This window comes from Camelus bactrianus, chromosome X, assembly GCF_048773025.1.
Source record: "Camelus bactrianus isolate YW-2024 breed Bactrian camel chromosome X, ASM4877302v1, whole genome shotgun sequence".
NCBI classification, from domain to species: domain Eukaryota; kingdom Metazoa; phylum Chordata; class Mammalia; order Artiodactyla; family Camelidae; genus Camelus; species Camelus bactrianus.
In genome coordinates, this window is record NC_133575.1 from 35,278,847 (window position 1) to 35,350,935 (window position 72,089).

Here is a 72,089-nt window from a genome sequence, read left to right on the forward strand (position 1 = left end):
TCTTCTGATGTGTACCCAGAAGTGGGATGGCTGGATTATATGGTAGCTCTGTTTTCAGTTTTTTGAAGAAACTCCACAGTTTTTTGAGGAGCGGCTGTACCAATTTACATCCCCACCAACAGTGTAGGAGGGCTCCCTTTTCTCCACATTCTTGCTAACATTTGTTATTTTGTTATGTTTGATCATAGCCATCCTGACTGGTGTGAGGTGCTATCTCATTACAGTTTTTGATTTGTACACTTTAAATGGGTAAATTGTATATTATGTGACTGATATTGCAATAAAGCTGTAGATACCGACAGGCATATGTAGAATAAATAAACAAGATTATACTGTATAGCACAGGGAAATACATACAAGATCTTGTGGTAGCTCACAGCGGAAAAAAAAAATGTGACAATCAATATATGTATGTTCATGTATAACTGAAAAATTGTGCTCTACACTGGAATCTGACACAACATTGTAAAATGACTATAACTCAATGAAAGAAATGTTTAAAGAACAAAAAGAAAACCAAAAAAAAAAAATCAAATGCATTAAGATTTAAAAAGACAAAAAAATCTTTTCTTGCTTCCTCTCAGTAGTCTTGTCCTCCCGCTGATGGCCATGCAATAGCTGTTATTTTATGCCACATATTTTCCTCCATAATTTCCCTGGATCACATATTTTGATTCTAGGCACTTCTGGAACATTCTTGGTAACCTATCTCAGGGTTTGACTTCTCTTCTGCATCAAATGATTAAAAGGAAGTATCTGTGCTTTTACAAATTCTCCTTTATGCTTGGAAATTGAACTTGCTTTCTTACCAAATGTGGTATCAGGGAAATGACATTATTTTTACAACTGAAAATCCAGTACCTCTGATAAAAGCTGAGAGTTTATTCTTTAAATAAGACCATAAAATTATATGTGTATTTTTTGAAACAAACCCACTAGAATGTACACTTCTAAGATCTAGCACCTTCCAGGTTGTCTTTTTATGATGCTCTGTATTAATGCCAAGATTGATGGAATCATTGCTCTAACATTTTTGAAACTCTTATTTTGTTAGGTTTGCCCTCAAATCATGATATGTGGTTTTTAAGATATCCTGAATGGCAATACATTTCTGTCCTTTAATGGTGATTTAATTTTTGGCGATAGTCAAAAGCCACCCGTGTTTGATAAGTAGGTCAAAAGACCAATCTGGAGAATATTTGTTAATGTCAAGAATGAAACATGACTCCAGGGTAATGAAACTTTTCTTTTCCTGGTAACTCAAACTAAATCTGAAGGCACTTTAAGAATATGAGTTTGAAAAAATTATTTGAGGAGTGACAGTATTATTGGAATGAGCCTCTGGCTTCTCACCAGACACAATGCCAAGGACTTTACATGGATTATTCCAATAAACCCTTCCAACAGTTCTGCAGGGTGACAATTATCCCCATTTTACTGATAAGGAAACAAGGTCATAGAAGGTAAACATCGTGCCCAAGTAAACCTAGCTGTCCTGAGGCAGAACTGGTCTTCAAATCTGTAACCTGCTGACTCTCCACGGGGCCAAGTGGATAATAAACGCTCTCATCATAGTTTTACAAATTAGTAGTAAGTCAGACAGAGAAAGACAAATATCGTATGATAGCACCTATAAGTAGAGCCTTAAAAAAAGATACAAACGAACATATTAACAAATCAGAAACAGGCTCACAGAGATAGAAAACAAACCATGGTTGCCAGAGGGGAAAGACTGGGGGCAGGGGTTGGGGAAGGGATAAATTAGTTTGGGACTAACATATACACACTACTATATATAAAATAGATAAACAACAAGGACCTACTGTATAGCACAGAAAACTATATTCAGTATCTTGTAATAACCTATATGAAAAAGAATCTGAAAAAGTATACATATGTGTATATATATATAACTGAATCACTTTGCTGTACACCTGAAAGTAACACATTGTAAATCAACTAGACTTCAATTAAAAAATTAAAAATTTTTAAAAAGGATCTACTCAAACAAAAATTTTAAAAACCATGAAAAACTAATCACTTTGCTTTCTTCTTGGAGTGGTTTACAATTTTTATTCCCTAATTCTACCTGCTGTGTGTATGTCCAAGTTTGAAACTGAGCTGAGTCTTCCTCAAAGAAATAGGGCTTTTTTGCCCTTTCAAGTTTCCTTGCATATCTCTTCCTTTCAGAGCTAGAATTAGATAAGGTAAGTTTAACTTGGCAAAATTGAAATGCAGCACCTTTCTCCTCTAATGACACCTAAAACTTCTCATTTACCTTGTGTCGAAATGATCAGAAGTCCAGAGTCAGTGGAATCCTAATTAGTGAGGGTTTGTCATGTTTCCTCTTTGAGCTCCTTGGATGGCCCCCATGCCATACGTCATCCAACATTGTGCTTTTCGGCTTATGAAATCAGAAAACATAGCCTAAGAGAGCAGGGCCAAAGAAAGGTATTAGGAGGATAATGTTAAAACCTTTAATAAAATTAAAACCATGACTATAGCCAGGGGAACTATCCATCCATGGGATAAGCATATTAGTGTAAATGAATTAAGAGTTAGAAATTAATGAGGCCTATTAATTGAGTTGATTCCTATAATCTGGTAAAATTCAAATAGCATCTTCGTTTAATTGGCCCACGGACTGCCTGAATGAATACGACTAAAACTCTTGGAAAGCAGGTTTGACTTAATACTTAAAATATTTTAGCAGGGCCATGCCGAGGGTAGCTTAACCACGACTTGGCTTTAGAGCCGTGGGTTCCTGAAATTAATAGAGTAATAATAATAGCGAGCACTTATATAGTACTACCTATGTGCCAAGTATTGTTCTAAGTTGACGCAATCTTCATAGTTGGGAAGTAGGTGCGCTTATCATCATCCCCATTTTATAGGTCGATAGATCAAGGGACGGGTACATTCAGTGATTTGTCCAGGGTCACAGAGCTAGTAAGAAGTGAAACCAAAATTTCAATGTGTTCCAAATCATGACACGACATAGATTCTATGCTATGCTGCTTCTAGTGTGAAGTGGGTTGGCAGAGAGGACAGGGTTGGCTGGCAGGTAAAGATAACCTCTTTTCCCTGGGTCAGAAAGATTTTGCCCCATGGTATATGCATAAGCTTATCGGAAAAAAAAAAAAGCTTAAATCTTCAAACACAGATGATGAGAAAAACTTACTTTCTAATGAGAAAAAAAATAAAGAAGTCTTTCTCGGCTTGCTAATTGATTCCCTCTGGGGTGGGTTTTTTTGGTGGAGGTACTGGGGATTGACCCCAGGACCTTGTGCATGCTAGCTACACCCTCCCCGCTTAATATGGCTTTATACCACCACATTCTTTTTTTTTCCTCCTTAGTGCTCCTGACACACTTCTGTCTGATCCACGACCACCTCTGTGATGGGACTGGTGGCACTGTGATCCTGGATGACAACTGATCACCGTTCCTCTCTGCTCTTGGTCACACTGTCATCTTATTGGTAAAGTAATCTGAACAAGTATGTTCAGGAGGGAAATGCAAAGGCCAGTTTTCAAAAGCCAACAATTCTCTCCATCTAGTTTTTGAAGTGATTCTAAGGGACCATCCCAAATTTCTTCAACCAATCTGGGTTGAATCAATCACCACCTGTCCCGTTTCAGTAAATGAGCCCATAGCAGTCATGTATATTTTGGTAGAAACTTAAGTCACTCTTCTGAAAGGTATCATGCTTGTTACTCTTCCAGAAGTATTTATATATGAATAATTTCAATTTATATTTAAATAACCTCAAACCTCAGAAATGTTGCAAGAATAGTACAATGAAATCCCAACCAACCTTCACCCACATGCTTCAATTAACATTTTGCCACATTTCCTTTATCATTGCCTCTCTTTTTCTTTCTCTATTTTTTTTTCCTGAACCATTTGAGAGTAAATTGCAGATATCACGCCCCTTGCCCCTAAATTCTTCAGTGTGCATTTTCCAAGAGCAAGGACATTCTTTTGCAGGATCATGGCTAAATTATGCAAATCAGAAAACTTGATGTTTATGTAATGCTATAATCTGATGTGCAATCTGTATTTAAATTTTGCCAGTTGTCCCAATAATATCCTTTATATTCTGTGGATTCCCTGAATCCAATTCAGGATCACAGATGGCAATTAACTGGCACATCTCTGTCTCTTTTAATCTAGAACAGCTCCTTATCCCCTCTTTGGCTTTTATGACCTTGGCATTCTGGAGTAGTCCAGGCCAGTATTTTCTAGAATGTCTTTCAATTTAGTATTATCTGAGGTGTTCTCATGGTTAGATGCAGGTTAAGCATTTTTAGCAGGAATACTACATAGGTGGCATTTAGATTAAAAGTTCTATTTCTAACTGGTATGAAAACAGTATGCAATATAATTTAAAGACACTATCAGGTGAAGAATTATTTTTGAGACAAGGAGAAGTTAGCCATTCTACCTACATTTTAATCCAATATTATTTCTCTGTGGTATATTCATTGTGATCCAGAAGAATAGGACAATTTAACAAGAGCATACTGTAATTACTGTCATGTGGTAATTATGGAGTTTGGTTCTGTAAAAACTTTCTCAATTTTAGGGCCACAGAAAGATGTTTTCAATTTTGTGAACTCCCTAACTCTGAACATTTCTGCCGAGGAAGCCAGGGATCCCTGATCATTTAGGCATCAGACTGGGACTGGACTAGATGACCACTAAGGTACTTTCTGACCCTGACACGTGTCCCAGGAAAGCGAATGTCTGCATTCATCCTAGCTTTCTAATTGCAGGCAAGGATCTCACTCTGAATCAACAGGAAATTTTTCAGTATATTAAGAATCTACATATCATACAAAAAGACAGTCAATTTTCTCAAAATTTTAAAAATGCAAATTAAAACTGTATTGAGATACCATCTTTTACTTATGAGATTGGCAAAAATCTGAAAGTTTAATAATACACTGTGTTGGTGAGGATGTGGGTAGATAGTCTCATGTATTACTTCGTGAGAATGCAAATTGGTATATAACCTCTCTGGAAGGTAATTTAGTAATGGCTATCAAAATTATAAATTTATTTGCCCTTCAACGAACAGCTAAACTTAGGGGAATTTATTCTACAGGTATACTTGCACACATGGAAGATCATATAAGTACAAGTTTACTCTCAATGAAGCACCGTTTGTAACTGCAAAGGATTAAAAACACTGCAAATGTCCATCAGTAGGGAACTGGTTAAATAAAGGATTATTTATCCATTCAATGGAATATCATGCAGATGTCAAAAAAAAGAGGGTGGGGTGTGGGGGAAGCTGTCTATGTCCCGATTTAGAAAAGACTCTAAAATATGGTAAGTGAAAAAATGCAAGTTTTTATATGCGGCACCATTTTTATACTATTCCATCTTTGATATGAAAGGGAAGGCACTAAAAGTCTGTATGCGTATTTGCTTGTATGTCCACATATAAACTAAGAATAGTAGTGAGGGAAGATCTTGGCAGATGGGGGACGAGGATTAATAAGAGGCTGTCACCTGTCCATCCTTTTATACTTTCAGGTTTCTGAACCACATGAATGCATTACCTATCCAAAAGCTAGATTTAAAAAGAAACAAACAGAATGAACAGAAAATACAGTTAAATGATTGTTCAGTATTTTGTTATACTAAGTCTTTTAAATTCTTTTGTTAAAAATGGTGAAATAAAAACAAACAAAATACAATCTATGTCTTCCTTCCTGCTTACCCGGAGTTACGAACTCCAGAGGCAATTTTCTAGTATTTAGGACTTTTTCTCTGTTAAATGTGATAACATGAGCCCCAGGTATCAAAAGGCGTTCTCAGCAGTGTGTGTGTGTGTGTGTGTGTGTGTGTGTGTGTGTGTGTGTGTGCGCGTGCGTGCGCGAGCGTGTATGTGTGCGTGTGTGAGAGAGAGTCTAAATTTGTTTTCTTCCAGGAAACCAAATCCCAATGCATTTATATGAGCATGGTGTAGTCGCCCCTGTTGGTGCTCTGTGTACACCCCCTTGGGATCCGGTTGACATCTGGAGAGCCCCCATCTCTCCCAACTCCCGTGTGCCCTGCTTATAATGGCTTGCACCTGTGACACTCTTTGGAGGTCTGCCCATGGGCTGTTCCAGCTACTTTGCTCACTTGTCCAGAAAGCAAGCAGTGCCTGGGAATTTCCTTCCCCTGGGGCAGCCTTAACCAATGATTGACTAGTGCAGGAATATGAAATCCTAGCTCCTTGCCTCCGGTCTGAACAAACTTGGAGGTGTAATTTACGCTCGAGAACTCTCCACAGGATCAGGCTGAGGTTGGGACTTGGCTTGAAAGTGCATGTTTACTTGGCTTGTTTCCCTTCTGTGCCCTGTTTCTCCCACTCCCTTACTGGTTTCTCCAAGGAGTACTTCTTTCGTCAATCATTTGTACATCAATCCATGTCTCGGGGCCCCTTTCTGAAGTACATGACCAAAGACGTGATTTATTTGATTTGGACTGGCTGTAACAATGACACCAAAATTTGATTTTTCCCAACAGATTTGAGAAATTGGGGTATCGTTAATTATAAATTCCAATCCCACCTTTGATACACTGCAAATACTCCAGACTATACCTCATTATGTAATTATTTTATGATGCATAGTAATTTAAATAACTTGCTTCTATGAGCAAATGGGTTTTACCACACACCTAATCACATTACCGATTTAGTTAACACAGAAGTCCTGCCCCCAGGGTCTAGTATTTAAAGGACTGTAAATGGAACATACAGTGTTTCAAGTAGACCAACACAGAGGTATCAAAAGAAAAATCTCCCGTATCATCCTGGGTTATCTTCCGATCTCCTGAAGCATGAGATCTTATTACTTCTATCATTATTTTTGCCTGCCTACCTAAAGATGTCATTAAAGCTCCAAGTAGAACACAGCTAATTTAACAACTGCCTATTTGCATTTCTCCCTGTAAAAGCTTGTTTTCTCAAATATAACACATCTTTGCTCTTACAAAAGAACCAGTTTCCTGGACAAAATTTTCCATTTCTCCCTTCCCCATAAACACCACCTCGGTATCTGGCATTCTCCTACACGCGAGGGTTTTGGTCAAAAGTTTAATCATTTTAAGAAGCATCCACAGCGCAGCAAACATCAGAGAGAAGATTCTTGCCCTTCACAGGCTTCCAGTCTAAAGCGAGAGGGATAAACATCCAGATCAGAGGTCAGCAAACTACAGCCTACAGGCCCAGTCTAGGCTACTGCCTGTGTTTGTTCTGCCCCATGGGCTCAGAATAAATTTTACATTTTTTCAAACCATTGAAAAAATATCAAAAGAATATTATTTTATCACAAAAATACGTGGAATTCAGATTTCAGTGTCCATGACTAAAGTTTTGTTGGAACAGTGGGGTCACTCACTTATTTGCATATTATTATTTACATATTACCTATGGCTGCTTTCATTCAAGTAGTTGTGACAGAGGCGTTGTGACAGAGGCATTGCGGCCCTCTGTGGTCGGCAAAATAATGCCTTAACCTTGGAACCTGTGAAGATGTAACCTTACATGACAAAGGGCGTATTACAGCTAAGGGCCTTTTTTTCTCTTATTGAAATATGGTTGATGTACAATATACATAAATTACAGGTGTGCAATACAATGATTCACAACTTTTAAAGGTTATACTCCATTTATAGTTATTATAAAACATCGGCTATATTCCCCATGTTGTATGATATGTCCTTGTAGCTTATTTTATACCTAATAGTTTGTACCTCTTAATCCCCTACCTCTTTATTGCCCCTCCCCCCTCCTCTCTTCCCACTGGTCCACCAGTTTGTTCTCTGTATCTGTTAGCCTACTTCTTCTCTGTTATATTCACTAGTTTGTCGTATTTTTTCAATTCCATCTGTAAGTGATATCATACAGTATTTGTCTTTCTCTGTCTGACTCCTGCTAAGTGAAATAAAGTTACGACCTTGAGATAAGAAGATTATCCTAGATTATCCAGGTAGGTCCAATCTAATCATATGAGCTCTTAAAAGCAGAGAATTTTCTCCAGTTGGAGTCAGAGAGATGTGACAGAAGGGAAAGAGAGATTCAAAGTGTATGAAGGTTTTGACATGCTGTTGCTGGTTTGAAGATGGAAGGGACATTGTGACAAGGAAGCTAGGCTGTGTTAAGGAATAGAGAGAAGCTGACAGCCAGCAAGGAAGTGGGGGCATCTAGCTACATTGGACTGGATTTTGCCAGCCACCTGAATGAGCTTAGAAGCAGATTCTGACCTCAGAGCCTCCAGGAACATGTCCCAGCCACCACCTTGACTTCTGTCTTTTGAAACAGTAACTTAGTGGGCTCTCCACAGTGCTGGTCTTTCAAGCAAAGAACTGTGAGGTTATAAATGAGTATTACTTTAAGCTGCTAAATTTTGTTAAAGTAACCAGATTAGGCCCAAGATGGAGTCACTCATGCTAAGCCCTAGGCCAGCAAACAAACTAACTTAACTAAGTTGCTATGCTCAGCTCTTCTGGGAAAGGAAGTCCTGGGTCAGCCAATCACTGCTTGCCTGCTCAGCACAAGATACCTGACCTGCTCCAAGACTTCCTTTTGTGCCATATAACCAATCATTAGATGCCTAGTATGAATTCCTTGTTCCTGCTCACTTGGGTCCATAAAAATCTCTCACCTTGTACAGCTCTGCAGACCTCCTTTCTATCTGCTAGATTGGATGCTGTCTAATTCATGAACAAAAGCCTGCTAGATCAGTACATTGTCTGTGGAAAATTTTCTCTTAACAGTTTGTAGTAATTTGTTTCAGCAGCAGTCAGAAACTAATACATCCTCAAAGTCTAAAATATTTACTATCCGGCCCTTTCTAGATAAATTTTGCCAAACCTTGATCTGAATCCTTGTTCCCCCAAATTGTGGGTCCACAGACAAGCAGCATTGGTATTACCCTAGAGCTTGCTAGAACTGCAGAATCTCTTAATTAACCAGATGGAAAGGAATTTTTCGCAACATATATCAAATCACCACAATGTACACTTTAAATAGCTTACAATTTTATATGTCAATTACACCTCTATAAAGCTGAAATTAAACAAATAAGAGTTAAAAAAAACCAAAAAACCTCAGTACCCATATGGTGTATACCCATTATTTGTTGCCCTATTAGAAAAAAAAAAAAAAAAGGAAATGCAGAATCTTAGATCACATCAAGACCTACTGAATCAGAATCTGCATTTTAACAAGACCCCTAGGGGATTTTTTTTTTTTTGAGTAAAAGTAGATCTATTTAGAGAGATGTACACGGAGGGTGGGGGGTGGAGGGAATTAAAGTAAAGTTAGATACACACTCCATAGACAGAGTGCAGGCCCTCTGGGAAGGTGACAGAGAGAGAGCGACCCTTAGGGGATTCTTTTGCACATTAAAATCCAAGAAGTGCTTGTCTAGAGTTCACTTTGTTGTCTTGGCTGCTACCAAGATGTTCTTGGCTGCCTTTGTCTGGATAGAGAGTTGAGCAGAGATGTACATAAAAATAATGTTAGAGGAAAGCTGGAAGTTGGCCTTAGCTAGCTAGTTTATAGTTATCACAGTCACCACACCCTTGTCTTCATCTTCAGCATTATCATCACCACATTCATCATCATGCCAACGCAGCATCAAGCACCTGCTTCTGGCACCTCCACTGCAATTATTGCCTATATTACTTGGCTCTTTCAATTCTCCAGAAAGCCACTATATTAGTTCCTTGGGGCTGCTGTAACAAATCACAACTAGATAGCTTAAAAGAACAGAAATTTATTCTCTGACAGGTCTATAAGGCAGAAGTCAGAAATCAGTGTGTTGGCAGATTAGGTTACTCCTGGAGGCTCTAAGGGAGACTCTGTTCCATGTCTCTTTCCTAGCTTCTGGTGTTTGCTGGCAACCCTTGGCTTTCCTTGGCTAGTACATGCATCACTCTAATCCCTGCCCCCAACTTCATATCATCTTCTCCTCTGTGTCTCCAGTCTCCTTCCTCCTGTCTCTTCTAAGAACATTTGTTATTGGATTTAGGGCCCACTCTAAATCTGAGATAGTCTCATCCCAAGATCCTTAACTTATTTACAACTACAAGAACTTTTTTCCAAGCAAGGTCACATTTACAGGTTCCTGGGGGTGCTGAGAGTGGGTTATGTTTGGATGTGGATATATCTTTTCAGAGGCCACCATTCAACCCATTACAACCACCATTAAAGACCATAAGCTGGTTAATCAAAGCTAAGTGACTCACTGCAGTGAGAACAAACCCATCCTTAGAGTCTTAATGAGTGTCTTAAAAGGGGGAAATGAGCAGAGGTTAGTCAGAGGGTTTTAAGGTCTGGAGTGGGCGATTTTAAGAAGAGTCTTGCAAGGCAGAGTATTGATTGGGATCAGGCAGAGTTTAAAACATAATAAATTTGGACTGGAGAACACAGTGAGGAGAGCCTTGATGATCAAGCTTGTCACTTAATAGCCTGGGTTTTCCATAAAGATAAACTTTTTCCGAGCCTCAGGCTTCATCTTCCATACAATGAAAGCCCTGCTGGAAAGTATGCAGATGAGTCTTTGCATCCATTTATACCTTAACAGGGATGAGTTTGTCTGATAGCTTTCAGAGAGTTCAATTTCATAGGGAAAAATGAACTTGAACCCTGATTCAGGCTAAAGGAGAAGGAAACCTCACAATTTTTTCTAAGCCAGATCTTTTATTTGGTTATGCAGCCAAGCTACCTCTCTCCCTGCAGTAAAGCAAAATTCCAGTCTCTCATTATTCAGCTGGCACTGCTCATGTATTAGATGTATCTGAGGGGAAAAAATGTACATTCTAAACACAAAACAGAAACAGACTCATAGACATAGAATACAAACTCGTGGTTGCCACAGGGGCGAGGGGTGGGAAGGGACAGACTGGGAGTTCGAAATTTGTAGATACTGACAGGTAGATATAGAATAGATAAACGAGATTATAGTGTATAGCACAGGGAAATATGTACAAGATCTTGTGGTATCTCACGGTGAAAGAGAATGTGAAAATGAATATATGTATGTTCATATATAACTGAAAAATTGTGCTCTACACTGGAAATTGCCACAACATTGTAAACTGACTATAACTCAATATAATAAAATTATAAATAAATAAATAAAATGTATATTCTATCGACTTATGTATAGGCACCACTTTAAAAATAGATAACTTGTTTATTTATTATCCATTTTCTTCTACTGGAACATATTCTTCCTTGGCAAAGGACTTTTGTCTTATTCATCATTCCAACCCTAGAACTATTTCCTGGCACAAATGAAATGCGTGATAAATATTTGTAAGATAGATGAAAATAGATGATAGCTATTTGGAAAAATACATTAAAATACTGTTGAATATATATGGACAAAGGAGTCAGGCAGAAAATGTCTCCTGCTTATTTATATCTTGATGGTCAAATAAATCAATTTCTAGTTAAGATCTATTCAGATCCCCCTGATAATGATAGTAGGGGTGTTTTGAAAGGGAAAGGTGGTAATAGAAGTTTGAAATAGAAATATGTAAATTGATTCCTATTCTATCCTTAGAAGATTTAAGGTAGATGTCTTGTAACTGCATCTAAATTGAGGGATGAAGATAAACCTCTGAAACCAAATCACAACACACAGAATCCAGATGGTTTTTCATAACAAAGTGGAAGCCAGTTTGTACGCTCCTCTTTGAAGCAGCCAGTGTGTATTAAAGCAGAGGTAATGATTATAATGATTGACTTTAATTTAACCCAAGTCTGTCTTTAATAAATGAAATTTTTCTCTCTCTTAAAAGAAATCTAAAATGGAGAGGTTGTCAAGAGAGGAGAGAGCTAAATTTTGCAGGAAAAAAGAGAGAATGGTGTTCTTATGGGGAATTCTGAAGAGTATTAAAATTGACTAATTCATTAGAAGAGCCTTTTGTGAGCTTATTACAAGTTCTTCATTATTGCAGGTCTTCCAAAAGAGCTTAAAGGGCTTTGAATGCAAAATGAACAGTACATCTTGCTTTGATGTTTCCTAAATATCTGACTTTTTGAAAACAGAATAAGGAGATATAAAAGCCAGACATAGTTTCAGCTTCCCTGATGATTTTAGATGTTACTTGGTCTGATTCAGATAGTTCAGCAATTTGTTCATTGCTATTTCATTTTGTTCCATAAAATCTTTATCTCATACACAAAATATTTGAATTTGTCTGCGCAAACATGCTGTTAACTTTTTTTCCCCAGTTTTATTGAGATATAATTGACATACAGCACTGTGTAGTTTAATATGTATGGCATAATAATCAGATTTCCATACATCATGAAGTGATTATCACAATATGTTTAGTGAACATCCATCACCTCATACAGATACAAAAATTAAAGAAATAGAAAAATGTTTCCCTTTCTTGTGTTAAGACCTCTTAGGATTTACTCTCTTAACAATTTTCATATATAACATACAGCAGTGTTAATTATATTTATCATGTTGTACATTACATCCCTACTACTTAGTTATCTTATAACTGGACGTTTGTACCCTTTGACTGCATCATCCAATTCCTCCCCACTTCCTGCTTTATTAACTTTTAACATATTGCAAATTTACAATGCAATTCGATCCTTCTGTGATATTAGCACTCATCACAAGTCCCTCATTCTTTGACAGGAACATGGTTCAGTGTAAAACTATGTAAATGCAAAAAAAAAAAGGATCTTCTTTTCCCTCCTTGCGTAGTTGCTGCTGGGTCAACCCCCTAGGGATCTGATGCACTTAAGGCTATCTAAAAACCCGTCACATCCTTTCAATAGGGGAGACAGCTCACCCAAGGATTATCTAGGGAAATGTACTTTGCTTACTTTATCACTGATTGAAAATCAAAGACTTCATGAAGTTACATAAAAGCTTAAAGAATTTTGTCCAGGAGAGGTGCAAATGATTTCTGCCCAGTGGGAAAAATAACCTCAGAGGTAATAGGTTCTTTGCCCTGAAGGAAAGGTTTGTATCCAACAGCCATTTTATCCTAACACAGTCCTTTGTTAAATTACCTATATATATCAAGCTCTTCACGTGCTCTTCAAACCAGTCTTAATATTCTACTGGTTCCTGCATTAACTGAGTTGCATAAAATCTTTGGCTTATATTCCTTTTTTAAAAAAATTGTTTCGAAGTGTAGTTGATTTACAATGTTGGTTTCAGACGTATAGCAAAGTGATTCAGTTATACATATATATATGTATACTTTTTTTCTTTTCAGATTCTTTAACATTATATGTTATTACAAGAAATTGAATATAGTTCCCTGTGTTATACAGTAGGTCCTTGTTGTTTATCTATTTTATATATAGTAATGTGTCTGTTAATCCCCGACTCCTAATTTATGTTCCTTTTATATATGCATAAGAGTCATGATTTTACCTTTTCTTTTTTTAATGGAGGCACTGGGGATTGAACCCAGGACCTTGTGCATGCCAAGCATGTGCTCTACCACTGAGCTATACCACCCCCACCCCCGTGCTTTTATCTTTTTTGAAAATTATACCTAAGTGCCACTTAACACCTCACACCTCCACCTACAGGCAAGTAGGTTCTGGACTACCCCTAGGGGAAAGAAAGCAGATCAGAGAGAACTTCAACATGAAAAACAAAATAAAAAATGACTGAGGTAAGGAAAAGATACCTTCAATCTCCGAAGAGAAAAAAAAAAAATCAATCACCATAGAAACCAATATGGTAATGACTTTTAGTCGGCCCTTATTCTGTTCCCTTTGTGGGGGAAAGGGAAGTACTGGGTTCAAGCAGTCGGACAGGGTAGGGGGTGCATTGTTTGTAAACTAGAGGTGTTTGGTTCTCAGATTTGGTTACAGATCTTTTCTCCTCTGGGATCCTTTAGCGGATATACAGAGAGCACATCATTTCCTTTTCACTCGTTAAAAAAAAAAAGAAGTTGTCATTCAGTTTCCTGAGGCACAACCCTTATCTCCTTGCCTATCCTCATTTTTGAAGATCACCTGAGTCCTATTTCAGGCTTGAGTGGTATATGGTTATTACCCATCAGTGTCAGTCAAGTAGGGATAAGCTGTGTCCCCTTCCATCGAGGAAGTCACAGTCTCAGAGAGAGAGAGAGAGCAAAGGAGCAAAATGGACACAGGTCAGTAGAGGACAGAGGAACAGTCTGGAAAGATCTGCTATGATTTGCCTATGATTAAGAGTACCTGAGTCTAGTGAGAAAAGAGGGTAAGGTTTCCACCTTAAGGAGTGTTCCACCTTAAGGCATAAAGACAGCGGGCTGAAATATGCAGCAACATGGATGGATCTAGAGATTGTCATACTCAGTGAAGTAAGGCAGAAAGAGAATGACAAATATCATATGATATCACTTATATGTGGAATCTTAAAAAAAGACACAAATGAACTCATTTACAAAACAGAAACAGATTCACAGACATGAAAAACAAACTCATGGTTACCAAAGGGGAAAGGGGTGTGGGGACGGATAAACTGGGATTTGGGAATTTGCAGATACTAACTACTATATATAAAATAGATGAACAAAATTTTAAAAATAGATAAAACAACAAGGTCCTACCATACAGCACAGGGAACTATATTCAGTACCCTGTAACAGCCTATAATGAAAAATAATATATATGTGTGTATAACTGAATCACCATGCTGTACACCAGAGGCTAACACAACATTGTAAACTGACTATACTTACAAAAAAAAAAAAAAAAAAGACAATGGGCTGAAGTCTAGCTGGACTTTCAGTTATTTTTCTAAGAAATGAGTCATGAAACTCTGGATTAGGTACCCTAACTTCAGAAACTAGGTAAAAGCCCTTAAGCCTTATACTATTTATTCATTTAGCAAACGTTTTCTGGGAGGACCAAAATTGTGTCATTTTTAATTCTTTCAATTAGTGAGGACTAATAACACACTTTTTAAAATGGAGGTACTGAGGATTGAACCCAGGATCTCGTGCATGCCAAGCATGTGCTCTGCCACTGAGCTATGCCCACCCCCCAATAATATACTCTTAAATGAAGTCGCCATATGTGCTAAACTTTGGCCTTGAACCAAGCCACAAAGGGACCTACCAGTGGGACAGCAGCTTTGGAGAGGGGCGAGACAAAAAACAGGCCCAACACATGAATGGGAACAGAAAGTGTGGTGTTCAGTCTGGGGCAAGAAACGTCCCCGTAAAATACAAATAATGTGAGCCCACATATCAATGTTATATCCATAAACACATACCCCTCAGGCTGCCCACACATTCACCCTGATGACCTCATTTTAATTACCTCTGTAAACACTCTATGTCCAAATAAGGTCACGTTCTACGGCACTGGGGGTTAGGACTCCAACATTATATATTGGGACCGACACAATTCAATGCGTAACAGTACCTGAAATATTGACTGAGCTGGTTATTCTCTGTGTGTTCCCTCATTTTCCTCCTCTCAGTCTTGCTCTGTGCCCAGAGAGGGGGACCTCTACAGATGACATCAGTGGCCTTCTCCCTCTGGCTTCCAGTTGGGCTGAGCTAATATAGGAGGCACTGGCAGAAGATCAGAGGGCAGAAGGAGGGAGAGATTTGATATTTATTTGCTCCATTTCTGCCCCTCCTTGTCACTCCAGACTTAAGGGTAGAATGAGTTTCTCCGCTGTTACTAGTGCCTGGAAACCTCAACATCTCTTTTTGCTCTTCTTAACCCCATCCACACCTCTGTAAATAGTCAGTTAAACCCTTTGGTATGGCACCAACTTCCTGTCAGGACCCTGACAAATACTTAAACATACAACATATTTTATATAATTCACATACTGGTTGTTAAGAAAAATATCCAAACATTGGAAATAAGGCAAAGGCAAAGAGACATGTCCTTTCAATGTCATATTAGGAGCACTGTGTAACAAAATAATTTAATTCTCCAGGAGATCATACCTGTGTTTGACTTTACTGTTTACGATTTGATTAGCACCCAAATACTGTGAAGTTATATGTTAACTTGGAGATTATTTCTGCCTGGTAGAAAAGATAACTGTAAAGGTTATGGTTTTATTGCCCTGTGAGTTATTTAATCAGTCTTGTATCCTACATAGCCCTTATTCTAACATTCCTTTTTATGAAGGTCTATAGATACCCAGTTCATTAAATGCTCTTGGAACCAGCTTTATAATCTCACTGATGACCTCAACAATACACTGAATAAATCTTAGATATAGTTTTATTCCATATGTGAGTTTAATTTTTAATTTTTTGAAAATCATGCTTTGACATACTTCAGTTTTGCAATGTATTTTTTACACCTAACATATGATCAACTAATTTCACTCAACCATTCCCCCCGATGTTGGGGATTTAGGGTGCTTCTCATCTTTAGCTAAGGTAAATAAGCTTTGCTGATGATATTCACTTTTTTAATTTTGATTTTTTTAATTTTATTTTTTTAATTGAAGTATAGTTGATTTACAATGTTGTGTTAGTTTCAGGTGTACAGGAAAGTGATTCAGTTATACATATATATATATATAATTATAGAAATCTGTTCTTTTTCAGATTATTTTCCATTATAGGTTATTACAAGAAATTGAATATAGTTCCCTGTGCTCTACAGTAGGTCCTTGTTTATCTATTTTATATATAGTAATGTGTATCTGCTAATATCAAACTCCTAATTTATCCCTCCCCCCTCCTTCCCTTTTGGTGACCATAAGCTTGTTTTCTATATCTGTGAGTCTTTCTGTTTTGTGAATATGATGATATTCACTTTTAACTGTAGTTCACACGTAGGCAAATGTTTGTTTGTGGGAAGAAGAATGGCATAAAATTTGCGTTGGGCCTTCACCTCCCATATTCAAGATGGTCCTGCCCTCCCTTCCTTCTTTGTCCTACTTTCACCCCACCTCACCCCCATTACAGCCACCAGGATGTCCTTCTGGGACTTACAGCCAGTTTGGGGCATGGCCTGAGCACACTGCTTGCTAACAATAGCACCTGACCTGTAGTGAGTCCTTACTATATCCAGACACTGTGCTAAGTGCCTGATATGCATTATCTCTTCTGGTCCCCATGACTACCAGTCAGACAGGCCCTGTTATCATCTGCCTTTTCTCCCTGTGAAGAGGCTAAGGTGGAATTTAAACCCAAGTCTGACTATAAAGTCTGTGCTCTTAAGCACTAAGGTGGGAATTCACTGCATCCATATTAAATACCTGAGTGAACGAATAAATGAATGGTCAAAGCACTCCTGAAAGGGCTGGAGGGCAGAGGAGCCGAGTCTCACTAGCTGGGTGCAATGCTGGCTGGGGCTGCCTTCACAGGCCTCTCCCTGGCCCCTCTATTTACAGTTCTCTATATGCTCTGCTCACTTGCCTTCTAGTTGTCGACTAAAAAAAAAGCATGACCTAAAAGTTGAAAACTATGTTTTATGTGGCAGACTTACTGAGGAATCAAGACTGGAAGATGGACTCTGATTGTGCTGAAGGACTGCTCCAAAGAGGTAAGGGAGAAGCCAGGATATATAGCAGTTTTTGCAACAAAAACTAGGTAATCGAAACATCTAAAGGTTACTGTTAATTAAAGAAAACTAGGCATCTCAAGTTAATGAATTTAGCACTTTTCTATGTATGGGAAGATGCAAGAATCTGGGCTCATTGAAATTATTCCTTTGATATGCACCTTAACTATTTAGGGCCAGTATCCTTTTTTTCTCCATCCTGAATCCCCTCAGGGTGCACCATCAGGGGCAGCTGCAGTGGCTGGGAGCTAGACTGCCCGAAACATCCTTTATTTACGGGTATGGCAGGTGACATTTTTCATCCACATAGTTCAGGGCTTGGCAAACTTTTCTAAAGAAACATAGACAGTAAATATTTTAGGTTTTGCAGGTCAAGTATAGTCTCTGTCACATATTCTTTCTTTGTTTCCCCTAACGCTTTAAAAATGTGAGAACCATTAGCTCATGGGCCATACGAGAATAGGCCATGAGCCAGATTTGGGCCACAGGTGTTAGTTTACTGACCCCGTTCCAGGTCTTTGATTCTTCCTGCAGATTCGTTTCATCTTTCATTAACTTCAACCACTGCATTCTTCATTTTAGTTACTGTATTTTTTAGTTCTAGAATTTTTATTTGGTTCTTTCTAATGGTTGCCAGTTTTCTGCCAAATTCTTAATTTTGTCTTTTATCTCCTTGGGCATAGGAAAGATAATTATTTTAAGCTCTGAGGCTCTTAATTCTAATATCTATAGCCAGTGTGAGTCTGTTTCTATTTTCTATAATTTCTGCTAGGTTTTTTTTTTTTAATGGCATCTTTCCTTCTTGTGTGTCTCATTATTTCTCGTCAAATGCTGGACATTGCATTTGGAAAATTGTTTGTAGAAACGCTTTGATGCACGGATGTTCTCTTCCTCCAGAGAGTATTTCTGTTTACTTCAGTGTGGTATCTGAGCATGCCAGCAGTTTGGGATGCCCAGAATCACTAGCCAAGTTCAGTGATTGAGATGATTCCAGGCTGAGCTATAGCTCTTGGGAGAGTTTATTTCTGGTTATAGGATGTAACCCTTTGGGGTACAGGCCCAAGTCTTCTCCTGTTTCCTTGCCAGGTTCCTTAGCTCGGCAAGGGTAGGAAAAGTTCTGCTTAGGGGGGCTGGAGGTATAGCTCAGTGGTAGAGCATTACTTAGCATGCATTAAGCCATGGGTTCAATCCCCAGAACCTCCATCAAAAAAAAAAAAGTTTTGCTCTGCATTTGAGCTTCTCAGCTTCCCTACTGAAATTAGTATAAATGTCCTGGGCAGAGCAGTTTCCAGGGCTTCCTTCTCCCTAGTGCCTTCTCACAGACCTTTTCTATCCCACGCATCTTGTCTAGTTGTCCCGAAGTCATGTACATGAGCCAAATCCCCTAGTCCACCATTCCAGAAGTGGGAATGCAGAGACAAATTCTCTATGCAAAGGAATTTGGACCCTATTATTGAAAGAGACAGTTCAGAAAAGACTTACACTGTTCTTCAAAAATTGCAAAGAAGATCAGACAAATAAATAAGTGAAAACCCACTAGCACATACCTGTTAATTTGGTTTAAATTTCCTCTGTAGCATATTTTAATATACAACAATTATTGAAATCTTTAATAAATAAAGATTCTTCTAGGTAATTATTAATTATATCATTATATACTCTAAAATCAATAAGGATTGACTGGTTTGCCTGTATATTTTGAAATTCTTGTTGAAAAATTAAACAAATCAAATGAAAATACTTTTCTTTGGGAAACATAATTTTGAACTGTAGTTTTAACAGAAGGCTTCTTGAATTAAAAAAAAAAAAAGATTCTGTGTTAAAGGTAATTTTCCTCTACTCTATCAAATAAGGACTCTTCATATATTCTCCACACTTACAATGATGCTTGGCAGGTTTCCCTTCACAAAGCTCTTTATTAGCATCCTGTTCTTTTTCTGTGCACAAGCAAAGTGGGCTGCTCTACGGATACAAAAAGACGTAGAACATGTTATATTCTCTAATGTTACTGGGAGAAAAAAAAAAAAACACTTTCACTCCAAAGTCAGGGTGAGACCCTGATTAGGGAGCAGTCTTAACTGCGTAGATTATAGACACTTTCCAGCAAGGCGAGTACACCACAGCAAGGGCACCCCAGAGGACATGCGAAGGAATCGACACGGTGTTGGCCCAGCAACAGCTTGCCCTGGCTTCCATCTGGCAGTTGTCTCTTTGAAGGAGATGTGACAACTGTGGTCTTCATTGCTGGTTGGAAGAAAAACCTCTTTGTTTATTAAGATAAAGGCTAAGATAGAAGGTTGTTACCTAAGGCCTGTGACCTCTTTCTCTTCACCTAGCCCATGATGAGAGGCAGGGATGTGATGGGTGAAACATCCCAATCTTCCAAGGACCATTTTAAACTCACAAGATTTCTGCCTAGCAACCACCACTTATCTGGCCCTCTTGTCTGCTACCTATTATCTCTGATTATGTTACACCGGCCAAAATGAGTGGGTGTGGGTCTCGCCAGGTAATTTGGATTTGTTGAGCCTCCCTCGTCATGCCCAAGCCATGCCTTCACCCTTTTCCTGAAAACCACTAGTGTTATTTTTCATGGTTTTTCCTTTATCAGGTCTTCTTTCTCCTGGTCTATATTTGACTGGTCATTTTAAGATGGGCAGAAGTTTTCAAAAAAGTTTCCCCTTCCTCTGCATCTGATGTAGGTCGTTCCATCTACCACATAACACACGCTGTTCTGTGTCTAGGTGAAGTGGATTTCCAAAGATGAGACTTGGGTAGACAAGAAGAGGCAAAACCTGAAGCAATGTTCCAAATTTATTTTCTTTACCTAGTACTACTCAGATTCTGTTTTTTTTCCCTCCTATTTTAAAGATATAATTTATATACAGTAAAATTCACTCTGGTGTACGGTTCTGTGAGTTTTGAAAAATGATAGAGTTGCGAAATTCTTATAACTGAAATACAGAAGTCTCATTGCCCCAAAGAGACCCTCAGGCCGGGCTGAAATCAACCCCTTCCCCTCCTCCCAACCCCTGGCAACTACTAATCTGTTTCCTGCCCTTATATGTTTGCCTTTTCCAGACAGTCATAAAAATAGAACCCTAGAGTATGCAGCTTTTGGGGTCTGGGTTCCTTCATTTTGCATAATACATTCCTCCAGGTTTTTGCATGTATCAGTAGCTGGTTCCCATTTTATTGCTGAAGAGTGTGCTCTGACATTGATATATGCATGTTGTATAAATCTTCATCCATTGTGGGACATTTGGGTTGCTTCTAGTTTTTAGCAATTATGAATAAAGCTTAGGTTTACTAGTGAACAGGTTTTTGTGTGAACATAAAATTTCCTTTCTTTGTGGTCAATATACAGGAGTGGGATTGCTGGGTCTCATAGGAAGCGTATGTTTAATCTTTCAAGATACTGCCAAACCATTTTCCAGAGTGGCTGTATCCTTTTGAATTCCCAGCAGCAAATTATGAGAGTTCTGGTTGCCCCTTATCCTCACCAGCTCTTGGCATTGCCATTATTGTTAAGAATGGTATCCGTTATAATAGGAGTGCAGTGGTATTTCATTGTGATGTTTTATTTAAATTTCTGTTAATGACTAACGATGCTGAGTGTATTTTCATGTGCTTATTTGCCATCAATGTATCTTCTTTAATGAAGTGTCTCTTCAAATTCTTAGCCCATTTATTAATTGGCTTGTTTGTTTTCTTATTATTGAGTTCTAAGAGTTCTTTCTTTTAATTGAGAAATAACTCACATACCATAAAATTCACCCTTTTAGTCTACAATTCAGTGGTTTTTAGTATATTCACAAATGTATACAACCATCCCCACTATCTAATTTCAGAACATCTTCATCACTTCAGTAAGACCCCTTGTCCATTAGTAGTCAGTCTCTGCTCTCCCTTCCCTAGCTTCTGACAACCACTAATCTATTTTCTGTTTCTATGGATTTGCCAATTTTGGACATTTCATATAAATGGAATCATACAACATGTAGCCTTCTGTGTCTGGCTTCTTTCACTTAGTATGTTTTCATGGTTCAGCCATGTTGTAGCATGTGTCAATACTTCTTCCTTTTTATGACTAACAATTCATCATATGAATATACCACACTTTGTTTATCCATTCATAAGTTGATGGACATTTTGGGTTGTTTTCACTTTTTCGCTATTATAAATAATGTTGCTATGACCATTCATGTTCAAGTTTTTACACGGACCTATGTTTTCATTTCTCTTGTGTATTTAACTAGGAGTGGAATTGCTGAATCATACAATAACTATGCTTAACTACTTGAAGAACCACCAAATTTTTCCACAACAGCCGCATCATTTTTCATTCTCAACAGCAATGTATGAGGGTTCCAATTTTTTCCCCATCTTTGTCAACACTTTATTATTATGTCTTTTTTATTATAGCCATCCCAACGGATGTGAAGTAGTATCTTATTATGGTTTTGATTTGCATTTCTCTAATGACTAATGATGTTAAACATCTTTTCATGTGCTTATTGGCCATTTGTATATCTTTCTTGGGAAAAGTCTACTCAAATCCTCTCTCATTTTATTAACTGGGTCTTTTTTTGTTGTTTAGGTTTAAAAGTTCTTTATATATTCTTGATACAAGTCCTTTATCAGATATATGATTTGCAAGTATTGTTCCCATTCCGTGGGTTGTCTTTTCACTTTCTTGATGGTGTCCTTTAAAGCATGGGAGTTTTTAATTTTGACAAGGTCCAATTTATCTAGTTTCTCCTTTTTTGCTTTTTCTTTTGGCATCATATCTAGGAAACCACTGCTTACTCTAAGGTCATGAAGATTTATGTTTATGTTTTTTCTAGTCATTTTATAATTTTGTCACTTAAATTTAGGTCTTTGATTCATTGATTGAATGATTTTTATATGTTGAACTATCCTAGCAGTCTGGGATAAATCCCACTGGGTCATGGTGTAAGATCCTTTTTTATATGCTGCTAGATTCAGTTTGCTGGTATTTTCTATTGAGGATTTCTGCATCTATATTCATAAGGGATTTCTGGTCTGTAATTTTCTCTTCTTGTGATGTCTTTTTCTGGTTTTGGTATCAGAGTAATCCTGGACTCACAGAATGAGTTGGGAAGTGCTCCCTGCCCTTCCATTTTTAGAAAAGTTTGTGAAGCACTGGTGTTAATTCTTCTTTAAATCTTTGGTAGAATTTACCCACAAAGCCATCTGGATCTAAGATTTTCTTTATAAATGTCTTTTGATTACTAATTCTATCCTTTCAGGTTTTCTATTTCTTCTTGAGGTACTTTCGGTAGTTTGTGTCTTTCTAAGAATTTGTGCATTTCATCTAGGTCATCTAGTTAATTGGCATACGATTGTTGATAGTTCTCCCTTCTAATCCTTTTTATTTCTGTAGAATTAGTATAATGTCCTCTCTTTCATTCCTGATTTTAGTAACTTGAGTCTTCTCTTTTCTTTTTTGATCAGTCTAATTAAAGTTTTGTAAATTTTGTTGATCTTTTCAAAGAAACCATTTTTGGTTTTGTTGATTTTATCTATATTTTTCTATTCTCTTATCCACTACCTTCAATTGTGCCAATTTTACATCTTCTGTTTTGGGGCTCGGTTGTTAGGTTCATATATAATTGTTTTATCTTCTAGATGGATTGATCTTTTATTATTATATAAAATGTCTTATTTGTTGCTAGTAAAAATTTTTCATCATAAAGTCTATGTTGTCTAGTATTAGTATAGTCACTCCAGCTTTCTTTTGGTTACCGTTTGTGTGGAATATATTTTTCCATTCTGTTACTTTCAATGTATTTGTGTCTTTGAGACTAATGTGTGTCTCTTGTAGACACCATAGAGTTGACTCATGGTTTCTTATCCATTCTGCCAATTTCTGCCTTTTGATTAGAATGTTTCCAGGGAATTGCCAGAAAAAGTCAGATAATGGCAGTTCTATTGGAATGGGGCTTTGGAGGAGCTCCAAAATTCTTCTGTCCCCAGTGGCTGCTAGGTTGCTAGTTTTCACAGCTCCTTTTGTTGTGACACTGTTGGATCTCAAGACTTCTGAGGAACTGGGAAGAGGAGGATGTTATGAGGCAAGCTGAAGTACGACAAAGCTCCCTATTCTTACTGAGATTCCACTGTTTTTTCTTGAATAAACATTCCTCAAATTGTTGCAAGCCTTTGGTTACTTTCCAGTGTTCTAAAAAAGTTGATTTTGACAATTTTTATCAGTATTCAGTATTCTCATTGTAAGAACAATAGAATGGAGGAATGAATTTTTGGAGGTCTTCACTCCACCATTCCCATGGATCTCATTCCTTCAAATCTGCTTTCTACCTAACTGACCATGAAGGAAAATCTGTCAAATGTTTATTTTTTTCTGAAATTTAAAAGTATATATTTATATATTTTTCTGTACTGGAAAAAGAAAAACGAAAACACCTTAACAGGCAGGCACATTTAGGAGATACAAAGAAATAAGTAACAGAGAATAAATTTTCTGTAATTCAGAAAGATAAGAGCACAGGGAAATACATACAAGATCTTGTGGTAGCTCACAGAAAAAAAAAAAATGTGACAATGAATATATGTATGTTCATGTATAACTGAAAAATTGTGTTCTACACTGGAATTTGACACAACATTGTAAAATGACTATAACTCAATAAAAAATGTAAATAAAATAAAATAAATTGCACATTTACAAAAAAAAAAGATAAGGAGCAATTTGTAACAGTAGAGCAAAGCAACCCATATTTTCATTTTGTACTTTACAGAGTTCAGCAAGTGAATGCACCCAAACTCCAAAGTCCCTGAACATTTTCTTTCTAGCACCTGGATCTTCCTAAGATGCTCTAATAGTTTTCTATTGCCACCAAACCAAACTACTACAAACCTAGTGGCTTAAAACACCATTTATTTGCTCACCATTCTGTATGTCAGAAGTCTAGGGCAATCTCAGATATTTTCTGTTCTAGGTTTCATTAGGGTGAAATTATGTTGTTGGCCAGACTGCATTTCTCTCTGGAGGCTCTGAAGAATATTACTCTTCCAAGATCATTGATACCGTTGTTGGAATTCAGTTCCTTGCAGTTGTAGGACTGCTGGCTGTCATGTAGGGGCTGATTTCTGTTCCTAGGGCCTATCTACATTTCTTGGCTTGCGGCTTTCTCTTGGTCATCTTCAAAACTAGCATTAGTGCATCAATTCCTTCATGTGCTTTGAGTCTCTCTGACTCCTTATGCCACCAACCAGAAAAAACTCTCATTTTAAGAGACTTGTGTAATTAGATCAGGCTCACTGGGATAATCTCCCTACTTTAGGGCTAACTGTCTTATATAACATAACATAATTAGGGGAGTGATCTTATTGTATTCACAGGATCTGGGATTAGGGCACAGAATGTTGAAGAAGCCATTCTTAGAATTCTGCCTATTTAAATGAAAGCCAGTTTGTTTACAAAATGATTGACCTAACTGCAAGTTTGAAGGCAAGAGATATTCCTAAAGAAATATTCCCCCCAAATTTTTACTTTAGAAATTTGCAAACATACAAAAGAAGTGGAAAGAATGATATAATGTACACACACACACACACACACACACACACACACACATATATATGTGTATCAACCAGATTCAACAGTTAGAACTTTGCCATGTTAGCCTTTTCTATCTACATACAAGTATCATGATATCATACTCCTGAATATCCAAATATGCATCTCCCAAGAATAAGGACATTTTCCTAAATCACCACAATGCCATTATCATACCTAAGAAAAATAATGCTATTTCCTTAAAATACTTACTGTGTAGTCCATATTCAAAATTCCCCAATTGTCCAAATGTTTTACATAACTACTTAAAATTTTTTTTTATTTTGGGGGTTGGTAATTAGGTTTATTTGTTTGTTTGCTTGTTTATTTTAATGGAGGTACTGGGGGGTCGAACCCAAGACCTCGTGCATGCTAAGACTGCATTCTACCATTGAGCTGTACACTCCTCCCTTACATAACTACTTTTATTTCAAAAAATGATCCAAAGTTTATGAGATGTATTTGCCATTAATTTCTCTTTTGTGTCCTTTAACCTAAAACTGTCTCCATGTCTTTTTAATTTGCATTTCAATGACTTTGAAGAGGCAAGATCCATTTGTAGTCTTGTAGAATGTCTTACATCATTCTGGATTTGACTGACGCTTTCCTTGTGGTATCATTTGACTTGTTCTCTTACCCCCTGGAGTCCATGCAAAAGGCCGGAAGACAGTAATACTTCATAGATAATGCTGTTTACTTCATATTGTATCATACAAGGAGTACAAAATAGACTGTCACACCCTCAGTGCTGTGAAGTTTAATTCCGGACTTAAAGTGATAATCACCAGATCTCTTCACTGCAGAAGTACGCTTTTCCCTTTATAATGAGCAGATTATCTCTGAGGTGACAATTTGGCACCATGCAACCATCCTGTCCACTAACAGCCTGACACCTAAAGGTTTTGCCTTCTATTGATAATCCCTTCCAGAATCAGTTGTGTCATGAGGCTTTGCACAGTGGCGATTTTCTAATTTTATCATCTTTACGTTTATCAGCTGTAATTCTTTTATAAAGAAGCAGCTTCTCTCTTCAATTAAAATAGGAGAAATACTTAATTTTTTCTAATTACAAATCTCCAGAGGAAAAGCTGATGTGAAAAGCATCTTCAGTGCTGGCAAATGAGTGTTTTTTTCCTCTCTCTTTTCTTCTTGTTTTTTTATTATCAATAGAAACTTATCCATGTTCTTCATTTTATTTATTTATTTATAATTATATTTATTATTGTTATCATCATCATCAGTGTGATGCTTGAATTTGCCCATCTCTAAAATAGGAATTATATTAGTACTACCTTCCTGAGTTATGAGGATTAAATGAAATAATACGTGTCAATCACTTAAAATAGCGCATGGCACTCCCTAAGTGTGAGCTACCATTATTATTCTCTACATGGTTTATGAACTTATCATCATAGAGACAGGCCTTTAGCAATGAGGACCATCTTCCTCTCTGCTGGACCTGAGGCAACGCCCATGGTAGAGAGCAGGAGAGATTTCAGTACCTGCACCAATTCAGACAGTTGCAACTGTAAGAGTCCTCTGAGCGCAGCTCTCCACGCTCTCCGCTCTCCTTCCGGGAGTCGGATGGCGCATGCGGGTCAGTGTGCTCTGGGCCCAGGGGGGCGGGGCGGGAGAGTAAGGCTGAGCATTTGGCTCCAATTGCTCAGAAAAGGGAAATCTGATAAGGCAGATTGCTCCATTGACTCCTATTACAGCCTTCACGGTCTTTTCCTCCTTTGGTGAGGCAGCAGCCTTTCCTTTCAATCATGTGACTTAAGAGGTACCAGCTTCTCATTAGTTACACAAACAGGGGCCGATTCTCAATTTTCCTCCTGTTCTCCACGTCAGACCCTCAGTATTGCAGTGGCCAGCTCAGGGGGCCTCACACGGTTTCCAGAGCTCCCTGCGCTTGGCAGGAGTCTTGGCTGCAGATGACAGAAAGCCAACTGGAATCGCTTATGCCAAAGAGGATTTGTTGAAAGGACACTGCGGGTAGCTCCTAGAATCTAGAGATTTGCTAAACAAACAAGAGGCACAGAGGCAAAATCAGGATGGTTCCAGGGACCTCAGACATTGGAAAAAAAGTTCCTCAGAACCAGTGTGCTGTCTCTGCATCTGTGAAGTTCTCTCAGACCCACTTTTGCCCAGAGGTGAAGACCAAGGCCCTGGCAGTTCTGGGCACACATACGTTCAGTTTCACCACCTAATAGGAAAGCGACCTCTTTCTTTTGTTGTAATTAAAAGCCTCCTGGAGGGTGGCATGCCTGGCTTAGATCACAAGCTCATCCCTGAGTCCTGTCACTGTGGCCAGGGAACAGGCCAGTTTAGTCAGTGGCCACCTCTAGCCAATCACTGTGGCCAAGGAGGTGGGGTCTGTCAGAAGATGACAATTCTCCTCTGACCCTGGAGTTGAAGGAACATCTCCCAAAAGAAAGCAGAGTATTGCATCAGAAGCAAGGAGGGGTGCTAGGAAAAAGGAATAAAATAGATAACCCTACAATGTCATTAAAGACAAAAATCTAATCTTTGAGACCTCATACTAATCAACATGACTCCCACAGTCATTTCAGACAAATATTCATAACACAGCAAGTCCTGATTTAACAGTATATGAGAAAACATTTCCACATAAGTGATTTTTCTAGGTAACTGAACTTTATTCCTTTAAGTGCTAAAGCATGTTTTTTAGATCATTTTCCATAGCATCTCTAAAATCTGTCAGAAACCACCTTCCCTGCTTTTATAGGGTGTCATCAACTAAATTTAACCATTACCTGTCACCAAGTAAAGGTTATCAATTGGATGTAAATGATGTTCTCCTGGACCACTGAGGCCCATAGAGCTGGTCGCCCCAGGCCATGGGCACCAGACTACCATGTTTTGATTTCTGAGGGCATTTTTCAGTTTTTGGTCTCACGTTCTCAGATGTCTTAGCTGTGCCTGTCTGTAGCATCTTTTCCCCTCAAGCACCTCCTCCCTCGCTTATTTGCTAATTCTAATCTACCCTGGGTTGGGAAATCAGATGACCAAAAGGTTACTATGTTGTGTAAAATATTGGCAAATTCAGAAGCCAGAATTTACTGTTCTGTGAAGAAATCATCTCTGAGAAAAAGCTGGGGAACTCACCCATGAATAAATTATGAGAGCTCTTTAACCTTGGTCCAGTATTTCTACACACTTGTCATGTTCTTTCCCAGGTTCATCTGTCTCGGTTCATAGATGTATGTTAGATGGTTTGAGTTACCAAAAGTATGATTTTATAAGAACTGAGGTATTTCTTTACTTTTCTTCATATTATCTCTTTACTAGGTAACATTTCTCCTTTTTTCCATGTTTAAGCATCCATTTGTCTGTGAGTCCTCACTCCACAAACTATTTTAAGCCATTTCCTGGAAGTCAAAAACATGGACCCCCCTTCTTCCCCTTAAATCAGCAAATGAATATGCAGGAAAAAAATAGCATTAAAATGTACATTGACCCAGCAGCTGCCTGTCACGGAAAGAGAAAATTATATAGAGAGGACTTTTTCTGTACATAAATCACTATTAAATGCTGTGACTTCAAAATGAACAGTGGGCAATGCCGAATTCGGGAAATGGATGAAAACCTGGCCTTGCGGGAAAGAAAGCTTGCAACAATAAAAACTGATGTGGAACTGGAAAAAGAGCTGAATTCAAACACACAGATCCTGCTTTTACTATAGACAACAAAAAGAGGGGGGAAAAAATCAGCCCACTTTTCTGCTATCAAATGAGAGTAGACTGAAATGACTACGGCCGCCACGTCCCAGAGAGGAAGACCCACTCTGAAAACTTGATATCCCCAAATAGCTAGTCTGGCTCTGTTTCTGCCCGGCTAAACACATCAGATTGGTGGATTCAGGGGAAAGTAAAAGTGACTGTATGACAGAATTAAGTAGGTATTCCAGTTCCTCAGCTGTGTAATAAATCACCCCAAAACTTAGTGGTTGAAAACAGCAACATTTATTTTGCTTACAAATCTGCAATCTGAGCAGAGCTTGGCAGGGACAGCTCGTCACTGTTCTGCTCCGTGTCAGCTGAGGTGACTCGAAGGCCAGCTCCACTTGGCATGAGCAAGGGCGGCTGGAAGGTTGGGGGCTGGGAACTATCCAAGGCTCACCCACTCACTCGTCTGGAGGTTGATGCTGGGGGAACACACAGCTGTGGGCTGGGACAGCTGTTGCTCCTCGGACGGCTCTCTCTCTGTATGGTCTCTCTATGTGGTCTCTCTAGCATGAAGGCCTCCTGGAAGCCAGACTTCATGTATGATGGGTCCGAGGTCCCAAGGCAAGTGTTCCAAGAGAACAAGAACCTGGCAGAAGCTGTATTCCCTTTTATGACCCAGCGTCACTAGTCACTCGATGTCACATCCTCCGCATTTTGTTAGACATGAGTCACCAAAGACCAGCTCACATTCAAGCGGAGGGGAGAGACTCCACCTTGGTAGCTGTAGCCTCCAAGAATTTGTGGGAACATTTTGAAACACCAGGCTTCTTAATATGGCAACTCCAGACCTAATTCTGTTTCCTCCGAATCATTCTAGCCAGCAAGCAAATCTTCCTGGCATTGCCCCAGATGCATCAAGTTTCATGTGTATGCTGACTAGGTGGGGGGATGAATCTGAAACAGAGGAAGAGAAGAAACGGCTGACGACCCCTTGCCAAAGGCCTGACAGTGAGGAAGCTCTTATGAGAGCAAGGGTCCCGGGTAGCACCACCGTTTGGGTTTCATCAGAACAAGATCCGCAAAGCCAACGCCCACACCGAAGCTGCAGTGGTGATAACTTCAGAGAACCCAGCGAGGAGGTGAGAGAGCTCAGGTCTCCAACTGCTCCAGAGTCACCAAGTGGTCCCTTCAGAGTCATTAACGTTCATGATGTAGGGGTTCTTAAAAATAAGAACACGCATAAGGAATGCTTCAGAGTTGTAAGTTATTGTGGGCTTTGTAAAGTATATTCACATAAATTCTCTCATTTTCTGCTCTGTTGTGGGAGAAATTTGATTACTTCTCTATCAAATGGCAACAGAGGCCACTATCAAGTTTATCTTTAAGGAGGAAATTGGATCAGTCTTTGAAAAGATGGCTTCCTATGTCGGGGGAGGCTCAGGTAGCTGCTTGCAGTGCTGATTCCTGGTGATTGGGCTAAATTACCAGTTTTTTCATGAAGTTCTCTCAGTACTGAAGCTCCAAGTAGCTGCTCCTTTCTCTTCACTCTCACAGCACAACAATCACATCTTTATTTCGCATTTATTCTCTTCTGGGCACCATTTTGATTCACTCTTTTCGCATCTCTACCCTCACTAACAGTTGTGAACTTCTGAGCATCAAGAACCATTTTGTTCCATCTTTATTCCCTAAAGCACCTACATGATGCCTTGCATGTATATGTTTGTTGAGGAGTGAATGTATAAGTGAGTGATTGGTCATGAAAATGTATTGCATAGCACCTTCAACATAAAATGTGCAAAAATGTACATTCAGCTATAAAGATGAAGTAAAAAAATTTTTTTAATTTAAAAAAAAAATGAAGTACTATTACATACCACAACACAGATGAACCTTGAAAACATTATGCTAAGAGAAAGAAATCATTCACAAAAGACCACATATTGTATGATTCTATTTATACGAAATGTCCAGAACAGACAAGTCTTTAGAGATAGAAAGTAAATTAGTGTTTGGTGAGGATGGCAAGGGGAATTAATTGGGGGAGAAGGAAAGTGACTCAAAACCACTGAATTATATACTTTAAATAGATGAATTATATGATATGTGAACTGTATCTTGATAAAATATATAACTATAAAAATGAGATGTATGAATCTCACACTCATTAACACAGAGGAGGTCTCTTCTAACTAGAAATGACTAAGAAAAAGTGAAATAAAAGCATATCATCTTATTTATGTTGGTATAAAGAAACAGTTGAATATCACCATCTATCTGGACCTAGAGATTATCATACTAAGTGAAGTAAGTCAGACATAGAAAGATAAATATTGTATGATATCACTTACATGTGGAATCTAAAAAAATGACATAAATGAACTTATTTACAAAACAGAAAGAGACTCACAGACAGAAAACAAACTTATGGTTACCAGGAGGGAAAGGGGTAGGAGGAGGGATAAATTAGAAGTTTGAGATTAGCAGATACTAACTACTATATATAAAATAGAGAAACAAGGCCCTACCGTATAGCACAGGGAAATATAATCAATATCTTGTAATAAACTATAATGGAAAAGAAAAAAAATCATCATCTATTTTTTTGATAAGCATTGGCTTGGTGTATCTTAGTGGGCCTACATCAATATTTGCATCATTATCATCAACAGAAAATAGACATTTAATATTTTATGGCAATTTTATGACCATCTCATTTGAAAATTGCATAGATATTATGAAAGACTCATTGTTTTAATAAGCTGGATTTATGGAAGACATTTCTAGTATCAAATGAAGAGGAGCCTCATCATACTTTCATCGTAAATGACTTTTCATATTGCCAACTCAATTATTATGGTTCTGAGACACTGAACCCAGAAAATCACTTCAGAGTCAAGAATGCTTGATTTGTAAGATGTGAGGTGAATGAATGTCTTTTCTTTGAATTATTATCAAAACCAAAAACAGACAACCTTTTAACCTTTGGAGGGAAGACTCAAACGCCAAAGAAATGAGATCAATCCTTCCCCTTAATGGGCAAGGAGCTGATGGTCCATGTGAAAAAACAAATCATGGGTTCCATGACAGGGACAATGCCGCTCACTCTATAAGCAGAATATGGGATAGTTTGACTTTTTCGAGGTAATGGGGCCCCGAGGGCCAACTGCTACAGCCTGAAGCAGGGAGAGAAAGAGGGGGGCCTTCCGTGCACTGGGATCGTAGTGTTGGCCGTTCTAGCTGAATGTGGATAGGGCCTCAGTCCTCCCGTCCCCTTCTCCTGGAGCCAGCCTGTCTGCTTTGTGATTTTCAGTGCCCAGAAATAGTCTCACCCAACTACCATGCCAATAGAAGGATCCTACCTACTATAAGGGGAAACAAGCTTTTGCTCAAAAGCAAGCACCTGTGGGAGAGAGGGAGAGGGCAAAGTGGATGTCATTTCTCTTCATCCTTGGAGAGACGTGGGCTCTGAATAATTAATTAGAAAGAGGGAAATGGGGAGATTGTCCTGGATTTGAGGGTTTGTTCCACATGTAACTTGCATTGCCCTACGCCCCCAAAGGAAGAAACAAGGCTCATTACAGTGAGAAATTACAGTCACACTCCAGATCTCAAAATTCACTGGATCCCAGAACTACTTCTTTCCCTCCCTGACAATTTGAGGGTCCTTGGAGACCTCACTCACATCCTGTGAGTTGCCCTCTCCTTGCTACCTTTCACTATCCATCTTCTGGTTTGCATGCTGATACTTGCCAAGCCCAACCCCAGGTACCCCTCTGGGCCCCTAGATTCTATCCTTCCTAACCAGGCTGTGCTGCATCTTGACCTGAAAGGTGGGGAGGGCCCATGGTGCCCTCGGGTGCCTTTGTTCAGGGGCACAAGGCAGGGTCCAGCATCCCTACCCTCAGGTTCTTCCTGAAGTCCTAGAGGCAGAGGACCACCACTTCAGTCAGAGTTTCCATTTTCCTTTAGAAACCTAGATCAAGTCCCTTGGGCAGTCCCACCATGAGACAGCACAAGGGGCACTGCTGAGTGCCAACAGCAAATGTCCTCTCCCCATGATGTCCCTTCCCTCAGGCTGAGCCCTGGCTCCCTCCCCTCAGTGTGAACTCCTGATCCATCTATTCTTGTCCAGCACATTAAGAGATGCTTGGTAGACTCCAGACTGGGGGAGAGGGAGGCAGATCTCAGGAGGCATTAGCGCTGGGCAATCTGATCACAATTTATTTATTATTTTCTCTGCTTGTCTGCAAAGTTTTGGATAAATGTGGTTTTCCTCTAGAATTTGTAAAACCTTGTTATTTCTCCTATTGTTTAGCCTGCCTAGTGAGTAAATTCTTTGCCATTAGGCGTAGAATAGCATCTGTCTTATCACTGTATCTTCGGTGCCCAGCTCAGTACCTGCCTGCAACTTAGTAGATTCTTAGGAAATTTATGTTGAATAAATAAGTGGGTGAACGGATGAGAAGACAAATACTATTTGCTTCACATTCTGACTCCCTTACTCACCGTTTCTAATGCCTTGAACATCCCCATGGCTTCTATCCACCTTATGAAATTCTTTTTTCCCTTTAATATTTTCTTCCCAGTGTTTGGTCCAGTTTCTGCCACCTCACCCCAGGACCTGAGTTCCCAGTCAATTGGCACTTGGGAACAAAAATCTGGGCTTGGGGGAGAGGGGATGTTGGGCCAAGGAATGGACCTAGGGGATCATGGCACTGGGTGAGAGAACGGGCATGGAGGCCTCTGATGCCCAAATGAGAATGACTCTGATGATAGTTGACTTGATGGCAAAAGAAAAACTGTTTGGCCCCATTATCTAGACTCTGTGCACATGTATAATGGTCTATAGCTGGGATCCTCTTCTAAACCATGCAACTTAGAAAAATGATTCAAGGGATCATTTTCTCAATTCTTCCAAATATGATACATAATTAGTCCATTCTGGAGAGATCGAAGAGAAATTAAGTTATTACATACAATGGATGCCTTAGGGTTTAATTCTCTCACAAGACTCCAGCTGAGAAAATTTGGTCTATAGTAAGATTTTCTTTTTGGTGATAGACAGTGCCTTCTCACCTTTCCAAATGTGACAAGCATAGCTAAGTTTATACAAAACTCCAGGTGACCTGATTGAGATCACATAGGCCACACCACTTCTGTCACTCAGTGCCATATCATGACCATTCCCCAGGTCGTGAAGAACTCTTCCGAAGCTTAGCCTTCAATGGCTACACAATTATTACTTCATCACATGGCTGAACAAAGTGCCTCCAACTATTTTCCTGCTATTGGACATCCTGACTGCCTCCAATTTTCCACAAAGCTTCTTTTTTTCTTTTTTAAATTAAAGCAAGCCAAGCACCAGTATGGAGTCTGGATTGGATGACGATGAGATTCAAGACCACTGAGCCAGCTATTGCAATGGCTAAGAGTGAGATCTTGACTCCAGGGGGAGGCTGAAGGAATAGAACAGAATCAACCAAACCAGATTTTTAAGAAAAAAGACATTTGGGCCCTCTGAGATATTCAGACGTCTGTTTTACTCCACATCCGTAGCTTTCAAAATTTAGTTTTATGCATGGCCACTTAACCAAGTTCTAATTCTTTAAAACCTTCCTTCTTGAAATTTAGCAGAGCACTCTGGTTTCTGGGCAATTGCTTCTTCTCCATTCTCCCCTTGAGCAAATGCTGACTGCTGTCAGTGGCTCAAAGGAAGAGATGAAGGCAGCTGACTCCTTGGGGGTCCTCTGCCACTGGGCGTCTGCTCTGGGGACAAGTGGCAGGCTGCATACCTCTGCTGGATGCCAAGGTTGCCGGAAGCGAAGCGCTCCCCTTTCCAGCAGAACTTTCCACATCATTAAATGGAGAAAAGAAAATTCATCACCTTTATGTTTTATGACTTTTCTCTACCAAAAGGCATCACTCTTACCAACAGAGAATCTAATAGCTTAGGTAGCTAAATGTTTTCCCTTAAGAGAATACATTTAGATCTAAGAGCTGAGGGTCGAGATTCAGGACTTTGGGTATGTTTGATATTTTTATAATACCTATGTTTTAAAATTCAAATTTAGAGATGCTGATGCCTGATACTTTGGTTATATATGTATTCAAAGTAAAGATACTTGCAAGGGCATCACATGTGATATTCACCATAGCCCTGCATTGGAGGCCTAAGCAAGATTCTAAAATGTGTCTTAACACCTTGCCAAGCAAATAACATGAGCCTCATAGTGAATTCAGAAATCTGCTTTGCTTTCTTATGGGTGCATGCTTCAGTCAAAACAAATTGCTTTTTTCGAACATTCTAGAATCTGGTTGCCATCAGATTCTCAGCTCTTCAGCCTTGAGACCCTCCCTCAAGGTAACAGCCATATGCTGGAAGGGAAAAACAATTTTTCCTATTATTTTCTATGTTAATTGTACCACTTTCTTTCCAGGAAACTTTGATAAAAATTGATTGTCCCTATTTTCAGGTATTTGAGACAACAGAAAAATGGATGGAATGAGTTCTAAAGAAATGTCCAGCTCCAAGAGTCTATGATTTTCAAGTCTATGTTCCAGTTGTTTTTGGAAATAGATTTCTTAACCATAGAACAAAAGTCAACTCTGAGTTTTCCTTCTACAGCAGTCCTGGACTCCCTGAATTAGTCAAGATCAAGGTCAGCTGTGAACCTAACAATGAAGGCACACTTCACATCTCAAGTCTAAGATGGTCATAGCAAAGCAGGAACTCAGATTGCTGAAGCAGCGTGGCAGAAACTAGAACCAGAGAAAGTGATAATAAGCCTCTGGATTAAGAAATAAGAAAGAAGGTATAAAAATCAGGGGAGCCAACGGTGTAATGAAATCTGACCACTTTATTTTGGTCAGTGGAGTAGAAACACAACTAAATTTGAGGGAACATGAAATTCACTACCTGGGTCTCAGAGAGCTACCGCCCAGATGTCAGCAAATGTTGCCATCTTATTTTGCCTGTATTACTGTGACATGGGGTCCTGGCAAACGGTGTCTCAGAAGACAAGCCCTCTAGTTCTGACTGGCAGGAGCCTAGGAGGGGGAACACTGGCCCTCATTCACGTTGTTCCCTTCACATGCGCTTTTCCGAATTCCTTGACTGTACCCATCCCAATACTGCAAAGCAATGTGGCCTGGTGGGAACGACAATGACACGGGAGTTAGGAGTCTTGTTCCAGCCCTCTCTGTGCTAGAACGTGGGGAGTAATCTTGAACTTATCTCACTGGATTTCTGGTCCTCGGTCTTTCCTTTGGTAAAATAAGGGACTTGGTCTAGATGATTCTATAATTATTCCTCTCTCTCCCATGTAGATATCACTCTGAGTTTAGAACTCAGGTTCAAGAAAGCAAATGAGATTCTAAACTATTCAGAATAGCTCTCTGTTGAGTAAGAGAGGACAGTTGTCTGCATCTGGCCCAAAGCACACGTGACACACGTGTTGAAGTCCATTCTGGGAATGAGTCTGGTAGAGTCCCTGTGGGTAGCCATGTGTCACCTACCTGTAGGGTGACAGATCATCCTACTGACCCTGAGCCCTGGATGGGGGTCCAAAGCTAACTAAACCCTCTTTAATATGACATCTAACAATCTTAAAAATTAGAGACAAGAGTCCCCATGGGCTTTCAGGACCCAGAGCAGCTAGTGAGGCCCCTTGGAAGTAGGCAAGAGACTCATCTGGTGTTCCCTCCTAGTCATTTGTAATTCCCCAACATCATCCTTGTCATAAGCAGCAGGAAATTGTGGACTGGGCCATTTAATAATGGAAGCTACCATTCACCAAGAGCTTCCTCTGGGCCAAGCACCTGCTGACCACTTTACAGCAGCTCACTCAAGGCAGTACTATTATCCTCAGAATACAGATGAGGAAGCTGAGTGTAGCAGAGGCCCAATAACTTGCCTGTGGTCCCTCTGGTTAAGTGTCAAAGCTGGGATTCCAACCTAGTGAGCCTGATACCAGAGTTCACACTTCGAAAAATAACAAAAACAAACAAAACTTTTATTTTGCTATAATTTTAGACTTCAAGGTGCAAGAAGAGTACAGAGAATTTCATATACTCTGTTCTCAGAATCTCCAAATGTTAGCATTTTACCGTAATTTGCTTTATCCTTCTCTTCCTGTGTGTGTATATATGTGCTCATATGTGAGTGTTAATATATAATGCACACTTATACTATATATAATCATCATTTTCTGGAACCATTTGAGAGTGGATTGCACACATGAAGTTTCTTTACCCCTAAATACTTCAGTGTGTTCCTTAAAAACAAGGACATTCTCTTAGAAAAACACAGGATAACTGTCACTGTACTGTCAATTAACATTGAAACAATACTATTATCAGATCCTCAGATCTTATTTAGAGTCTGCCAATTCTTCCAATTATGTCTGCTATAGAAAAAAAGTCTTGTGGTTCGGCATCAGTGCTTTGATCACATGTTGCATTCAGCTGTCACATTACTTTAGTCATTTTTAACCAGGAGCATTTCCTCAGTCTTTCTTGGTCTTTCATGATCTTGACATGGCTGAAGAGTCTAAGCCAGTGATTCTATAGAATATGGCTCAGTTTGGTATATCTGATGTTTCCCCGTTTAGATTCGGGTTATCCATTCTTGGCAAGACTACTAGCAAAATGATGCAGTGTCTTTTACTGTGCATTCTAGTAGGATGGGCAGAATGTCAGTTGGTTCCATGACTGGTGATGTTAACTTTGATCACTTGGTTAAGGTGGTGTCTGCCAGTCCAAACCCCTCTTTGTACTGAATCTTGCGCAGAATGATCCCACACTCTCAACCACTATGCTATATAAATAACCACTCTAGGCAACTGGCACTGTGCTGGCCATTGAGGATGAAGAGCCTTGAGGGAGTTGTCCTCACAGAGAGCTTACAGTGTTATTGGGAAGACTAGTTTATGACGTATGACTTCAGCATCCATCCACGAATTGTTTTGTGAGTCACACAGATGGAGTCAGAAGAATTCAGAGCTAGAAGTAACTTTTGATGCCCCCTCACTCACCAAGGGGGAGAGTGTGGGAAGCTGTTCCAACAAGGGACTGAGAAGGGAGAATTACTTAGCCTCTGGGCACTTCAGGACTGTACAGAGCCTTGACCAGTGGGTAGAAAGGCTCAGAAATCGCCTGGGCAGTGATTTAAGAGGGCCAGGACAGGGTATCACTTTTCTCACACAAGTGGGTCCTGGCAGGGCTGCTTGGTTGGGCTGAAAGAAGTTGTAATTCAAGGCCTCCTAGGAATCAGAGGACGTGGCTAGATACAGGGTAGCGTGGCCAACCCAGAGCAGCCCTGAAGACTCTGGCTGAAAAACTCCCTTGCTCCTGGGCTCTCATTTCACCAAGTCTTAACAGTACCAGGTGACTTGACATACATGTTCTCAGTGTACCCATGGTATTTCCAAGTGTTCACGGCATTTCTAGTGCCAAGGCGAAGGCCAAGGCCATTCAGCCAGAGCAGAGGCTCTCTGTGGAGGAACAGTGTGAGCTGAGGTAGGAGATGGTGTTGATTGGGAGTTAATTGGGTGTTCCACTCAGGAATTGTTTGCACAGTCTTTTAAAAATTTTTTTTTAATTTTTTATATTATTTTTTATTTTTTGAAATGGTGGTAATGGGGATTAAACCCAGGGCCTTGTGCATGCTAAGCAGCACGCGTTTTACCACTGAGCTATACCCACCCCACTGTTTGCACAATCTTAACATGGGATTCTACCCTGTGTACACACAACAAAGTGATGGAGTGAAAGGTTAAAATTCTATATCTCATTTCACTGGCTACTTCTAAACTCAAATTAGAATCTTTTCAGAACAGGAACTGGCACTTCTCTAAAGTACCCTTCACCTCTAATCTGGCTCAGAACTAAAGTGCTCTAATTAAATGGAAACTTCATTATATTCTGCTCTAATCTGCAGCATAAATCATAATGCAGTGATTACCTTGAATTATTATTGCACATACTTCCACCCACTTATTATTATATGTCTCTGTACTTTAATTATGTTTCAATGAATATAATTCCATACCCTTCAATACTTAAATAATATTCACTTTAAATATAACTGCATGCCTATAATTCTCTGTAAGTGTGAGTGCTTGCATTGCAAATAATGAAAATTAGTACCGCTCTGGAGGCTGAAATAAACTAAGCCCTGCCTGAAAGACATCAGTTGGCATTTTAATAGAATTTTAAAACACTGAAATTTGTTACCAATTTATTTTTTCAAAAACACATTAAGAGGGTGATTTTTTTGTAGCCTTAACAAAACATCTTTGAAAGGAAGTAGCAATTCGCTAGAGGCTTTTGTCGCCTACAAATCACTTCACCGGGGAGTTAGCTCCCAGTGGGGAATTGACTTTTATAAAAAAATTTTGCACTGAGATTTATTTATTTGTGTGTGTGTGTGCGTGCGTGTGTGTGTGTGTGTCCCCAAGAATTAGCTCTGAAGGAAATTCCCTAGGGAGTCTGATGTGGCAAAGTTTCTGGAGAGCAATCCTAGAAAACGATATACAGTCATCCTTCAGTATCCACAGTGGATTGGTTCCAGGACTCCCCAGTAGACATCTAAATCCGGGGATGTTCAAGTCCCTTATGTAAAGTGGGGTGGTACAATCAGCCCTCTGTATCCACAGGTTCTACATCTGCGGGTTCAACCAACTGTGAATCTGGGTTTAGTTGAATCCATAGATGTGGAGGCTGCAGATATAGAGGGCCAACTGTACTCCCTAATTTCTGCTAGGATATGTCTCAGAGACTTTGTCTTAGGAGTTTTTTGCATTCTGTTATAGTTACTAGTATGCTACAATAGCTCTATATGCTTTGGTTGGTATTTATTTCAAACATATGATCAATAATAATTTGGACTGAAAAGCAATCATTCATGATAAATTAACTCATTATCTCATGCCACAGGGCAATGCTCCCAAAGAACCAAAGAAATGGTAAAGAAATGGTAATTCTTTCTGTATACTCTCCAATTTTTAAAATGGTGTATGAGCTAGAGACCTCAGGAGTAGGTTTGTTAAGAGGAGAGAGAACTAAAACAGAGTACCATTTTGATCATCTTTGGTAAGGAGTAAACACTGAGTAGGTTCTATAAACCTTCAGGCTAGGTCAATCCTGCAAGTTCCATCTTGCTCCCCCATTGCAAACTATTCGAAATTCACTGTCCAGGAAGAGTGCCCTGCCATTATCACTGTTGGAAAGGATCAATGTTATTAAACTAACAATTCTTCCTGAAAAACATATCTGCAAAGCTGGCCACTCAACAAGTCCATGGAATAAGTCAAACCATTATATAAATTGGTTACTAAAGTTTTATCTTAAAAGGAGGGAAATAAAAGGTGCAAAAGGATGCCAAACTGGGTGGTTATGTAAGAAGTGAAGAGATTGAAAAATTTTTAACCTTTGTGCTGAACCAGTAATTGTAGGTCTGTTCCCACTTGGCATAATAATGACTAAATCAACTCAATCAAATACTCATATTTAAACACATGTTATATTAAGAAAGAAAGAAAGAAAGTGTACCCCATTGTGACACAGTGACTCAATCACCCAGACACCATGTTCTGTGTATGGTTTTTTATTCCATGTTAACCAATTACTTATGGTTTTTTCATGGAAATTCTTCAAACTGATCTACTAGTTCATCAAGGTAATTGAACCTATAATACTATTTCACACTGGCTACAATTTTCATTACCTTAACTTTTGCCTAAAGGAGAAAATACATAAAACCATTAATCATGGATCAATATGAAAATCAAAGGCAAGGATTACCACTTTTAGAATGACAGTGTGAAGAGCTCCACAGACCTTTCCCCAGAGAAACTGGTGAAATTTATTTTTAAAAACAATCATTCAAAGCCTCTGGAAACAGTCCTAAGGGCTACAGCAAATGAAGAAACATTTATTCAAGAAAATCTACTAAAACTTGGTAAGGACAGATAAGAGTCTGTGGTAGAAGGACACAAACTACCAACATGGATTTGAGAAGAAAGAAAATGTCAATGGATCTATAATTAGCAAGATTAAATTAATTATCAAAAGAGAAATTCAGGACCAAATGGCATCACTGGTGAATTCTATCAAGCATTTAAAGAATAATTAATACAAGTCCTTCTCAAACTCTTCCAAAAAATGAAAGGGGAAAGAACAATTCCTAACTCATTCTATAAGCCCAACATTATCCTGACCTTAAAGTCAAAGACACTATAAGAAAAACCACAGACCAATATCTCTTATGAACATTGATGCAAAAATTCTCAACATACTGAATCCAACAACATATAAAAAGAATTACACATCATAACTAAGTGAGATTTATCTCAAGAATGCAAGGTTTAACATCTAAAAAAACCCAATTAATGTAACAATACACCACATTAACAGAATAAAAAACAAAAACCACATGATCATCTCCATAAACACAGAAAAAGCATTTGACAAAATCCAACACCCTTTCAAGATTAAAAAAAAGAAAAAACTCAGCAAAGTAGGAATAGAGGCGACTTCCTCAACCTGATAAAAGTCATAGCAAAAAATCAACAGGAAATATATTTTATGGTGAAAGACCAGCTACTTTCTTCCTAGGATCAGGAACAAGACAAGAACATCTGCTCTAGCCATTTCTATTCAACACTGTACTGGAGGTTCTAGCAAAGGCAATCAGGCAATCAAAAGAAATAAAAGGCTGCCTAGATTGGAAAGGAAGCAAAACTATGTATGTTCACAGATAACATCTTCGATACAAAAATTCCTAAAGAATCCACTAAAGAACAATTATAACTAATAAATGAGTTCAGCTAGATTGCAAAAAACAAGATCAATATACAAAAATCAATTATATTTTTCTACACTTGTAATGAACAATCCGAAAATGAAATTAAGAAAATGGTTCAATTTATAATACCATCAAAAAGAATAAAATACTCAGGAATAAATTTAACAAAAGAAGTGTAAAACTTAAACTCTGAGAACTACAAAGCATTGCTGATAGAAATTAAAGAAGATATAAATAAATGGAAAAACATGTTCATGATTGGAAGAATTAACATAATATTGTTAAGATGGCTACTCCCCAAATTGATCTTTAGATTCAACACAACCCTATCAGAATCGAAGCTGACTTCTTTGTAGAAATTCACAAGCTGATTCTAAAATTTCTATGGAATTTGAAGGGAGATAGAATAGACAAAATAATATTTTAAAAGAAGAACAAAGTTAGAGGATTTACACTTCCTTATGTCAAAACTACAGTAATCAAAACAGTGTGCTACTGGTGTAAGGACAGGCATATAGATCAATGGAATAGAATTTAGATATCAGAAACAAATCCATGTGTCTGTGGCAAACTGATTTTTGACAAGGATTCCAAGACCATTCAACTGTGAAAGAATACAGTTTCCAACAAATGGTGCTGGAACAACAGAACATCCACAAGCAAAAGAAGAAATTTGGACCCTTAGCTCACATCATATACAAAAATTAACTCAAAAAAGATCAAGTGCCTAAATGCAAGAGTTAGAGTCATAAACTCTTAGAAGAGAATATAGCAGTAAATCTTCATGGCCTTGTGTTTACAAATGAATTCTTAGATATGGCACTAAAAGCATGAGCGACAAGAGAAAAAATATATATATATAAATTGGACTTCATCAAAATTAAAAACTCTTGTGCCTCTAGAAGTTTCACCATTAGAAGGTGAAACAACAATACACAGAATGGGAGAAAATATTTGCAAATTATATATTTGATAAGGGACTTGTATTAGACTATAAGGAACTCTTACAACTCAATATTAAAAAGACAACCCAATTTTAAAATGGGCAAAAGATCTGAACGGATGTTTCCAAAGGAAGATATACAAATGTTAAGCATCTGACTTCTTGTGGTCTGATTCCAGCCCTCCCCCAATAGTCAGTTGGCTTCCTAGGAAGACATTTCCACAAGGAAACAGATGTGCAGACCAACTCACATAAGTTCTGTTTACTTGATGTTCTATTCCTTACTGTAATCTAATAAATTGGTATTTGGCTCTCCAGTAAGCCAGTACTCAGTCCTCTGAATCTAATTGTCTCTGGGTTCAGTGCTAAACTCCAGTGTCCTGGCCTCCAGAGTGAATCCCATCACCCGTGAGGCCCCGTTGACGAGACAAACCAGCCTCCTGTCTGAAGTTTCTATTAAGTGCAACTGCTGTCATTCAGTGAGGGATGGAGTCAAGCAGAGTTATAAACTAAGTGTCAGGAAGGCATGGACTCGGAGAAATTGATATGTCTTGGGGGAAGGGAAGTAGGAGCTGAAAAAACTTCACAGAGGACATTTTTGAAACTTTAAAGGATTTTTGTTTGGTTCAATGATTTGAAAATTGTTTTTCTAATAATAAAAGTAATGCATGTTTAATGTTGGAAATTTGGGAAATAAAGAAAAGAAAATGGAAACGATGATTAAAATGTAGACAGCTGAAAAAGTCAGGAAATCGCTTCTACAAGACATTCTTGCCTGAAGTCTTGTAATCAATGTTTCCAACATTGGCTGCACACAGTCACTCAAGCCCAGACTGAAAATTCACTGACAGGTCCAAGTGGGCTGAATTCACAAATAATCAAAAATTTAAGCTTTGGCTCCTGAAGGAGTCGCTTTTGAGTTTAGGCCTTTTACCTCAGTTTTTCTCAAAGCGCAGTCCATAGACCCACCTGCATCAGAATTATCTGGGACAACTTGTGTGAAAATGCAGATTCTGGAGCCCCACTGAAGACCTACTGAATAAGAGTGTCTGGGATGGGGCCAATAATCAGCATTTTAACACACCCCTTGGGTTATTTTTGTCTACACTAGAGTTTAGGAGCCACTTTTTTTTTTTTTCTAAAAAATAATCTATGTTTTAAACTCAAGTATACTGCTGTTTCCTAGTAGTCTTTTTTCTTTAATTATTATTTTTTATTTTTATTTATTTATTTTTAATTTATTTTGGGGGATGGGGTAACTGGGTATATTTATTTATTTATTTATTTATTTTTAATGGAGGTTCTGGGGATTGAACCCAGGACCTCGTAAATGCTAAGCACTCGCTGTACCACTGAGCTATACCGTCTCCCCTCCTAGTAGTCTTTTATACCCAAATCAGAATCAGTAAAATACCTCCGCCAGTTTCAATTCATTGAAATAATGGAACGCTAAAGGGATGAAACTGTAGAGACAAAGGTTCCATTTAGCAAACACATTAATATTCATTTAAAAATGGTCCGACTTGAAGTCACTATTAAGTGGGCAAATCCACAAAATACCACTTTTCTTTTATTCCTACTACTATTGTGGCTGGAGGATGGATACTTAGAATCATAAAGCCAAAATGACTTTAGAGAGCCAGGCTACCTCCAACACCTCAAAGATGAGAAAACCAAAGCCCCAAAAGGTGAGTAACTTGCTCAAGCTCCAAGCAGCGCCACCAGACCTAGAGTCAAGTCTCTTGTCAGTCCCTCCGTGATCCTCCCACTTCACCTGGCCGTGGGGGAGCCTTTACCATCCGGAACAGGGTTCAGGAAGTACAAGAACTTTTCTGAAGGGAAAGAAGCATTAGTTGAAGGTTACCTGGATGGATGAAGTGAAAACAATACTAGGAATAAAGAGATGGAGATGAGGGACTGGAGAAAGAGATTAGGTAGGAAAGTCAAAATGTACTGAAACGCCAGGACTGCCTACAGAAAATGCCTGTCTTTGCCCTCCGTTCACATAATCTAAAATACAATAAATGAGACGTTCAGAAAATGGAAAGTGATGTCATATTCTAAAAGAAGCGCTATGGAAAAGGAGAGGGAGCTCTAAGTGGAACAGAAGGCGCGCAGTACCTGCCGCCCTGCGAACCACCATGAAAGCCGGAGTCGCCCGGGGCCTTCCCCGCCGGCTGGTGGCTGCCGGCGCCCCACATCCAAGGCGGAGAGACACGCTCTCGGGGACACAAACGGCTCGGCCCGTGTGGTCAACACACCAGGCCGGCAGCTGCTGGGGAACGCCTGTCGGCCTGCCCGCCGGGAAAACCCAGACCGACACCCACAGGGCGACACCAGGGCGACACCGACTGAGGTCTAGGGCGATGAGGAACAAAGCGACGCCCGCCACCCGCCAGCCCAGCCCAGCCCAGCCCCTCGAGGACCTCGGCCTCTTACTCACCACCACCTCCAGAGAGGATGTAGAACTGCAAAAGGAACAGCAGCGTGCCCAACGGGAGGCGCAGGCGCAGGCGCAGGCGCAGGCGCAGCAGCGGGACCGCGGCAGCCGCCATTTAGCGGTTGCGCACTAGGAACCACTTTTTAAAAAGCTTTTTGGGCTGATAAAAAAAGATGATTTATTGATGTGAATGTGGGTACTTAAAGACACATCTGGAGAAATTGCAACCCTTGTGTGCTGCTAGTGGGAATGCAAAATAGTGCAACTGAGATAGGAAGGAAGGGGACAGGGGACAGCCTTGGAAGGAATGACATAGCAATTAGCACCAAGATGGCAGAAGATTCAACTCCCAGTAGACCTTGAGGCCCAAGAAGGTGGGAGATTTGACTTCCAGCAGATCTAGAGCTTCTTTATATGCTCATTGTAATGCATTAGCATGATAAATGATAAATGACACACCCACAGGCACCATGACACCTGAGGCTAACTACAAAAGGTCAGAAAGGGTAGTGGCCCAGTTCTTGGGAATTGGCCCCTTCCTGAAAGTAGTTGGAATAATCCTCTCATTTGTTAGCATATAAAAACTAGCAACACCACGCCTTGGGGCCTCTCTTGCTCCTTTGCCTTCCAAGACTTCCCACGCTCTAGTCTTTGAAGTGTGTATCTACTTTTACTTTAAACTAACCCAACCCTGCACCTCTTGGCCTTTCTCTTGCTTTCCCAGATGGCCTGCACTCTGTCTATGGCATGTACATCTCTCTAAATAAATCTACTTCTACTCTACTACGGCTCGCACTTGAATTCTTTTCCTGCGCAAAGCCAAAGACCCTCACTTGGCAGGGCACTTCCCAGAGACCCATCTGATACCTGGGATACAGCCTCTGTGTGCTCCCTTCCCCTGTATCACAATCATTGTGAAAAATGATATGGTGGCTCCTCAAAAAAATTGAACATAGAATTACCATATGAGGTAGCAATTCCACTTCTGGGGATATACCCAAGAGAACTGAAAGCAGGGACTGGCAGAGATATTTGTACACCCATGTTTATAGCAGCATTATTCACGATAACAAACAGGTAGAAGCAACCCAGGTGTCTATCAACAGATGAATAGATAAACCAAATGTGGTATACATGTACAGTGGAATATTCTTCAGCCTTAAGAACGAGTGAAATTCTGACGCATTACAACACGTGCAGACCTTAAAGACACTACACTAAGTGAAATAAGACAGTCACGAAAGGACAACTATTGTATGCTTCCACTTATATGAGATACCTAGAGTGGTCAAGTTAGAGAGACAGAAAATAGAGTAGTGGTTGCCAAAGGCAGAGGGGACAGGGAATGGGGAGTTGGTGTTTAACAGGTATTGGAGCAGATGAAAAAGTTCTGGGGATGGATAACGGTGATGTTTGCACAGCAATGTGAATATACGTAAAGCCATAGAACTGTATACTTAAGAAATGGTTAAAATGATACATTTTATATTACATATATTTCCCCCAATTAAACACACACACCTGAGACCAGTGATTTCCTTGCTTTGTCTGAAGTGGAAATCTAAAAGGCTCTCACCAGGGGGCAACCACAGAAGTGAGGGGCCAAGTTCAAATCCAAATGCAGAAAGTTATAATCATCTCACAAAATGTCCAGCCTTACCAGAAGACAAGGGCTTCCAATTTGCTTCTGGGTATGATTTAAAGTGTTCATTTGGGGCTGCAAATCGAGATCTGGTTAGTGAAAAGTCACCAATGACCCTGATCAGCCCAGCAGGATGAGAAATTACAGCCCTGAGCTCAAAGCAGAAACAAAAGAATGCTCTTTTTTCCCAAGGTTTGAAAACCTTAGTTAACAGTTATACAAGGCTGCAACTATTTATGTCTCCTTCGAAAAGTCCCAGATTTAGAAAGCCAACGTTGTTCTCAGGGCGGTGTTGGTTACTGCCAATCCATATTTTCCCTCTTCTTTATTGTTGGGAAACTGACCAATTTCACTACATAAAGGGGGCAGATTCAAGTGGTTTACAAGCTATTTCGAGTAATTTTTTGACAAGTGCAGACTGCTTTAACAAAAAACTTGAGAAGACTGGAGGCAGAGTCCATGGTGAATTTCTAAACTCAATAAACTATAACACAATCTCACTAAGATGATTTTTTAAAAGAAATATCTAGATTATGGATTTCTGAAACTTGAGACTTTTTTTTTTCAAATGCCAACAGTGAAAAAATGACAGGATCATGGAAGACCTCCTTAAATGGCGTGATACGAATCTATTTTGTTTTTAAGACCTGCTCTTATTTTCAGGTTCAAGTATCCCTCCAAATTTGGTGAGCTATATTTCCCTTCTATTTGCTGGCCCTGGCCAAACCAACCCACTGAGGCTCGTATAAGAAGATTCTTGACATGGGAAGTGCTCCTGCTACATGGTAAAGTGAAATAAATAGATGCATAATAGAAACGGACTACACAGTACATGCAGAATTTTTTTTAAATGTGTTATATATACATAGAACAGTAACCAGAAGGAAATGCACCCAAATTTGACCAGTGCATGTCTCCAGGTTTGAAGCTTGTTGGTTAGCTTTATGTATGTGTGTGTGTAAATTTAATTTTTTTCTGTATTTCCCAGGAATATGCGGGGATGTTTTTTGGGGGAGGGAAGCGGGGGTGATTAGGTTTATTTGTTTGTTTGTTTGTTTAATGGAAGTACTGGGGATTGAACCCAGGACCTCATGCATGCTAAGCATGTGCTCTACCACTGAGCAATACCCTTCTCCCTGTATTTCTAAATGTTCTACAATGAGCATAGAATTCTTTTATAACCAAGTGAAAACAAATACATGTTATTCAAAACCAAAGGAAAATAAGTTTGTCTTCAAATCTGTTTTCTTTGGAGCTAGTGTCTTTCATCACTTGCCCATTCTTGACCTCCAGTCACTCTTGTTCCTGACTTCATTGTGGACTATTATGCTGACCTTTGGATATGAATCTTGCCTTCTGTGCCTTGCCCCCTCCTTTGCTTTGTGACCTGTGAGTCTCTGTATGTGTCTTAACTGCTATCAGGTTTCTGAGCTTCCGCCTCCCGGCCTGCCTGTGGTCTTTCTCGATCTTCTCCATCTTCATTCCCTGTGGCCCCCACTTTTGCCCAATATGAATGCATGAACTAAAGCATAGGTTCGAGCTTTTTCTTTTACAAATAGGTCCTTGTATTGTCAGGGTATTTGCTAAACCTGCTGTACCAGAATACCACGGACTGGGTGGCTTAAAGTAGAGACATCTTTTTTTACAGTTCTGGAGGCTAGAAATCCAAAATCACGGTGTCCACAGGGCTGGTTTCCTCTGAGGTTTCTTTCTTTGGCTTGCAGACTGCTACCTTCTGTGTCTTCACGTGATCTTTCCTCTGTGCGTGTGCCCCTGGTGTCTCTTCCTCATCTAATAAGGACACTAGTCACATTGGATTAGGTCCCATCCTAAGGGCCTCATGTTAACTTAATTACCTCTTTAAAGGCCTTATCTCCAAATACAGTCATATTCTGAGGTACTAGGAGTTAGGGCTTCAACCTATGGTTTGGGGAGAGGGGACACAATTCAGTCCATAACAGTCAAGGTTCTTAGTTGGGAACAAAACTCATTCTAGGGATTTTGAGCAGAAGTGGAATTTATAATAGGATATTAAGGAGAATCTGGCATAGAGGCTCCCCAGCCCAGACAAGGCCCAAACCACATCTCAGGACTGCTCCTGTGGAGAATCTACAGCCACCACCACGAGGTCTGGGAGGTTCCCACTAGGATTGCAGCCACCTCTGCCTCCGAAGAATGAATGCCACTTGGCCATGGATTCCGTATGGTGTTTGCCTCCTAATGTCACTGCCTTCTGAACAGAACTTTCACTTCTATTGCTTTGTCTGGTCACAAAGAGTCTTGATCCAAGTTTTGTGCCTTAGATACAAGGCAAGCTGGGAAAATGAGCCATTGTCTTCTACCTCGGAGGAGTGAGAGAGTCATGAGACTGGATATTCTGAAATATAGGAAGGATTTCAAAAGGTGCTTGGCAGCCAAAAGTGACAAAAATACCTGTTACAAAAAAAAAAAAAATACCTGTTACACTGCAGATAAATATATTTGAGAGCATGGAACATGACATTCTTGAATGGTTCCCACTCACTCTTTCCATCTTGAGTTTGATTTTCTTTTTTGTCATTTGATTTGTACACAGTTCTGTCTAATTCTGGGAGTAATAACAATGCTCAGTGGAGGAAAATGTGAAAACTTACAACACAAAGAAGAAAATTTTAAATATCTATAATCTTACCACCCAGAGATAACCACTGTTGCCATTTTGGTGTGTGCTTTCATAGTCTTTTATATAGATATTTATAATGTATAAATTTATATATACAGTAAAGACTCTAATATGCATGCTACTTTGTAATCTTCTATTCCTGCTTATCAATATGTCATGAATGCTGCGTTTTCTGCTTAATCCCCCCAACCTCCGCCCGAATAACTTTACACTGTTAAACGGTCTAACAGGCTTTAATTTAGCCTATATCAAAATTAGAGATGTTTTAATTACAAAGAGCTAATTTTTTTCTTCTGGAGAGGGAGAGTTAATTTTTAATGTATCTTTCCTCTATTTGTCCTTTCCAGGAAAAAAAAATAAACAATATATAACAAAACAAAAAAAAAATCTTGAATTTTTCTAAAAAATCAACAATATAACAAAACAAAAAAAATCTTGAATTTTTCTTCTCTTCAAGTGCAGATCCTCCTGTGACCTTATTTATGAGGACACTGCAGCCAGTGGGGACTAGCTGTTATTATATTCACCCAAATTAAAGTGATTATGAGCGTTTGTAGTTATTAATATTTTATTGGATTTTTAAACATTTTATCCAATAACTGGTAAATAAAAGTAATGTTTGTATTAACAGGAGAATATCTAGTCTCATTTAAAATCTTCTTGTCATATCTCCCTACGTCCACAGAGGATTTTCTATTGCTGTTTTGTTCTTGAAGAGGTCAGCAAGGGACCCAAGATGGCACACAGATCTTTCCCAGAAGGTTTTCCTCTCTGTCGGGGTCTGGGTCAAGCTCTGCAGCTGAAGCTCTACAAATTCATCTCAGTCTTCACCCCTAAGTCCCTGATTAACTGATTCATTTTAGAATAATATCTGGGCTTATCTGTTGTTAGTTTCAAAGACTTCTGATTCCTATAGCCACCTGCTAAACAGGAAAAATCAATCACATATAAAGGTACCATGCTTTATAGCAGATGCTATGCACTAAGTCAAGAAAGCTGCTGATATCTGTGTTTGAAAAATCTCAATTTCATGATAAACCTTCCATATGGTCAATTTTTTTCCCTGGCCTGTGGTAGGTGGGTTAATGGCTTCCCGAAGATCTCCCACCCTAACCATTGGTACCTGTAAATATGTTATACTACATGACCAAAGGGACTTTGCAGATGTGATTAAGGTTCTAGACCTTAATATAAGGTGATTATCTCGGATTATCCACCTGGGTTCAATCTGATCCCATGAGTCCTTGAAAGCAGAGAACTTTCTTTGGCTCAAAGCAGAGTAGAGACGTGTCAAAAGGAAAAGCCAGAGAGAGTTGAAGCTTGAGAAGGACTTGACCTCTCATTGCTGTAGGGGGTCACATGGAAAGCATGAGAAGGAATGTGGGCAGCCTTTGTAGAAAAGACTAGCCCCAGACTGACAGCCAGTGAGGAAATGGGGATCCATTTTAAGGGTAGTAACTAAGTTAAAAATAGAGCTTTGTTTACCCTGGGAATATTAACATATAAATTCTGATAACATTATTATTATTCGTTCAGAAAACTCCAAAACAAAGCAATTATTGCATCACTACAGACCAGCTAACAGGGGGCTCAATATTTTGTGAATTCCTTACTTGCTTCTAGGATCATCCCTTCAGAGGGTTGTGACTGTTTGGCATTTAACATTTATCACGTTTAAGAAGGAAAAAGGGGACCAACAGTCTTGTAAAAGTGAAAACAGATTCTAGTTCAAGGACTCTGTATATCGTCATCTCTGTATGTGGAGGCGATAAGCTATTTTTAAATGATACTGATAGGTTGCCCTGAAACACAGACAAGCTTAAGATGCCAATCTCATTATCCAAGGTGGCAGTTTTCCTACTCGCCATTCCAACAAAGTCAGAGCCTATTGAAATGCAATTTGAGCCAAGCAGAAATTGAGACAGAGTTGTTAAGAAGGGTTCCCAGAAACAAGAAGCAGCCATAGTTTTGCAGGCAGCCGATTTCAGGGGTCAATACATTGACTGTGTCTATCTTTTTAAATCACTAAATTCTGCTTCAGGCTTTGATGTGGTCAGAGAAAAGAAGCCACAGAGAAATGTATCAGGGATGCCCTAATGATGTGCGACATGGGCTGCGGGTAGCCTGAGCCCACAGAGATGCTTCCTTGTTATTACAATTCATTGTTATTCCTTGTAATAATTGCTTATCATCATTGAATGGTTCCCTGATGTACATGAGATCATTTAGAGAATAAAAATTTTTTCAACACTGACTGTTGAAGCATATTTCTCTGATCTGTGTTATTTTTAAGATGTTCCATGTGTCTGTATTGTGATCAAACTTGTGTTTACTTTGGTTTTCAAGACTTCTCTGGTAGACATTAAGAAAGATGCATTCAATTTTTTTTTTAAATGTTTACTGAAAAATGCAAATGTCTTGATATCCCCTATCCCAGAAGCCATATTAGAATAAGCATAAAAAATATAATTGCAATTGAAACAGAACTGTGTTTATATTATCTACACCCAAGTGTATTCCCAATGAGAGTAAGACTAGACACAAAGTTGAAACATATTGAGTAGATTGCTTATTTAAAGCGTTAGGACAAATAATCATATAATACCATCCCATGTGAGACGAACATAGTCTTATTAAGATTATGTGTGCAATAGCTAACTCTATAATCAGATTTCTAAATTTTATTTGGAATAGTAGAGTTACCTTTGTTGTTTTCGTACCAGATTTATAACTGTGCACCACTTTCAATCTCAACTACTACCCTTAGTCATTGTAACGTATCAAGTAACACTTTCAAAGACATATTGCATTCAAAAGGAAAAATCGTGGAGAAATGTGGAGGTTACTTCCATAACCAAGTCATTCAAGTCAACATCATCAATAATGGGACAAACTGACCTCCTGATCTCATGCACTAGGAAGAACACAGTATCATTTCTCTGATGTTTCTACCAAATATGCACAACCTGAATCTAAGCATGAAGAAATATACAAACCTAAATCGAGGGATATTCTACTGAACAACTGGCCTGTTCTATTTTTTAAATGTCAATGGCATGAAAGACAAAGAAAAATGGAAACATTGTCCCAGATTTTAAAAACTTCGAGAGGATATGACTGCTATTTGTGGAATATGATACTGGATTGCATCCTAGATCAAAAGTTGCTATAAAAGACATTACTGGGAAAACCGACAAAATTTAAGTAAGGACCGTATACTAGATCATAATATTGTATCAATATCACATTTTCTGAATGTGATCATTTTCCTATGGTTGTGAGAGAGAATGTCCCTGTTCTTAAGAAGTACACAATGCAGTATTTAAGTGGAAAAGGGCCACAAGTTCTGTGACTTACTCTCAGATGGTTTAGAAAACTAATAATAATAACAAAGATAATTAAATATATATACACAAATATATATTTAAATATATACATAGATGTTTACAATGAGAGAGAGAGGGAGAGAGAGAAAGGCATAAAGTAATAGAGCAAGTGTTTGCAAAATGTTAACAACCGGTAAATCTAAGTGAAGGATATACCTGAGTTCTCCATACTATTCTGTTTTCTAAATTAAACTCATCTGTAAGTTTAAATTATTTCAAAGTAAGAAGTTAAAATTAAATATAGTTTTAAAATAAACCTAAAAAACATATTGCAATTGTGACAACTCTGGGACTCCAACTATATATCTTGCTCCAATAGTCAAATGTTAATTCAACTGAAACTGTGTAAGCCTTTCGGATAAATTTGCTCATAGCTATTTCACACCAAGTTAAAGTTGATTCCTTATCAATGTCTCTCTTGTTTTCTTGCCAACAAATATTATGCAAGGAGGTGCTAGAAGAAAACACCACGTTGAACTGAACGATGGACCTTTGGAGAGATTTGCGCTTCCTCAAAGCAACCCAGAGGGACTGAAATTGGCAAACAGGACTAAAATGCACCCATTAGCCAAGCTGTTTACAACCCCAACTTCAGTGCCACTCTTAAGTGCAACTGACCTAGAAACAAGATGCAGTCATGGACACTTAGACCTGCCAACTCCCCAGAAATTAGCTTTATACCAAACTTTTCTTTTTTTCTTTTAAATTTTAGGGGGAAGGTAATTAGGTTTTTATTTATTTATTTGCCTATTTTAGTGGAGGTACTGGGGATTGAACCCAGGACCGCATGCATACTAAGCAAGTGCTCTACCACTGAGCTATACCCTCCCCCATACCAAACTTTTCATTAAGAAACTTGGGTGACAACTCTCTTTTTCCACTGCTGCTATACTAGTGCAGAAATACGACAATGTTGGCACTATAAAATTAAATTCTGCTTATTTAGACAAGAGCAAAGTTAATGCCATTTCATTTTTAAACAGTTCTGTTTTTAATAGTATATTTTAGAATAATCTCTCCCTCAAAAAGAAAAATACAATGTGCAGATGTATACAAATGTGAATAGAATTTCCTATTACAGAACTTGTATCTCAATTGTCAATGAATGTGCACAGTTTAGTTAGCATATTTTAAGTTGGAAAATAGAGTGTGTCAGAGAAATACATTGCACCTTAAGACTTTAATTTTCCCTATTTATGACAGCTACAGCTAGCCAATAAAAAAGAAAAGCAATAAAAATATAGAAAAGAATCCTATCCTTTCTCACCATCTGGTGCCCACAGCCATGATCCTCCCAGGGACAGGTTATAATTGCCCCCAGGGATGGAAAAAGAAGACCCACAAAATCCAGCCCTCATTATGTGAGAGATTGCTTATCACCAAGACAACAATAATCACAGGACTAAGCTACAAAATCCAGGGGCCACAAGCAAATGTGTCGGCAGCAATTATTTAACAGCCTAAAAATCAGCTCAACGAGAAATTCTGTAGTGTCCCCTGAGTCTAATGGGTGCTGGGCTCTCTTTAAAGCATTTTTTTCAAATGCTTTAAAAAGAAAGGAAACCTATGCAAAGTCTTTACAACTTTAGCAATCATCTTAAAGATCCAATACCACCATCGTGTTTTGGTATCCATTTTTTATTCAGCAGCACGTTATTTTGTAAAATTTCAAACCCTTAAGAAAAGTTACCAGAAGAGTGAAATGAACACGCATTCACCAAGATTCACCAAATGTGACACGTTTTCTTTCTCCCTCTTTCTCTCTCCCTTTCCCCTACAGATACTTATTTTCTTTCTCTTTTTTCCATATTTCTCCTTTTCTTTCCTTCTTTATTTTTCCGAACCATTTGAGAGTTCATTTCAGACATGACATTTCAATTCTAATATTTCAATATGTACCTTTTAAGAATAAAGACATTCTCCTTATAAAACCACAATATAGTTATCACACTTGCAAATTTTAATTATCAACACAATATTGTTGTCTAATATACAGTATTACTACAATATATTACTATACAGTCATACAGTAGTACTAACATACTTAAATGTTCTCAACTTTCCCCAAAATCCAGTTTCTAATGAAAGATCACACACTACATGTCTCTTTAGTCTCCTTTAATCTAAAAGAGTTCCTAATTGTTTTTTCTTGTTGTTTTTTAGTCTTCCACGACATTGATTTTTTAAAAAATTTTTATTGAAGTGTAATTGATTTACAATGTTAGTTTCAGGTGTACAGCAAAGTGATTCACTTATCCATATACATATATATATATATATATTTTCTTTTCAGATGCTGTTGACTTTTTTGGGAAGAAACCAGGCCAGTTGTTTTGGGCTTTGGCATAAATTTGGTTGGGGGGGGTACTGACCCCCAAAATAAATTTAAAATGCAATGGAATAATAACTTTGTAGTTGGATATACAGCATAGTTCTAGCAGTGACTTCGAACAAGTTTCTTAATCTTCTCTGAGCCTTGGTTTTTTGATCTGTTAAATGCGAATAATGATCCCCATTTTAAAAGGCTTTCATGAGAATTATAAATTAATGCAATCTTTCCAGAAAGCAATTTGAGAATCTGTATCAAGAGTCTTAAACATGCCTGTATTCTTGGACCCAGTAATTCTACTTCTAGCAGTTTATCCTTAGGAAATGATTAGGAATAAACAAAGACATAGGCAGCGATGTTTATTACCATGGGTGTCAAGGGAGAGGGTGGGTGAACTGTGCTACATCCTTCATCTCCTTCCTTGTCATCCTCACGCTCCTCTCTTCATCACTCACTGCTAACATTTATTAAATGTTACCCTGTGTCCAGCACTGTGCTGAGTTACAGATTGTTGTGGCAAGCTTGAAAGTCATGCTTTTCATGCTTTAGAAGAGCACTTGGTAACACGGAAAAGAAGTAAGAATACAGGGTTTAATGAGGAATCCAGACAAGTCTGTGTATACAATTAGATCCCAACTTCATTTTATGTTTACAGAATTATGTTTAGAGAGAAACCTGAAAAGAAGTACAATGAAATTTTTACACTGGGTGGGGAGTTTGGGGTAAATTTTGTTTATGACAACAAAAACAAGGAAAATTCTCATACAAATTTTGTGCCAGTATGTGCAGACCCCTGTACTTAGTGGGCATCAATTCCACTCATGGTTGATTGGCAATGACTGTCACATGGCCACTCGTAGAGGAAAGGAGGACTTGAAAATTTAATCCTTGAGGATCAGCTACTTCCCAGCTATAACTCTATAAAAATAAAGATTTCAGTGAATAGCTAGCTATCTCTGTCATATCATACAATCTATTTCAGTCTGATATTAATATAACTATGCTAGATTTCTTTTGGTTAGTTCTTGCTACACAATTATCTTTTCCTAACCTTTTATTTTCAGTCTTTCTGAAGCATTGTATATTGCCAGTAAATAGCACAAACCTGGATCTTTTTTTTTCTTTATTCTGACAATCTCTGACACTTAATTGATAAATGTAGTCCATTTATATTTACTGTAATTGCCGGTGCCTCTGCAGTTACTTCCACCGTCCTATTTATGCTTTCTGTTTTTTCCACATTTTCTATGCTTTTTTTCTTCTTTCTTGCCTAATTTAGGATTAAGTTTTTAAAATTTATTTTCTTTCCTGTTCTGTTCTGGAATTATGCATTCTATTTCTATTATTTCTATAGTTATGTAATAATTCAACATGTTAGCCTATATGTATACCTAAATTCTAGTATTATTCAATATTTCTTTCTTCCTCCTGAACAATACAAGAAATTTAGAACACTCTAAGTCTAATCAGATGCCATGTCCTCTGCTGCATATTATCAATTCACAACTTATTTTGTTGTACTCTAATTTTTATGACCCAAATTGAACACTATTATTAATTTTGACAGTCAACATGTGTTTAGATTCCCCCTTCAATTTTTACTGGTTTATTTGTTTATCATTCATTCTTATATCTCAGAACTTTATTATGGGATCTTTCTTCTTTAAGAAAGTATGGTAGCAAAGTCACAGTTTTTAACCTGGAAATACCTTTACTTTCCCCTCACTCTTAAAAGGTAATTCTCAAAATAATAATAATAATAATAAGACGAAGTCTTAATTTAAAAAATGAAGAAAGAAAAAAAAGAGTACAAGAAGAGTATAAATTTCAAAATTGAATTCCCTCCACCTACTCTCTGCTATCAGACCAAGCTATAACCATTGTTAACAGATTCTTGTATATTCTTCCATATGATTTTAAATCACATGAATGTATGTGTTATTTTACAAAAATGGGATCATAATATGCAAATTGCTGGGTTACTTGCTTTTTATAGTTTGAAAATACATACTAGATATATTTCTATACCATTAGAATAACTATGTGGTATTCCATTTTAGGATTATACCATGATTTATATAATTTATTTCATCCCATTTTTATGAGTATGTTTTGCTTTTACAAGTAAAGCTGCATTAAACATTTCTTATACACATATCTTTGTCTATGAAATTGGCTTATTACATGGACTGAACTTAATGGAGACAAATAACAAGATTGTTTTGTTTTAATAAAAGATAATTTGTCTGAAGACACAATTCTAGGCTGACAGATATTTTGTTTTCCCACTTTGAAGGTATAATCCACTGTATTCTGGTTTTATTTTTGATGTTGGTAAATCTATTGTTAATGTAATTGGTTTTCATTTTTTAGTAATCTTTTGTTTTTCCTTTCTTTCTAATTGCTTTCAATTTTTCTTTGGTGTTCTGCAGTTTTATTATAAGTCTAAGACTATACTGTTTATTAGTGTTCTCAGAGCTCACTGTAGTTCTTCAACCTAAAGATTCATGTCTTTCAACAATTCTAGAAAATTCTCCATCATTACATATTTGAATATTACCTTTCCCTCATTCTTTCTGTTCTCTACTTCTGGATATTTATTTAAATATATATTGAATATTCTTATTGTATCCTCATTGTCTCTTATCCTCTCATATTTTCTGTCTCTATATCTCTTAGTGCTGAATTCTGCACAGTTTTTTCTGATTTTTCTTCCAGTTCACTTGTCCTACCTTCAGATCTGTCTAATCCTCTTAACCCATTCATTGAGTATGTAATTTCACTGATTATGTTTTTCACTTCTAGAAGTGTTATTTGAACCCTTTTAAAATATCTATTTGATTATTTTTTATATATTCTTGTTCCTTGCTCATATTTGTAATTCCATCTCATATTTCTTTTGACAATTTGACTAGTAACTCCAATTGCCCTTGGAGAAGAAATTGGATGACTGTAGAATAAGGTTAGAAAGAAACTTTTCAATGCATCTTTCTTGATGCCATTTCAGACCTACTCAATAAATGGATGAAATTCAACTTAAAAAAGATTTTTAAACATACTAATTTTATAGTTTGAATCTGGTATATCTAATATCTGAAATCCAGGAGAGTCCAATTCTGCTGTTTTTTGCTTCTGCTGACTCTAGTTTATAGTGCCTCGTTTCTTCAAGTGTTTTTCTAATTTTATATTGACTTCTTGGATGAAGTTTATCTGTGGAACTCTTAAGGAATCTGACTTGAGGGGCAAATTCCTCCAGAGAGAATTTCCAGTATCTATGGTCAAGTACCACAGTGTGTTATGAACCCAGGACCACTTCAAATTAAATCCCCTGGATGTCATAGATGATATAAATTTGAATTCTAACCACATACATAGGCAGGCTTATGTTATATATTTTCACAGGAGACGTTTTTCTCCAATTAGAGGGGAAATTGAGACAGATAAGACTCTTTTTTCCCCTTGATGCAAGCAGATTGTTTTTCTGATCTACCATTTCACTAGACTATAGCCCTTACAGGGTCCTGACTTCTTGTGAAGTTGTAGTTCCAACACTTTCCCACATGGGCCTGGAGCCCTATGTCCTGTGTCCATGTGTAGGTATTAAAAACCAGAGTTCTACTTTTTAAATCGTGATAACCACGAGTGACTTTGGGGCTCGCCTATCACTTTGGTTTCTGTTTTCTCTTCCTTTTGGCTCCTGGAAATTTCCTTTATTTTCTAGGAAGCTTATATTGTATCTAGGATTTCTAGATGCCTTATGATGGAAAGGTTTATCAGACTATCCAGTCTTTCATGTTATCTGAAGTAGAAAACCCAAGCTCTTTTAATCTTTACAACAACTTACAAATTAAGCATTATTATTCCCATTTTATTCTTGTGGAAATTGAGGCTCACACAAGATACAGGTTATATAGTTCTATCAAGTAGCAGAGTCTGGATTTGAACCCAGTACAGTCTGGCATCAAAATTCATGGTTGTTTAGATACTAAGATCCCTACTATACTGCACAGGGAACTATATTCAATATTTTGTAATAACCTATAATGAAAAAGAATATGAAAAGAAATATATATATGTAATTGAATCACTATGCTGTACACTAGAAATTAACACAACATTGTAAACTGACTATACTTCAATAAAGAAAGAAAGAAATACAAAGATCTGTTCCTTCTTACTATATTGTTTGTTGTGTGTCCTTTTCTTCTTTTAGAAGATGTTAATTATATCTATCCTCAGAAAAAATAAAATAAAAATAAAATTTTTAAAGATACTATAAGTTGAGGAAAAATCCCTTGCTTATAAAATGTATTTATTTATTTAACCTGATAAACGCTGCTATCAAAGCCCTATAGCTAAGCCAAGGCCATCCATTGTTTCTGTCAAATAGCATATGGAGAGAACTGAGTATTTTCCTGTGCACAAATGATAAATAATACCCGAGCCAAAGTATTATCATATCTTCCCTTCCCTTGACTTTGCTCTGCTTACCTTTTCCCTATGAGCCCACCATTTTCTCCACCACTGTCTCCCCAGGCTGCTACTATCTCTAAAGAGTAGTAATAAATATGATCGAGTCTCTGCTACACTTTTGGCAAGAAGGAAAATTTTCTTGGACACAGTAGATGTAGACCTTATCTGTCTATATTGTTGATGAGAAAAGCACGCTGGAGGACATGTAAGCTTTAATGAAGTCTGAATAGATTACATCTACTGCTTCCCCAGGATCAGCATGACATGGCACTCACAGCAGAAAACAGAATCAGTCTGGCACATTGACTCACCATGGGATCATAATGCTAGCCACACACTGATTTTTGCTTTCTTAAGTGCTGGAAAATTGATTGATTTATCATTTGTTCCAGTATTTTCCCAAGTATCTAAGTGTCTATAATTTCTTGGACTATAATTGTTTCCCATTTTAAAACATACACACACGCATACACGGGGGCACGTGAGCGCACATGCACACACTCACACACAGTTTTCCCTTTCTCAGGCTGTAGGGATCCTCCTGGACTCTCAAAATTAAGAGCTCTGGGGACTCTAATGAAATTCACCAAAACTTTAACTGCCCTGAGATGAATATTATCAAACCTTGCTCACTTTATTTTGTTCTCGATTGTCACTATAAGTTAGCCTAATTACAAGGAAATTGGAAAAGGGTGGTGGGCTCATCCAAGAGTCTGTCCAAGTAAATGTAGCCCAGAAAGTACTCATTCATTCATTCATTCATGTGTGCGTGCAGGCATTCACCCATTCCACACATATTTGTTGAGTGCCTACTGTGTGTCAGGCCCCGGTTTAGTTGCTAAGGATGCTTTAGTAACCCTTTTAGACAAGTCTCTGCTCTCATGGAGAAAATGATGTAATGTGGCAGTTAAATGAACAAATAAACAATTTCAGATGGCTATAAATGTTATGAAGTATTTAAAACAGATGATAAACCCAGAGAGACTGGATTGGCTGGTGGAATGCTACTTTAGAGTTTTTCAGGGATATTGGCTAAGAAAGACTTCAGAATCTGTACTATCGCTCTTTTTGATTCCCTTCCTTCCTCCCTCACTGCTTCTACTCAGTCTTCTACAATGAGTTTCCTTCATTTTACCAACCTCCAGACATTGGGATACCTCAGGGATCATTCTGAGACTTCATTTTGATCTCCATTCACTCCCTAGATCTCATCTAGCCCTTTGATTTTAAACGTATTTTGTACTTTACCCTTAAATAAACAAAGTATGTATAGAACGCTAACATTGTCTAAGAAATGGGTAGGGTAGAATACAAAAATACACATGCTTTCAAGAACTGTGACTGTCTGAGACTTTTATCCTATTTGCAATCTAACAAGATTGACTGCCACAGTTGCATGGATTCTGGCAGAAGACTCAACACACTTGGGTCTTGAAATTTCAGCTTATATTTCTTTCAACAATTAACTAATTTGACTATTAATTAATTAATGTAATTCTAATTGCCTTTGGAGAGGGGATTGAATGACTATGGAATAAGGTTAGAAAGAAGACTTTTCAATGCATCTCTTTTGATGTCATTTCAGACCTATTGATTAAATTGATAAAATTAAACTTAAAACAACTTTTAAAATACATTAATCTTATAGTTTAAATTTGACACATCTAATATCTAAAATTCTGGAGGGTCGAATGTATCTAGAATCAGTCCTCTTGTCATTACCTCCCTGCTCCATGCCCATCCTTGTTTCTTTTGGATTAGTTTTTCAACAGTTTCCTATCGGCATAATTGCATGCCTACATGAGATTGTCTACACTGCAGTCAGAGTGATCCTTTTAAAGTGTGCAAGATTATGTCCCTGTAAGATCAAGGCACTTCTTTGCTCAAAACTCTCTGATCACAAAGGAGAGATAAAAGGGATTTATTACTCACAGAAATAGCCTCATTAGTCAAGAGAATTGGCATTTGAGCCAGTTCCACAAGCTCCAGTTCCAAGGATGGCATGAAAAGGACCATGTAATGCCTGCGCATGCAGTGGGCTACATTACAGGAAAGGAACTGTGAGCTTAGGGAATCTGAATATTTTATAATGGGCAGTAAACCTGCCTGCCCTATGCTCCCAAGGGAGACACTATCTCTACCTTCCAAGGCTGTTAGCTATACAAACATCCTTGAAAAGATAGTCTGGAACAAAGGCAATCTGTGACTCTTAGTTCAGAAGCTAGGCAGAAACATGAGAGAACCATGGAGAATGATCTCCCGACATGTCTTCGCTTGCACTCTTTTTTAAATGGAAGGATAAACAAAAATTTCTTTATTGAAGTATAATTGATTTATAATATTGGGTTAGTTTCAGGTATACAGCCAATTGATAAAGTTATTTTTCTTTCAGATTATTTTCCATTATAGGTTACTGCAAGATTTCAAATACAGTTCCCTGTGCTATATAGTAAATTCTGTTGCTTATCTATTGCATGTATAGTAGTTTGTATTTGTTAATCTCATACCCTAATTTATTCCCCGCCTTTTCCCTTTGGTAACCGTAAGTTTGTTTTCTATGTCTGTAAGTCTATTTCTATTTTGTAAATAAGTTCATTTGTATCATTATTTTAGATTCCACATATAAGTGCTATCATATGATATTTGTCTTCCTTTGCTTGACTTACTTCATTTAGTATTATAATCTCTAGGTCCATCCACGTTGCTGCAATTGGCATGATTTAATTCTTTTTTATGGCTGAGTAGTATTCCATTGTATATATATACATCACATCTTTATCCATTCAACTGTTAATGGACATTTAGGTTGCTTCCATGTCTTGGCTATTGTTAAGTAGTGCTGCTATGAACATTGGGGTGCATGTGTCTTTCCGAATTAGTTTTTGTCTTTTCTGGTTATATGCCCAAGAGTAGGATTGCTGGATCTTATGGTAACTCTATTTTTAGTTTTTTAAGGAACCTCCATACTGTTTTCCATAGTGACTGCACCAATTTACATTCCCACCAACAGTGTAAGAGGGTTCCTTTTTCTCCACACCCTCTCCAGCATTTATTATTTGTAAACATTTTTATGATGACCATTCTGACCGGTGTGAGGTGATACCTCATTGTGGTTTTGATTTACATTTCTCTGATAATTAGTGATATTGAGCACTTTTTCATGTGCCTGTTGGTGATCTATATGTCTTCATTGGAGAAATGTCTAGATCTTCTGCCCCCTTTTTACCTGTTGTTTGTTCTTCTGTTAAGGAGTTGTATGAGCTGTTTGCATATTTTGGATATTAACCCCTTGTGGGTGTCTTCATTTGCAAATATTTTTTCCCATTCTGTAAGTTGTCTTTTTGTTTTGTTGATGGTTTCCTTTGCTGTGCAAAAGCTTTAAGTTTGATTAGGTCCCATTTGTTTCTTTTGCTTTTTATTCTTTTGCCTTGGGAGACTGATCTAAGAAAATATTGCTACGATTTATGTCTGTGAATGAAAAACATTTTTTAAAGTTACTGAGAGACAGAGGGAACAAGGTGGGAGGGGCAAGTATAGAAGCTAGATATATTCTCTGAATATATCTTGTTTTGTATATTTGATTTTGAAACTCTTTACTTTAATTAGAAAGCAAAATTACATTTTAAAAAAGCAATCCCTAAAAACCAAAAACTACATGAAACAAATGAACCAAATTGTCTATTGAATCCGCAGAAAAACCACACAGAGAATAATGATTTCAAGTTACTATTTTTAAGTACAGTAATTTATCTACATCTCCCTAGGGGTTTTCTCTAGAGGCAAAAGGAAATCCAAAAACACCTTAACTCCTTTCAGCAATCATGTTAGTGCTAGTGTTGGTATTGGTATTCTGAGACTGTTTCATGTAATTTGTTGATGAAATTGGGAACCAAAATTTTTGGCATAAGAAAATAAGTAAAGATGCAGATTGAATATCAAGAGGTTAAATAAAACCCTGTAGTCCTGAATTTGAATTAGAAGCGTTATGTGTGACTTTACGATGTAGTTCATCTTTATAGAAAAAAGCATATATGTATTTCCAAGCTCTGTCATTGAAAAGGTATAGAAACAATGACCTTTGTTGAGTCCCTTGGGAGTTGGACTCTTCCTCTGCCAATGCTTGCTTGCTCTCCCCGCCTCTCCCAAGTGTCCATCCCTAGGGTGCTCCCTAATGAACACCCTGCATTCTAACAATCAGCCATGGAAAACGCCGGGTCCTTAACATTGAACAGTCCTTCCTCTTCTGACATGTCCCAAAACGACTCCATCCAAGGACTGCTAACCTGAATGTCAATTATAAAGCCCCCCATTTCCAAAAATCCTTCCATAATAGAACACTTACCAATCAGACAGCGTCTAAGCATTTCTTCCTTTTCCTCTATAAAACGTCCTCTCTAACATCCTTGAACCCAGGCTGAAATGAAAATGATGGTAGATGGGTTCCGTTGCCGCGAATGTATGAATGAAGAGCTAGTGTTCATTTTGTCTGGGACTTTGACACATCTCAGAGTCAGCTTCCCAGGGAACCCAACCTGTGACAATTTATCTATTCATTTGCTTGTTGTCTGTCTCCCCCAACATTCCCTGAGAGTAGTAGGGGCCCTCGGTGTCTCCTATTTCTCCAGCCAGTTAGGACAGTGCCTCCCACTGGAAGGTGCTTGATAGCTATTATGCTGGATAAGCGAGTGAAATGACATTTATACTGAGACCTGAATGACAAGGAGATAGGAGGTACAGATCACGTGGAAGGGCATTTGGGGTGTTGGGAACAGCAAGTAAAATTGCAGAAAGAGCTCTTTCCTTCCCATTTTGGTTCCAGTTCTTTGAAACTGTAATTAAGTATTTGGGACAGTTCAAAGATTTTTGTTGGGTCTTTGTTTGGGTATTTTTTTTCCTATTTCTTCCTCACTCCAGTTCCAGGATGACTTGATTTTTATAAATTTAGCCAAAAGCCTACAGACCGGCATATAACTCAACAATCTTAACTTTCTGTTAATGAGCCCTTATCAAACCTCAGTTGGTGCCCCCCCATTATTTATACTTCAGTGCTCCCCAAAACATTTATTTGTGGGAAGACATGGTAGTTGATATGAACTTGGCTTCAAGGAGCTTAGTATCTGTCAGGAATCTGTTTCACCATTACCCCAGGGAGGAGACCAGCATCTTTCTGGGCCCCAGGGACAGAGGGGAGACTCAGGTGAGAGTCGTCTGGAAAGGCTTTTCTGGGAATGCCAGGCTCCTGCCACTCCTTGCCACTCACACACATTCTGTGCACAGCCTGACTACATGTATTTTGGTTTCTGCTTTTTTTTTTCTCTAATGCTTTTTATTAAAGTAAAATTTGCACATGGTTAAAACATCAAATACTCTAAACTGGTTTATCTTACCCTTCCCACAGTACTCTACCTCAATTTATTCCTCCTTTGACTCTTGGATTATCTTCTGAGGTTTATCTTTATATCTCTGACTAATCTGCTTCTACCACTGTTTACTTATCACTTTTAGATATTCTCTGTTCACTTACTGGCACAACAGTTGAGGATTTTGCTCAGTTACACAACACGCCCCCCCACCTCTTCCTCTTCAAATATGATTAGAGCCTATTTTTAGCTCATTCATTGATTTTCTTTGTATTTCTTTCTTTTGCAGGTTGCAAGCTTTTATGAAAAGACTGATAAGCTTTTATTATCCTACGTAAGAAGGAGGAACTAGAAAAATGGATTAAGGACTATGTATACTTGGATAGGTCTTGTTGACTGGCTGAATTTCATCCACTTTAGGGTGAATAGGCTATTGCTTTGGGGACCCCTAAATGCTAGATGCCCTCATGTTTGCACGTGGGACTTAATGCTGCTCCTGCCTTCATCTGCCCTGCTTCCCCCTTCCCTGGCCAGATTATTCATTAGATGTAGTTAGAGAGCAACCTGTCAATTTTTAATATTTTGTTGTGTTATTATTATTATTATTGCTGTTATTATTATTGCTCATTGTGCTTAGACACTAGATGCCTGGCAGCTGGACATCCTGGGTGAAGTGTGAGAGAGATGGGGGGCACCACTTCCTCTGTGGCAATCTGGTTGTCCTTTTCACTTCCACTGAGCCTGCTGGCTCCCAGCTCTCCGGGTGTGCGCCGTCCTTGCCTGCAGCCTGTGCTGCACGAATTCTAGGCCAGCAAGCTCTCTTCCCCATCACAACTGTCTTCGGCCTTCCGTCAGCTGTCCTCTCCCTGGAACTTACTGGAGTCCTTCATGCACGGATACGCCCCACTCCTGCCACACACTCCTGACTGTTCATGCTCTCTTCTTTGTTATTGGCTTATATGTTTTTCCCCCTATTCCTTTATTATCATTTTAATGGAGTGTCAGAAGGAATAGGAAATAAACAGTCCACTCTCTTGAACTGGAGGCTTACAACGTATTTTACCATTAAAAATGCTCACGAGGTGACGCTGATAACCACCTCCCCCTCCCTCCCTTGGAGTCTCACTGTTGACCTAAACACAGTCTGGTCCTCCCACCCCTAGTCTTCCCCCGCTCAGTAAAAGGTTCTTACCAACATCCCCCTAGCTGGTCACAAAGCCGAGTTTCATCTGACTCCTTCTTTATCCTCAATCCCCACATCTAATCCTCTAGTAAGCGCTGTCATTTCTACCACTTAAAAGCATCTCCTGGGCAAAAAGGGAAATCTGTCAGCCAAACTGCTAAAAATCCTAATTAAAAGCAAAAACACATTAAAAGAATAGCACACTCTCACCAGGACTCTAATTATCAGAGAAATGCAAATGCAAATCAAATCTACAGTGAGGTATCACCTCACACAAGTCAGAACAGCCATCATTCAAAAGTCTACAAATGATAAATGCTGGAGAGGGTGTGGAGAAAAGGGAACTCTCCTACACTGCTGGTGGGAATGTAGTTTGGTGCAGCCATTACGGAAAGCAGTATGGAGATTCCACAAAAAACTGAAAATAAACTTACCTTATGATCCAACAATCCCACTCCTGGCCATACATCCAGAAAAGTTGAAAACTTTAATTTGAAAAAAATACATGCACTGTAATGTTCATAGCAGCACTAGTCACAATAACCAAGACATGGAAGTAACCTAAGTGTCCATAACAGATGACTAGAAAAAGATGTGATATATATATATACACACACACATATACACATATACATATATACATACATACACACAATGGAATATTATGCAGCCACAAAAATGAAACCATGCCATTTGCAGCATGGGTGGACCTACAGATTATCATACTAAGTGAAGTAACTCAGACAAAGACAAATATCATATGATATCACTTACATGTGGAATCTAAAAAATAATACAAATGAATCTATACACAAAACAGAAATAGACTCAGACATAGAAAACAAACTTATGGTTACCAAAGGAGAAAGGGACGGGGAGAGATAAATTAGGAGTATGGGATTAACAGGTATAAACTACTATACATAAAATAGATAAGCAACAGCACTTACTATATAGCACAGGGAGCTATACTTAATATCTTGTAATACCTATAATGGAAAAGAATTTGAAAAAAGAGTATATATATATATATATATATATATATATGTATTGTATATATATATGTATCTATGTGTATATAACTGAGTCACTTTGCTGTACACCTGAAACTAAGACAATGTTGCAAATCAACTACACTTGAATTAAAATAATAAAAATAAATTAAAATATAGCTCAGTTTTAGAGTGTGTGCTTAGCATACACAAGGTCCCGGGTTCAGTCCCCAGAACCTCCACTGAAATAAATACATATGTAAATAACCTAATTACCTCCCCTCCACCCCCAATTTATTTAATAAAAATAAAAATACTAGCAGGAAACATATAAGCACTCTTTTATAAAAGTGTAGAATGGCCTAAGTTGATCCAGAACCCAAAGCCATAAAAGAAATGATTGAAATTAATGACAAAAAATTAAATATTTCTGTATAGCATAATAGTACCATACGCAAAGTCAAAAGACAAGCAACAAACTGGAAAAAAAGATGATTACAATTCAAATGATATATATAAAGAGCTTCTAAGAATCAAAAATACAGTGCCAACAGCCTGAATGAAAAATTGTTGGAGGTTATGAGCAGGTAGTTCACAGAGAAGGAAACACAAATAGCTTTTTTTGAGGGGAATAGATTTATTTTCCCATATTGACAAATATTTATTGAGAAACTATCATGCCACTTCCTCTAGTTAATAAATGATGAACATGATAGTCATGGCTCTTACACATGGGAAAAAAATGTTCAACCTTGCTCATAATAAAAGAAAGAAAGAATTAAAACTACACTGAGAAATTCTTCATTTATCAGGTTCACAAGCTCCAAAAATTTGATAATCCAATAACTGGTAAAGATGTGAGGGAAAGTCTCTCTCAAACATTGCCGGTTGGGATTGTAAGTGGGTAGGACCCCTGGGAGGGGTGAATAACAACGTCTGTCAAAACTACAAATGCCCCCAGCAATTCCACTTCTAGGAACTTGGCCTCCAGATATGCTCACACAGGCACAAATTGGCATATGCAGCATTGTTTGTAATGGCAAAAGTTTGGAGACAACCTAAATGCCCATCACTAGGGAAGAAGTTCCATAAATTATAGCCCGTGCATTCAGTGGAACACTATGCAGTCATCAAAATGAATGAGCCTTCTGTTTAGATACTAGTATGGACTGAGCTTCAAGATACATCAAGAAAAAAAAAGCAAGATAGAGAACGCTACATAAAATATAATTTCATTTGTGGAAATGCATTTTCTTACATATGAAAGCAAAATCTCTGAAAGAATATATAAGCAATGGATACAGTGTGTTACTTCTGGGGAGAACTAGGTGGTTGTTAGAAGAGAAACTTTGACTGCATGTCTTGTTGTACCTTTTGAATTTTGAATCATGTCAATGTATTGCCTATCCAAAACAAATTTTTAGACAGATTTTAATAAAATCAAGTATATCTCCAAACTGCCTATTCCGCCCCATCTCCATTGCCACTTCTGTTTTCTTAATGACTCAGCGACTTAAATGGGTCCTCCTGCAAGGAACCTTCCCTAACTATTCTTTTCTTTCTAAGTAGTTTTCTATCTCTGCATCATGTTCTTTCCCATCACTACACTCAGTGATAAAAAATACTACAAAGGTAATTAACGCTTTGTTCCATTCATTCATTCATCCACCCATCTCTGGTCAACTGCTTCCCTGCTCCATGAGGGCAGGAAATTCTTAATGATTGATTCATCGTTGTAAACCTACCACTTAGGTACTATCAATGTTTGTCACATGATTGAAAGTTTACAAAGAATGAGATTGTCTCACATTGATATTCGTCTCAGCAAGGTGGATCAGGGTGGACACTATTGCTCTCAGTTTCTACATGAGGAAATTAAGGCTCAGAAAGGATTCATCTGAGTCCATACAGCTGGTATAGTGGCAAAGCTGAAACTTCTGCTCCCAATCCAGGGCTCTTTATGACAGCAAATCTATACCCATCACAATCTTAGTGACCACCCTGCTGGAGTCCCACCACCACCCCGACCCCAAGGTACCCATCCTTACCCCAAGGTACTCCAGGTAGATTTCCAGGCTGTCATCCACAAATGTAGAGGTTCTTAACAGGGACCCCCCCCCCCCGCCACCAGTGGATTTCAGATGTATTTATTTAATGGAGGTACTGGGGAACTGAATCCAGAATCTGGTGCATGCTAAGCATGAGCTCTTACCACTTGAGCTATACCCTCCACCGAAGCCATCAAGGTTTTTAGCAGCTTCTCAAAGAGTCTGTGACATATCTCCACCAAATGAGTTCCCACATCACAGATTCACCCACTACAGTTCAGAAGATATTCATCTTGCCAGACAGTGGGGTTGTCAAGGAATCTGAAACTCTGGCTTTGGGATTACAAGTATAAGCCATGGCAATGGCGTTGATGAGGACAGAAAAACAGAATCAACAGAACTGAATGCCTCATCCTCAGCACCACCTTAACATCTCCATTCTTATTCCCAGTTATCCCCGAAAGACCAGAAAACACGTCCCTTTGTTTATTTACCCTCTGAAGCAATGAAGCATTCAAAAAACAATCTGTAAAATATTTTGCATCTTTGTCTCTCATAATAATTTAGCCTACCACGAAGTGCACCACCGGATCTGTAGACCAGTGCAAAATCCAGTTACAAGACTTGAATCTTGTACAGTCAGCGGTCTGTCATAACCCTCGGCTTCTCAATCACAGATTCAACCAGCCGCAGATGGAAAATACATTCTCCCTAAAATTCCCAAAAGTTCCAAAAAGCAAAATTTAAATTTTCCAGGCGCTGGCAACTATTTACATAGTATTTACATTGTATTTACAACTATTTACATAGCATTTACATTGTATTAGTTATTATAAGTAACCTAGCAATGATTTAAAGTATTCGGGAGGATGTGTGTGGGTTATATGCAAACATATTTTATATAAGGGACTTAATTATCCACAGATTTTGGTATGGGGGTAGGGGGATGGTCCTGGAGCCAATCCCAGGAGGATACCCAGGAATGACTCTAATTTACTTCTTCCAGACAATTTCCTTATCGACTTCAAGGCTTTTGTGAGGAACAAATTAACAATTGCTCAATATATTGTGAAGCAGAGTGGAGAAGGCAGCCTCTAGACAGAAAGATCGACAAAACAATAGTTTCTCTTCTTTAGTATTCCCCCATCTCCTCTTCCAATCCTCTTTCATCCCCTCTTTGGGGAGAGAACCAAGGCTGATTTCTCTTCCTGCATTACCAATATCCTCTTCTTGACAAAAACACCCTCAGGGTGAAACTCTGCTGCTCTGGAAATAAGACAGTCTTGAGCTAGAAATAAACCTAACTGGCATGCGTATTTTCTATGTAGCTTTGGGCAAGTCATACGCTCTGTCTGAAGCCCAGTTTTCTCATCCATAAAATAGGAGTAATACTCAAATTTGTGGGTAGTGCCAGACCCTTAAGCATTCAGTAATGGTGGTTATTATTGTAACTGTGTGCTGTTTCCAGCCCAGGCCCTCGGCCAGATTCTCTTCTGTGGAGCAGCCCGGAACTATGTCTGCATAGAGAACAAATAAACAGAAGTAGGAACGTGTAATGGAAATGGAATCATACAGTACGTAATATTTTGTGTAACGCTTCTTTCATTCAGCATAATATTTTGCAATTCATCTATGTCCTAGGTATATCAACAGTGGATATATTCCATTGTATGAATATATTACCGTTTCTTTAGCCATTCTGTTGATGCACATCTAAGCTGTTTCCAGATTTTGCCCATTATGAATACAGCTACTAAGACTATTTCAGTACAAGTCTTTCTTTGAACGTGTTTTCATTTCTCTTGGGTAAATACCTAGGAGTGGGTCATCGGAAAGGTGCATTTTTCACTCACTATTTCCCACTCCTGTCAACAATCCATGAACATTCCAGATGCTCCACAGCCTTACCAACAGGAAGTGGGTTTTGTTCCACCAGTCATCATGTAGAAGGAAGAATTTGCTGAAGCGAAAACTCCTCTCTTTCTTTTTGATGTCAACTTCCTCATTAGATTTTTGAGGCCTCATGTGGCTCTCTAAGAACTCTTCCACAATCTCTAGTCAGTTTTGAAGACAAGTAACCTCTAGCCAGAGAGGAACTCACCTGAACAAATTTGGATTTGTTGAAATAAACAGAAGATGCATGAAAACAAAACTTGATCAGCCTCCCAGACATCATGAGAATCACTGAGACTTGTCCCCTGAAAAAAATGCACAGCCTACAAGTTGAAATTATGTTTTATTCAGTGGGCTTTTTGACGACTTAAGCCCGGGAGACAGCCTCTCAGATAGCACTGAGGGACAGTTCCAAAGAGGTAAGGGAGGAGCCAGAATATATAGGAGTTTTCAAAAACAAACCAGGTAGTTGACCATCAAAAGATTTCTGCTAATTAAAGAAAAAAACAAGCATCTCAAGGTAGCAAATTTGACAGTTTTCTATGTATGGGAAGATGCAAGAGTCTGGGCTCATAAAAATCATTCCTTTGATATGCACCTTAGCTATCTAAGGCCAGTATCTTGCTTTTCTTCATCCTGAATCCCGTGAGGGTGCACAGTCGGATCAGCTGCAGTGGCTGAAGGCTTGATGGCCACAACATCCTTGGTTGACTGATATGTCAGGTGACATTTTTCAGCCACAGACTCAAGTTACTTGACTGGTCTATTTTTTTAAAATATTTTTGTTGGGGGAAGTAATCAGGTTTATTTATTTATTTATTTTTAGAGGAGGTACTGGGGATTGAACCCAGGACCTTGTGAATGCTAAGCATGCACTCTACCACTTGAGCTGTACCCTCCCCTCACCCCAGATTGGTCTATTTGAAATCTAATTTCCTGAATAAATATTGAAGTGCTATTTGTTCAGTAATTCAGGATTGACTAGATACCAAACCTCATCTGTTAACTAAATCCCATTTGGACAAGCCCCTTCCAGGTTTATGAAATCCATTGCAAGGGAGGATTTGAAATTCCCGTTACCAACAAGCTTAACTCGGGCAAGATGGCTCCGAGCCT

At 38.4% G+C, this 72,089-nt stretch overlaps 1 long non-coding RNA gene and 2 other non-coding genes across 3 annotated transcripts; 1 reads left to right on the forward strand and 2 right to left on the reverse strand.

The window, feature by feature from the left end:
• Window positions 1-13,437: 13,437 nt before the first annotated feature.
• Window positions 13,438-13,509, reverse strand: TRNAA-GGC (transfer RNA alanine (anticodon GGC)). Its single transcript has one exon. It is a non-coding gene; the product is annotated as a tRNA-Ala (tRNA).
• A 3,690-nt stretch (window positions 13,510-17,199) lies between these two features.
• LOC141576317 (uncharacterized) lies at window positions 17,200-51,563 on the forward strand. Its single transcript, XR_012504667.1, has 3 exons — window positions 17,200-17,510; window positions 47,311-47,432; window positions 49,995-51,563. It is a non-coding gene; the product is annotated as an uncharacterized LOC141576317 (long non-coding RNA).
• A 1,888-nt stretch (window positions 51,564-53,451) lies between these two features.
• TRNAT-AGU (transfer RNA threonine (anticodon AGU)) lies at window positions 53,452-53,524 on the reverse strand. The gene has a single exon. It is a non-coding gene; the product is annotated as a tRNA-Thr (tRNA).
• Between the last annotated feature and the right edge of the window lie 18,565 nt (window positions 53,525-72,089).